General features: G+C 42.6%; 1 protein-coding gene across 4 annotated transcripts; it reads right to left on the reverse strand.

The window, feature by feature from the left end:
• Window positions 1–253: 253 nt before the first annotated feature.
• Window positions 254–38,987, reverse strand: RACGAP1 (Rac GTPase activating protein 1). 4 transcript variants are annotated; one of them, XM_084837145.1, is made up of 19 exons: window positions 38,890–38,987; window positions 29,460–29,527; window positions 25,324–25,423; window positions 23,896–24,098; window positions 16,960–17,090; window positions 14,315–14,384; window positions 13,802–13,855; window positions 12,908–12,985; window positions 11,852–11,969; window positions 11,014–11,141; window positions 9,101–9,265; window positions 6,034–6,129; window positions 5,581–5,779; window positions 4,489–4,594; window positions 4,127–4,259; window positions 3,842–3,977; window positions 2,783–2,891; window positions 1,754–1,835; window positions 254–658 (listed from the first exon to the last, which is right to left on the reverse strand). In XM_084837145.1, exons 3-18 carry the CDS (start codon window positions 25,406–25,408, stop codon window positions 1,760–1,762), a joined length of 1,887 nt encoding a protein of 628 aa, XP_084693271.1. In that variant the 5' UTR covers window positions 25,409–25,423; window positions 29,460–29,527; window positions 38,890–38,987; the 3' UTR covers window positions 254–658; window positions 1,754–1,759. The 4 variants fall into 4 exon arrangements, with proteins under 4 accessions (XP_084693271.1, XP_084693270.1, XP_084693272.1 ...); XM_084837144.1 differs by lacking the exon at window positions 254–658 and having other exon boundaries at window positions 819–1,835; XM_084837146.1 differs by lacking the exons at window positions 254–658; window positions 29,460–29,527 and having other exon boundaries at window positions 819–1,835.
• Window positions 38,988–52,536: the final 13,549 nt, after the last annotated feature.

Below are 52,536 nucleotides of genomic sequence, written 5' to 3' on the forward strand. Positions count from 1 at the left end.
TTGTTGAACTTTGTCCTTTGATTAATCTTGAGGGCTCATAACTGAGAGATTTCATGTTCATTAGCATTCTAAAAGGTCTAGTTCTAACACAGAGGAAGTACCCATCTGTTGTAGGAAGTGGAGACCACCTAGCTCACACAAAATAAAAATGGGGAACATAAGCATGTACATTAGCCTTAGTTCAACATTGCATTCCAAAAAAAGGAAAGCGAGGTCTAGGAGGTTTTGCCATTTACAGCCGTCATTAAAAGTTGACAGAGAAAGTTGTGCTTTAATGCTCACTTTGACTGCCTGTACAGAACAGCAAGAAAGCTAAGATGAAGCATAAGTTCTACACTGGAGAGATTTAATTATTCTATTCATGCCTTTTGGCTGAGATTAGGGTATTGCACAGTCTCTCTGTTTATTCACATCTTCCGGCACTCTAAAGAATGTACAGTGTTTTTGGACACACCACTTAAGTGTTTTTGGTATTCTCCATTAATTGGCAGAAGGGCAATACCCATCAAGAATCAATAGGAAAATACAAAATTCTTAATCTCAAACAGTTGTATTAAACCCCACCTGTCTGCTGGCAGAATGGTCCCCCCATCCCAAATCCGCTCTGGAGGGTTGGTAGATTTGGAAATCTGGAGCAGATTTGGAACACACACGGCAGCTGCAGGGGAAAAGAGCAAGGGGAAGTCTGCTCATGCAACATTAGGTTTACGCCATAGATTACAGCATTGTGAAGTTTTGGGGGTAAGGTGAAGTGTTGCATTAGCCTGAATACTGCCACATTTTATGGGAAATCATTACTGAACACATCACAAAACAATATGGGTCATATTAAGATTTACTTTTCTTGACAGGCTTTTAGAAAAAAAGATTCTAAAATCTTTTTTTAAAGATTTACTTAAAATACTTCTACAAAATGGAAAGCAGTTATTACAGATATTGGTAAGACAGAACTTTCTGGGAAGAACCAGGCCAGATGAGCCTATCCATTGCATCTCACCAACAAGTAGCACCCACTGAGGGCCCTGCTGAAAATCCACCTTGGCAGAAAGGTTTATAATCTAAGCTAGGTTTCTGAAGGCGAGAGATGAAAGTGGCTGTAAAGTTAAGATACTTAATTCATTATCACATTCATTCTGTGCCCTTCTCTGATGCACAAGGGAGAACCTCAAATATACAGCAGTGTGTGTGCACTAATGGAACACTGGGTTTCAATTTTTCACATGACCAAGTTCTGAGTGTACACACTTTAAGAAAAAGGGCATTGGTTTCACTAAAAATAGACTAACCAGAAGAGTGTAAGTGTAGTTTCAACACACACAATTTCCCTATGCAGTGGATCAGCACTCATTTCCCCAAGGATTATGGCTGTTCTTTGAAATGAGGAGGATTACTGCCGGCACAAAATGCATTCTCTCCTTTCCAGCCACAACACACAAATGAAACAATAATGGGGTGTTTTGAACAGATGGAGGCAACTTCCCAGCTACAGAAAACATTTTCAAAAACAACTTCTTGCAGTTTCCCTACCAACATGCTTAGTGGGTTCTGCCAGTTATTTCCCTACAATAAATGTGATATGGTGCTATATACTTTTACATTGCACAGTAAAATTCAAATAAAAGTCTCAGTTAAACTAAACAGACTTCTACAGTTGATCTTAGTACACAATGCTGCTGGGAAGAGTGAAGAAGCAACTTTGGATTTTATTGTAGGTGTTCATAATTGGATTATAAGTAGATGTTCAGAATGGTACCATGTTTCATTTCAGCATTGGAGAAGCAAAAAAGTTGCCCTGACGTCCAAGGCTGGTTGCAGACTTGCTTTTGCTTGCAAATCTAGGGAAAAGGAAACACAAAGAATCAGCATGAAATAGTTTTCACAAAGTATGTCATAGCATTTGCTTGGTGGATGAACATCCTCCCTCTTGGAAGATGGCCTTGTCCATCTGTCATTAGTATTTGCCCAGTCTATGCTTCACATTTTCAGAAAGTGTCCATTAGAGATTTCACAATGCCAAGTACAGAAGATGTATGCAGCCTAAGAGATTAGGATTAGCGCAAGTATGCTCATCTTTACACACATTGCCTTCCCTTCTCCCACCCTCCCAAACCCTACCCAACTAGTGCTGATGACATTCCTGGGTGTTTAGCAGTCTGCAGTAGCCAACTTACACTCACACTGGCCCACACTGATAGGGCTGGAATATATAAGATTGTGCATTGCAGTTGCCTAGCGACCATAATACATCACCCTTTCTTAGCTACAGCAAAACTGTCTAGAGGCAGATGCATATAAGAGCTGCTATGGTACCCAGCATCACATTTAAATATCACAGCTGTCCCATAAGGAACTTGCCTTTAAAGAAAAAGCAGACACGAGAACCTTACATGTCCCACAAGAAACACTGCAGCCATCTATGCTGAATCACAGAATAGTAGGGTTGGAAGGGGCCTATAAGACCATCGAGTGATATAATGCGAATGGTGGTTCTTTCAGCTAGTATCACTGTACTTCTCCTTTGGAACATTTACTGTCTGGACATGGATCAACTATCCACTTTGTTCCACTCTACCCCAGCTGGTCTTGTCAGACTTCAAAGCATTCCCCCCCATCATCACATAGTTAGAAAAAAGTCACAATATCCCTCAGAAATCATGCTTATTCCCTTATTGCCCAGCTACATTGACTTGCTACAATAACTCAGCCAAAGGCTCTAGGAGTCTAGCAAAGGTGGAGGAAAATATTTTGTTCACTAGACTAAGGAAGCAACTGCCCAACTTACTTTGGTGTGGTTTTGCTGAATGTAGACCTGACCTTCTGGGATAGCGAGCTGCTTGAGGGAGTCTTTACCAGCTGCTGCTCTGGAGTGGTGAGTGGCCCCAACATGCTCACTTTGCAACAAGACAACACAGGCGTCACATTGCAGTTAGCATTCTTAACTCGGGATATCGAGTAGTTCCAACATTAGAGACGTAATTATGAATAGTCTCAAAGCAACAGATAATGCTTTATTTAACTTCATATACAAAATTGATATAGAATACCATAAAGTGGCATTTCTCGCTCTAGTTTCTACTGCCAAGTTCATTTAGGCGGCTTCCTCTTGGTTAAAAAGAATGAGGCTTGAGTATGCACACCGTACTATTCAGAGTTACTAACGTGCTCCAAATAACCATCATTGCCATGCACGTTTTCTGCCAAAGAATTTCAAATCTTGCAATAAGGAAACAGAATGTATATAGATTTAAGTAGCATAACCAGTTCTCTTAACAGAATGTAGGAGGGGCTGGACATGGAGAATATAGAGTTGCCACTGGAAATGGAAACCCTTGTCAAACCCCCTCTCCTTTCCCCTTAATGTGTGGTAATGGAAACACAGTGTGGAGGTATCGGGATCTGTTCCACATTGTTGGCTGCTACTGGGCAGGGAAAGGCAAAACATGATACTCCTATGCTTTTCTATTACTACATGTTACAGGCAAGAGGAGGAGGAATTCAACAAAGGGTTTCCATTTTTGGAAGCAGCCTCCATGTTCTATGGCATATCTAGTCATATTCTGTAACTCTCTTGCTCCTAGAATATGCATTTAGGATTGTGCAATCTCAACTTTTAGTACCAAACAGACATCCAGGAAGGAAGTGAAGAAAAGGGGCTGCTTAAGTAGAAACGAGGTGGATGAGAGGTGGCATGTGTGAAAATGCAACAGCCTGAATTAGGATTAGAACCAGCTGCTAGCAGTAAGAAACTGGTGTGAAGAAGCAAGGCTATCTGATGAAAGGGCCGAATTTCAGTTAGTATACTTGTTGGATCATGGCTAGCAATACAATAGGGCATGATTACCTTTCACATCTGGTGTGCAAGGTGTGGAATAGGCATTTGAGTTTTCGATGATATGTGCTGGCTCAATGTTTTCCTGTTCCACCATCATGAACTGACTCCAATATTCCAGAGGCAAGCAGATCAGTCGCTCCACAACCTGTAGAATCACATAGGTATCTGACTAACTCTTCTCTCAGAATGGCACAGATCAACGCCAAGCAACACAAACATGAATAGATTCTGTGTTACCAGACAATATGGTCAAAATTCATGTTCTGCCTCAATTTATTCACACTGCTGACCTACTTTAGGTTGCCTTTTTGTGTCTTGGAGTAGTGTCATAGGATCAGGATCTGGCACAGCATGACCAACAATTGTCGGTCCAAAGACTTTGGCCAGGTTGGAAACATCCATTTGGGTATCTGGACTCTGAGCCACTCTAGACAAGAGAAACAGAGAAATTTAGGCAGAGCGTTTGTGCAAGGAGAAATACTCTAAAATGGCAAGTCTGCCATTCTTGGCTTATGAACTATTCAGGATTTCATTTATTTCTCCCAACACCTTCCTCAACCACACACACACACACACACACACGAGCCTAAAGAAACAGAATTATAGCATTCCTTCTCTACTTCCTCTTTGAGAACATACAATCCAATTGAACCTACCTCTGCAGGTGTATGATGAGGAAAGCCAGAGTGTCCCTGTTAGCCTGGGGGAGCTCCCCAACAGTTTGATACATAGCTGCCACACTATTGTCCTCATCCACGATTTCTTTAAACAGAAACACAAAAATGGTGTTTCTGTTATTGCTTTTAACACATCAATAGGTTCCATAAAGAGATAAAGCTGTATCCGAAGTGTTAGCAGTATATATCTACTCTTGAGCCTATAATAGGAGTTATTGTTACCCAAGATTCTAGGACATCAGGTCAGTAGAACCTCCAGACTCAATATTAGCAAGGGAAAAGTTAATTTAAATAGGCAAACTATTTGGTATTTCCCTAATGTATAATAAGACCTACAGAAACACTGCTGAAGAGTTTTAAAAGCAGTTTGCACCAGGTTAGGGATAAGTGTGCTCCCAGCCATGTAGTCTTTGTGTCCCCCACCTCCCCATTAGTAATGTATTAAGGTTTTTCATTACCTATAATGATAGAAATAATGATAGAAATGGAGAAGAATAAAAATAAGAGAGAAGATTCTTGAAAAATAGGTGTCATTCCTTATGGTGATACAAAACTATTGGGAAGAAGAGAGGCTTCTAATAACGTGATTATGTCTTTACTGTTATAGTCTTGGGCCTCTACTGTGTTACTAAAAACACAAGACTCAATTTTCAGTCAGACAAGTAGGAAGATAACAAGCCAGAAGACTATATAAGGGAAAGGGGATAGAGGAGGGAAGTTTCTTTGTGTCAGCTGGGCAAGGAATCAAAGTAGCAAGTCACAGCAGTTGCTGTTTTGGGGAAATATTGTAATCTACTCCAGAATGGTATTTCATATGCCAAGGTATTCCTTGGCATATGTCACTCATGATTAAGAAACCAATTCGAATTCTACTATCCAGTCATCGGTATCAGGTGCAGCCTATATTTTGTCTGCCTCTAACACAACAGCAGAGGATCAAATCATTAGTTACTTTCTGTGTCTTACCTGGGATGAAAGACTGAGAGCCAGTGTTTTATAAACATGGAGAAAAGCAATGGTTTATACTCAACAAGTCCTAGTCACTGGTGACAGTCCTGAACTAATTCTTACCTGCCGCCTCCATAAAGGTCTTGTTCAGACGGAAGGTGAGAACGGGCTCCTTAAGGTTGCGGAAGAAGTCTTTAAGGAGGCCACATACAGCATGGATATCTTCTACCTTGCTAAGCAGGGGCACAGTTTTCCCTCGAAGGAACTTCTCCTTCAAGTCTTTCACTGTGCGGTCACAGCCAGAAATTCGGTAGAGGCCTCTCTGTTGAAAGAACTATCTTTAAAGCATGATCCCCAAGATGTTTACTTAGAAATCCTCCTGGCTTCAATGAAACCCACTTCCTAATGCTTAGGATTATACCCATAACTACTGCACAGGCACCTTTTGATAGAGGCTGTGTATATTTGGTGTCTGCAGACTCTGTCAAATAGAGCCCCCAGGGGAGCCACTATATAATTGTCTTCACTCTAAACAATTCCATAAACAAGGTCCACATCTTTCAAATTCACTCTTACCTCATGCAGCCCTCGCTGCTCAATCTCATTCACACAGTGAACTACAATGGAGGGGATCATTGGAGGAGTCAGAGATACAAAATCCACAAGGGCTCCCTGAAAAAAACACACACAGTGATTTCCCATCTGTACCTAATTTCACAAAAGTCTCATAGAAGACCCTGAAAGACACAGATTTCAGGTCTTTTAGTGGACAGTTTGACAGTAAACTATCCATGGAGTCAACAATGAAAGACACCACACAACTTCACTTCAAGAAAACAGGGAGCAAAGAATAACTTTTAACTAAAATCTGTAGCCAAGTGCCACATTCCAAAGGTCAAGTTTAAGATTCTATCATTGAACTCTGTTATGGACCATAGCCAAATATGAAGAAAAGGAAGGTAATATCATCAATATGGGAGGCACTAAGAATGCTTGAAGAAACTTCACATGCTCCCTGGCCAGTGTAAAAGGATGTATATCGTACAAGCATAACAAGAAAGGCTATAGCCTTTCTAGTAAAGAGAAATCACATTCTCCTCCTTCCCTCACTGTTTCATATTGTATAATCTGAAGATAATATCCTCAGATCTTTCCAAAAAACCCTAGGTATGCATAACATGTGGTAAGATCCAATTGAGCAGTTGTTCTCCGATTGTTCCCCTAGCAAACTGTCAAGCACTGTTACCTTCTGCTTCTTGTTTTGCTCACCTTTCTCTTTACATCTGGCCCAATACAAACATGCCGTAGGGATAGCCAGCAAGAAAACCACACATTGTACATACCCTAAGGATACGAATAGGACGTATAAAGCAAAAGCTTTTCTTTAGATCACTGTCTAGAGGACATCTTAAAACTATAGGGTAAGCTTCTGTTGCTGTTACAGAAAGGTTCAGTTAACAGATGTGTTGTTTCAACGGCAGCCTCGTAGAGCGGAAGAGATCTCCTCAAAATGTTGCTGCTACTTTGTTCCAATCGGAGCCAATGTCGCCCTTGCAGTATGCCGCAGAGCCTCCGCAGGACGCTATCTCAAACAGCTTTTTTAAAGGTTGAAAAACCTTTTCATCTCTCCCCTGGAATTAAAAGGGGAGGCAGGAGCAGCATCTGGATGAAGTTTTGGAAGACTAGCCTGCCAGAGCTTAATCATCACTCAAAGTTGTTTTGAACCTCCTATCTAATTAGGAGAAATCAGGGCTGACGTGCTCCATTGTAGTTTATGGATTAAGCAATACCAACATCTGAGGACTTGCAAGATCTGTTTGAAGAAAAGGATGGCTACATCAAGGCGAAAAAAGGGATCTTCGCCTACCCCACCCCACCCCCCATACCTCCCTTGGCAAAGGCTCCGAGAACTGAAGATACAGGGGAATTACTTGCTCTGATAAAAACTTTGTCTTCACAATTTGCTGAACAGGCTAAGAGGTTGGATACAATTCAAAATTCCATCACCGCCCTGCAAGGGGCTGTGGATTTAATCAACACTTCTTGGCAAAAAATGGAGGCGAAGGTTAATGAGCTGCAAGATCAGGTGGCAGGGAACGAGACTATGTCACAAGCTTTTTTCAACAATTTTTCTGTTACAATTTCTCAACTGGAGGCCTTTGCGTACAGGGCAAATGTGTGTATCATTGGTATTAAAGATTTACCTACTTATGTAAATGTGTCTATTTTGTAGACAAGCTTTTGCAAGAGATGCTCCCTGTGCCATCTGATTATTCACTTGATATTGAGCAGGCATTCTGTGTGTCAAATGTCAAAGGGAATGGTTATACAATTATAGTCCAATTTGCAAGTATCTCCACAAAAAATTATATCCTGCATTTGGCAAGAAAGGGCGGAAATCTTCTTTGGAAACAAGATAAAGTTATGCAATTTCCTGATTACACCAAAGAAGTTGCTGATAAAAGAAGGCAATTTAGCAAGGCGAAAAATCTGGCAAAACAAATGAACTTACATTATCACTTAAAATATCCTGCTACATTTTGCATTTTTTCTGAAGGCCAGATGAAGTTTCTAAATCACAAAATGGTGGAGGCGTGGCTAAATGGAAAATCACGTGAGATTTCTGTTCCAGCCCGATGAACTGGAATCTACAAACAGGTTTTGTTAACTGGCCATGTTTAGTCTGTAAGATTCAGGCTAGGCCAGAGATAATTGCTCATATATATATCCATCCTTTTTTTTCTTCTCTCATCTTTCTTTCTTTCTTTCTCTCTTTTCTTTAAATCCTTTCTTTTTAAAATGGGTATGATATACTGTACTTAAATTTACTGTTTGAGGGTGTATAGAAATGCGCACACTCATTTATATATCTCGTACAAAATACATTAATAATTGTTGTAAGGCTGCTTTTAAGCTTTATTATTATATAACATTATGAAATTTATTAGTGATTTGTTATTATTATTATTTATCCTTTTTAATCTCCTTCCTTTTTTATTACTATTATTATCATTATTATGAGACTGGTTAGTAAGATTTTTGGCTGGTTAAATTAAGCTTTACTATTATATGTTAGCTGAAGGGCAATATATGGTTACTGGAAATGAATTGTAGGTCTGCTTCCTTGTTATAAGACTGATGATATGTTATTGAAATGTAAGGTTGATTATTTATGCTGTATTGAATTGTAATATTGCCAATGTTATAGGTATAATTTTAAGTAGAATGGGATTTGAAGTTTCTGTGTAATAGAGTTTAAATTTAATCCTTTTAAATAAATTTTATATATTTTTTTCATGCTTTCTTCTTCCTTCGTATCTTTCTTTCCTTCCTTCCTTCCTTCCTTTTTCTCTTTCCTTATTGCTGTGTCCTCCTAAGAATACTGTATTGTTGGGAAATTGTAGTTACTGATTTGGTTGTTGGTACTGTTTATTTTATTTATAAAGATAAAAAATAGAATAAAAAGTATTTAAAAAAAAAAGAATGTTGCTGCTACTTTGGGCACAAGGTGCCTCAAGGGTATTTTCACAGCTGTGCTACACATTACATTTCACCCACTTCAGCCTCATTCCCCATTCTTCAGATCGCACAGAAAATTATACAACTGCAGGCCACTGAAGGTATCTCATATACAGAAGCATACCTCTCCAATTCTGACAGGGGTTCCTGCTAAGGTAGGGATGCAGGGCAGGGGGCAGCGGTCTCGACATTCTGGGTGTGTCACTACCCGACAGTCTCTGCACTTCAGGGACATCTTCCCAAACTTTATCCTCTTGCCACATGGAACACATGACTCGGGTTTAATAACCTGGGGATAGAGAATGTGTGTGTGTATAAGGAACTGGCCTGAACTGGAATAAGTGGTGAAATACATTTAGTCCCGATAAAAGTAAGTAGTGATCATAATCAGTAGTTTATTCATTTCAAGATCTTTATCCCACCAGTCAGAGAGGCTCTCCAAACAGCTAACCACCAAGTTAAAAAAACATATTAAAAGTCCATTTTAAAAACATTAAAATCCTAGGTAAGAACAGCAAAAACACACCATAGCAGCAACATCAGTTAGTCAGCCTTCATAAACAGAATGACTTTAACCAACTCCCTACTCCATGAGCTTGCCACAGGAGCCTCCCTGCGCAGGGGGTTTATGGCACAATAGCAGCTAGGCCACATTGTACCACATAGCTGCGTCATTGCAAGTGCAAGTTCTGTGGGCAGTTACACTCAGTCTATGAAAAATATAATGCTTAACTAGGATGTCTTTTCCTTAACCTTGTCTGAAGTTGCTGGTTTTGACATGTCAAACCCTAAAAAGTTTAGGAGCGCCTCTCCCTACCATTCTACCCTGGAATTGAGATCTACAGCGGAGGCCCTTTTCATTATACCATCACCTTATGATTTCTGAACTTCTGAAACTTTAATGGTGCCTTCTTGGTGGTGGCAACCCGGCTGTGGAATGCTCTGCCTGTGGAGGTCAGACTGCCACCAACATTGCTTTTGGCGCCAGGTGAAAAGGATCCTTCATGAAAAGACATTTTGATTTGATGGTTGGGCCTATGCATTTCAGCAAAATAGCCGATGGCTGGTGTTGAAATTTTTTTGATACTGACTGGTTACGAGGCATTTGTATTGGTTTTATAATGATACATGGTGCATCGTGACCCATGCTGGGATTGTTTTGTGATGACAGACGAGATATACATTTTAAAAACAAACTATGGTTAAAATGATTGGCTGCAGACTAAGATGTGAAGTGAGTTTGCAAATTATGGTTAAGCATCTACAGAAAGAAAGCCATAATTAAAGCAGTTTCCCTGCTTTTCCAATCGTTTTGCAAAGTGTCAAAAAGAACCTGTTTTCTATTTATTACATTTATAAACAAAGATCACCATGATTATAAATCCCCAGAAACGCAGAAATCTTTTGGTTAGATTTGATAAAATTCTTGTGGGGTGAAATCACAGTGATCTGTATAGTGACCACTTCTGCTAAGAATAGCCCACAATGAAACAATATCAGGGAACAATGTTTCCTTTCATACTATGTTTATTACACTGTATATATTTATTGTTCTTATTGTTTTATTACATTTGTCAAATAAATAAATTATACATTTTTAAAAAAGAAAATAACTTGCTGATGTCCCCTTAAACATGCCCTCCCAAGGCTGGATTTACAAGTTATACCATGGTTTCACTGTACATTTGGTATCTTAATCAGAATTAAAGCAACAGATGATTAAATGCGTTTGCACTGTGCAGAGGAGGGTACCCACCACAGAAAATGCCCTGTTCCATGTGACTTAACTCCAGAGATGATGCTATTGAGAACACAGCCTCAGCTGAAGTTCTCAAGAACTTCAGGAGCAGAGGAAGAGGTTCACATACAGAAGAAGGGATTTCTTCAGATATCCTGGGCCCAAAAACTTTAGGACTTTAAAAAGATCTAAACAAGCAATTTAAATTGGGCCCAGAAACTAGTAACCAGCTAGTACTAACAAGCCTACCCTGAAACAAAAAGGAATTCAGATAGGGTGATAATTGCCTGCTCTCTCACCGTTTTTGATACAAAATCATGTAGTCTCATCCCAGTGCTCCCAGGAGTGCTTGATCCATCTGTTTCAGATCTGTTTTCCAGTTTCCTGCTTCCCAAGCTTGAGTCACTGTTCCAAGGCTGTAGAATGGCTGGGTAGAGAAGATAGTCATTTTACAGATTTGATATAGGATTCAAACTGACAGTAGGCACCCCCAATTTAAACTAGTGAATATGCCATTTCTCACATGTCACAACTCCTATTTGCAATGGCACACTAATGCAGCTTGAAAGATGAGTTTCAAAATATCCAATCTTGTCTCTCCTTTCCTATTTTTAGTATTAAAATAATGAAGTGTTGACTTAAAAAAAAAATCCAAAAGGTTACTTTTAGATCCTTTTCCCAACACAGAGCTCAGACTTCAGAGAGTGGAATATTTGGCAGTCAGCTTTCAGTGCACCTCCCTAATCCTTATTAAAGTAGAAATAGAAACAGATGTGCAGGATGGATTTAAGCAGAACAGATAAAATATTTCAGGAGTGTGTTTTTCCCTTCTTTCTGTTATAAAATAAAAGAGAGCAAGAGATTGAAAATGAATATATCTCTGTGGTATGAGCAGCAAAACAAAAGTCTGCTCCTAGTTAATTCATAACCAATTTCAAACATAATCTAGACACATGTTCCCATTTTCTGTTGAACTTCAATAGCCAGAGCCTCCTCTGAAGTGCCAAATCACAGAAAATAACTCTCATTTGTATCAGCATCTGTATGGCTACAGAAAAACATGGCTTAAAGGCTGTGGTTGTAAGGAAGTCAGAGTATTTAAGTTTGAGGCATAATAATCTGAAAGCTCACACTTACCTGCCTTTCTACGGCTTCCAACATAACAAGGTATAGTCTCAATAGTGGAGATTGCTTCAATTGGGCCTCCATCATTAGGTACCATGAGGGTTGTTTTTGCAACTATTGATTCATTTCCCTAAAATAAGACGTCAAAGAGATTAACAGTTGCAAGATGAAGTTAAGGGGCTCTCTCCTCCTGAGCATATGAAACCTGTAATCCATGTTAACTTAGTGCAGCTCAAAATCCTGGCTTCAAAATAAAGGCATCCTCAGTGAACCTGAGAAGATAGCTGCTGGGGTGCAGCAGGACACTTTGCATTCACATTTTATCTTCCAACAAGACAATGAAAATGACAGGATGCATAGGCAAGTAGCGTATGAATGGCTTCCATATATCATCTGCTCCTTGACAAGCAACTATCTTGAAATTCAAGTTCTACCACTTACAGGATTGTCCAAGAACAGTCATTCACAAAGTGTGCATACACAATGTAGACTCACTGAAAGGACAGGGAGCACACAAATAGCACTATGTTGAAGTGAAGCAGTTATGGGTTATGTCTGGATGGGGGACCACCGGGTGCTTCACATAAGGCACTCTGAACTTTTCTACAGGAAAACGGGATGCATTAGAACAAATTATAATTTAAGTTGCGAAGGGATCACTGCAGTATCAGATATTTGCACTTCCATAGGGCCTTATATGAAAGGCTTGAACTGCAAGTTCATGAGAAGTTCACACAAAACTTGCCACAAAGTTTATAGGCACAGGGATGTTAACTGTGCTGATACCTGTTATACAATGAATTTCCACATTTGCACCAAGAGGGAAATTCCCATATGATCACAGCAAACAGCATTTCTACACCTTTTAGAGCTTGGGTATGGAGAAGCAGTCATCTACTTTAACAGTGCCCTCCTTTTGATAAATGTTGACATGTTGATCAATCCTAAGTAATGAAAAGAAGTGTACGTTCCTAACACCAACCCCACCCACCTAATGGCACATAGTATTTAAAACACAAGGCACATCTGTCATAAAGAAACTAGTATAATTTCAGCAAAACCACATACTTGGTCTGCGGTAGAGCCAATGGAACGCGTTTTCTTTAAAGGACCAGGTGGGCCTTCTATAAACTGCCTGGACGAGCGCTGTACAGAAAATATTTGCAATATGTGTTTAAGTCAAAACATTACAGCATTCCTGGGAAAAGAGAACATAAATTCTATCTGAGAGCTCAGATGCTAAATTCTGTCACATCTTTGTATTTACAAGGGATGTGATACTCTTGAAGTCTAGTTGCATTTGTAGTGCAGCCGTTTTATAAAGGGTTCTTTCCTGTTTCTTGTGTGTCTTATGAAAGACAACCAGATGAAAGTGAAGAAAATTAAGTGGGAACAGATGGAAAAAGGAATACCTCTAAACTTAGAATTTCTCCCTGCCCTTTTAGTATATGTGAAACACAATTCAAAATTTCAGCTGTGCTATTAACTGTAAGCCAAACCAATGTGCAAATTGTAAATTCCATCTCAGATGTCATGAATCTGTTCAGTCTCAAAGCCCTGGTGCAATGTACTAAATATTTGAACAAAATTCCAGATTTGAAACAAGCAGCTTAGATGAAACACACCTTGAAATTTAAGTGGCTCTCTAGATAATACCAGCTTGACAGGTTACTTGTACTATTGGCATAAGGCAAGCAAAAGTTCCTCACTGGAAAATCTACCCCCACTAAAGAAAAAGACATGTATATTAATGAACACTTTAAAGTGTACATTACTCAATGAGTGTGGAAAATATTTGCTAGTTTGACCATGTACAACTACTGTCCACTTGATACTGTGATGACTCAATGACTTGATACCTTGATGATTGAAAAATGCATACAGACACTAATTCAATCATGCGTGAAACCCTCACTTTACATAAGACCATACAAGCTAGTAAAGGGGAAAGAATATACATACCCTTTTCTCTCTTTTCTTCAACCTGACAGTCTTTACCAATGTGGAATCCCAATCCTGGAGATGAGAAAAGAACTTGATTAGAACTTGATGCTGACATGTTGATCAATCCTAAGTAATGAAAAGAAGTGTACGTTCCTAACACCAACCCCACCCACCTAATGACACATAGTATTTAAAACACAAGGCATATCTGTCATAAAGAAACTAGTATAATTTCAGCAAAACCACATACTTGGTCTGCGGTAGAGCCAATGGAACGTTAGCATCATGCAGACAGCAAACATGAATGTGATATTTGTTCATTCTTTTATCATCCATTTACATTACTAAAACTATGAATCTCATGACCTGCTAGACCATATACAATAGAATTTGGGACCAAAAGATTAATACTGAAGTGTAGTCAGATTAAGAACAATTCACATTATCAGCACATCTCTCCTTACACAGGGCCATATTTTCACATCATTCTAAGATAGCACAATAACTGAAGTCAGATCAGAGTTACATTACCAGTGATTCATCGGTCTTGTCAAAACTGATGTCGGATAAATTTGACCCAGATTCATCTATTGTTGACAGTCTAAATATAAAAATAATATTTAAAAATCACACATATGCACATAACATTCACAGTTCCAGACTTCACCTTTATCAGGGCTTTATGATTACTAACCCAATTACTTAGCTTTTGAACCCAAGCAGAACCTACTAGAAAGAACGTATACAGAATTGTATGCATTCTATACAAATGCAACTTTGCAATACAAACATAAGATTTGATGCCTGGCACAGAAGAACTTGGAATGCAGGGTTCATTTTTATAAGCAGCAAGGGTGTGAACAGCCAGCCTTAAGAACCTTTAATTCCCACTGGTTTCAACAGCAGAAAGCTGAGCATGTTTCTAATAAAAGGTTCCTCCTGTGCAAGCACCGGGTCATTGCTGACTCCTAGAGGGACGCCACTTTCGCTGGCGTTTTCATGGCAGAGTATAGCGAGGTGGTTTGCCATTGCCTTCCCCAGTCGTGACTACCTTTCCCCCAGCAAGCTGGGTACTCATTTTACCGACCTCGGAAGGATGGAGGGCTGAGTTGACCTGAGCCGGCTACCCGAGACTCGGCTTCCACTGGGATTGTACTCAGGTCATGGGAAGAGTTTCGGTTGCAACACTGCCATCTACCACTCTGCACCACACGAGGCTCTATGTTTCTAATACTCCCATAGAAATCAATGAGACATAGATTTTGTTAATAGCACATTATCTCCAACTGCTATATCCTTTCTTTTTTCCATTCCCCCAATCCTTGCTAAAACTGGCTCCTGGAGGGAATTGTAAGGCAAAGAGAGATGTGCTTATTGGTGTAATCCGGCCTTTCCCAATTTGGTGGTGTCCAGATGATTTGGACAATAACTCCCATTATCCTCACCCAGCAGGGCCACAGTGGCAGGGGATGGTGGGAACTGTAAACAAAACACATCTATTGGCCCCCAGGTTAGGAAAATCTGGTTCAAACTATTCTGTTTGCAGAATCTGGGTTCTTTTGGTATATCGTATATGTGCACACAGCTGGGGTATATGCAGAGCTATGCGTATTCTGCTCATATGGGAAATTGATGTGTCTGTTGCAGAATTTGGAATTCTGAGAATCCCAGCTTGCAGCTAAAATGATGGTTCTAATAATCATAGAAATAAGATTTTCTAACATGTAGGATTTGTCATTGAAGATTCATAAATTAAGCTGGAGCTTTGGGTTGGACTTTCAGAATAGCTGCCAATTATTGATATTACTGGTTCCCTTACCCTTTTTACATAGATGTTTTTACCTTTCCATCACCACCATTCCCCTTCTTTTTAACTTCCATCATTCTAAACTTTGCCCTAAAGAACAAGTTGTTCAAAAACCTGAATCTCAGAGAAATAATTATTTTGGTAAGACATTGCTTTCCTGCTGCAGAATAGGGGTTGGGGGGGGGGGCAGCCTCTCAGACAAGGCTTAACTATATGCATTCTCCTTTACTTCTATAGAAAGGGAGACAGCAGAAATACTTAGTACAAGTACCAAAATTCAGCATGACTCTTCCTAATCTCCTTCAACATCATTTGGGTCTGCATAATGAGGACTGTTCAATTTACATTGCATTATTTCATCATTCCATCATTATGGGAAGCTCGTCAAAGATTCAGTATCTTTTCAAATACAATCTCTTTTCAAATCTATTGCTGTTAGATGCGAGTGCCTGTCTGGCTGCAACTCAATGCAGCATTCTCAGTGTGACCTACACCGTTATTTTCAGTGTAAAGCATAAATACTGACTGAAGTGCTGTTCTAAATGAGTGTCTTCCTCAACCGCTCCTTCCAGTTCCTGTTAAACTTCATTGACTACTGATGCACAGAGCAGAAATCTATGCTTAATACTACAAAAGAAGCCCTCCCACGATGCACTAAAGCTGGATTCAGCTCAAATAACTCTTTGCCAGACAAAAAAAATACATGACTGCTGCTTGGAACTAGATCAGTTTCCTGAAAAAGGTATTTCTGAACTAGCATTTCCACCTTTAAGTGTGTTACTGATGCAGAGGCAGTTATTGTCATTCAGGTTAGCACTGCTACATCAGAGGATAATCTTTTTTACAGGAGATAGGATTGTAGGTATGACCTGTAATAATTCTACAAGCAAAAAAAGTGTTCTTGGCAAAGGAACACTGTTTTATACCTCTCTTTCTTACAGCCATACAGAGCAATTCTCAGAGCCCTGGTATCCTGAAAATTAGCATCTAAGCAAGCAGTACTGGGAGTTCTTCATACTGTGAGTGCCAAGACTTTAGAGTGCCAAGTCACCATGAAGTTTAAAGGAACCATTAAACTCATGTCACACAATTCTTGAAAGCGTTGAGTAAGAAAGACTAGATTTTAGATGCAATTAATCTGAGCCACACTAAAATGGTCTTAGGACCATCAAGAGTGAAATCTTAAAATTACTACCTCCTGTGAATACATTCCCAAATCTTTACCTTTCTGACCCTGAGCAAGGCTTCCAAGTGGCTGGAAAAATGTTCCCTAGCCAATGAAAGGAAGTCAAGTTGGCCATCTATCATCATTGCAACCCAAGCCACCTAAGAAATAGCCCTAGATCAGGGTAATATCTGACTAATCTACCTTTTGTTCCCACCAATGGAAGCTTGAGGCCTGTTTAGGAAAGCCAGTGCAGATTTCTGTTCTTCACTCAGTTGAATACTGCCTGATGAATCACACATCAGAAGCTCTCTGATCAACTGGATCTGTCGCTCCTACAGGTTTGAAAACATCAAAAGTAGACTTGGTTTACATTTATGAGACAGACAGCCCATAATATACATAGCCTTCTGAGGAACACTGCTACATTACCAACATATTAATGTATATAAAGAGATGCACACCTGTCTTTCAAGTGATAGCATCAGCTTAGTTTAAAGCAGCAGCAAAGAGATCATGCTGGATCAAATTGCTACCCATTGTAAAGATAAGGTACTCCAGATTTCTTTGAGCCATAAAGCAATTTGCTGGTATCTTACCAATTTTATGTGCAAATTACAATAGTTTCCACCATATTAGCCTGGCAAAAAAACCCAGAACTTGTAAATTCATTGTAGGCCAAAAAAAGCAATGCAGAAGGAGGCAGTAAACACCACAATGTCTCCTTTAGGTTAGAGGAGGCACAGTTTAAGCTTGGCTTCATTCCCCAGATTTGTATCAAAGCCCACTGATACATAGCAACCAATGAAACAGAACAATTGGGAAAAAAACAGAACAGTGGACAGGCAGATGAACTGAGACTGCACCTCAAGAGAGTGAACTGAACCGGAGATAGAAACCTCCCTAATCTGAGCCCGTGTCCTAACTAAGCAAGCAAGAAGTCACTCAGCTACAATATGTGGCTCAGATCGCTCTTCTGACTTTGAAGGGAACATAAATTCACAAAGTACTTGTTTTCTTGCCTCAGATTCATAATACCAGGATGTTAAAGAGCAACCCATCCCAAAGCAAATCCAAAAGTAATGTCCTAATGCCCCACCTATGCTTGCACTGAGAATCCTTTACTGCTGAAGAGACCTTTGACCCAAATCTACTTCAGCAGAAACAAAGGAACTGGTTTTTTAACACCTAGCAAAACAATGCTAATATCCACTGCTCGAACATGCCAAGCAGGCTTGTGTCCGCCAATAAGGAAGGGCCCCCACGCAAAGGAGGGGTACTACTTATTGCTAGTTATGTGAAGTATTGTTTTTTAGAATGAATAAAATGTTTAAGACAAGGTGTCCATATATTGCTACCCAGCCTTTACTCCCACACATGATTTCTAAAAACTATGCAATAGGAAGGCTTGTACAGAAAGACTAGAGATGCAAAATGTCTAGACATTTTGAAGCCATGGGGATGTTTTTTTAATCCTCTCTGTAAGATTCCCAGCATAGCTATTTCTTCCATCCTTTATTAAAACTACTAATCTAATATATCTTTTACTGATAGACTTTTAGGGATACTCCAGGTCATGCTCAGTTTCCCAACATGTGACTAGAGCCACCATATCATAATCTGTGTGCATTCTTGACCGTTTGGGTTTTGTTCTATAGTCATGTGTTTGTGGGCTTGTTCTGGTTAGATGCAGTAGCAGTTCTAAAACCCACATGAAAGAAACACCGTTGATTATCCCACTACTACCACAATATGCAATGGAATGTGTGTTATTCTACCTATGTTTCTTTAAACTAAAACAAAACCTTTGAGGCCTGTGTCTATGGAACTCACTGCCAGTTTTGAATAAAGTTCCCAATTAGATCTTTAGCAAATGCTGCCTCAGCTGTAAATAAACTCAACCAAAATAAACCCTTTATAGCTAAAAGAAACTCAGCAGCCTGGGGAATTCGCATGCTGTAGGCATGGGATTGACAGCACCACTACAGACCACCTTTCCAAATGAACAAGGTATTTATTAAGGGGAATTATTCACAAAGGGAATAAAATGTCATTCCTCCAATAATTTTGCAATTGCTTAAAGGTTCTTACATTAAATATGATTTGTTACCATCCCCAGTTGGTACAAGACTCTTCCCCCAGCTAAAATAAGTTCTCAATAACATTTCCTCCAGGCCAGATTTTCCTAAACCCCATCCCAACCAATTCCTCACAAACAGGTACATCAATCTTCGTCTGCTTCCAGCTCTTCCTGCTTCTTTTGGCTTCTAGGATGATTCATATATTTCAGGGACTACTTGCTGAAGTTCCCTCTGGTCAGACATACAATAGGAACTGAAAATGTATTATGTATAACTTGGTCTGCTCATACATTTATCATGTTTGGTATATTAAATTTAAAAGCATAGTTTATTTAGATAATAATTACAAACTTATTGTGTTTACTTTTAAAAGTTTTTAACTTTAATGACAATTTCATGAGCAAACCAAGTTATACACAATACATTTTATGTTCCGAAAGTAATGAAGTGACTTTAGATATGCAGTGTACTAAAAAAGAAGTATTGCATATTTTCCTACAAAAAAACAGGGACAATGACAGTTTTTTCCCCCATAGCTTCAAAATTTCCGGAAATTTTGCAACTCTACTGTGAACACAGAGCAGCAATGGAGGGAAGAACACAGAATGAAGAAAATGGAAGAAGCATAGTGAGAAGCAATGGAGAGTACAAGTGACCATTTCTAAATAATTATTTGCATGTTTGCCCTATCATGTTTGCCTTTGTGGAATAGTCTCACAGGTTCCAATTCAAAGTCCATAGTTCAGGCCATATGAAATGGATGGGAGCCTCAGCAACAACTGACAGTTCCTTGGGACTGCAGACTCTGGCCTCATCCATCAGCTGGAGAACCGAGTGCCACTGGTGGGCTGCACCTCCTGCCTCCCAGGAAGAACATCATCACAGTGGGGAGACCAACCTGGTTCTATACACTGGCCAGAGCAGGAAGAGTTGCAGGGAGCTCGCTCCATCCCTCCCTGCTAGAAAGAGCACACAGCTTTCGGTCGACCGCAAAAGGCATATAACTTGGGTGAACCACTCAGGGGAGCCACAAGGGAGCAGAGGGTCTGGGTTGTGACATTTAAAAATTGTTGGTAGGTGGTGGGCTTATGGGGTTGTGATTGTGATTTTAGGGGTGGGGTGCCCACTTGATAGGTGTCCACCTGGCGGAGGCAGTGGAGGGGGTTCTGGGGGCCAGAATATAACAAGGCTGAGCAGCAGATGCTGGCAGAGCACTAGTGGCAGGCCATGCCAGGGAAGGGGAACAGGGGAGAGATGCATAATATCTCTCCCCTGTTCCGCGCCTGTCAAGAGCCAAAGGAGGGCTGGGGGATGCGTGACTCCATCCTCTGGCCTTTGTCTGTTGCTGTGTAATGCCAGGTCCGTTACCCCTAAAACGTCTCTCATCCATGACATGATCCTGGATGAGGGTGTGGACCTGGCATGTATTACGGAGACCTGGCTAGATGAGGCCACTGCTCCCACTCTTGCAGCCATTTGCCTGGCGGGATTTTCATATGCGCAGCAGCCGAGGACTGGGGGCCAGGGAGGGGGAGTGGCTGTTATCTAATGGGAGTCCTTGGTCCTCACCAGACTCCCCCTCCGGGAGATCAGGGTGGCTGATTGCATGTACTGGAGGTTAGGTCTGAAGGGCAGTCTGGGGATTCTGTTTGTGCACCGCCCACCTTGCTGCACAACAGACTCCCTGGCCAAGGTGCTTGAGGTGGTCTCTGATGTGCATGTGCAGTCCCCTAACTTGTTGGTGTTGGGGGACTTCAATGTACATTCGGGGGCCATCCTCGTGGGGATGCCTCAGGACTTCACAGAGACCATGACTTCCTGGGAGCTGTACCCTATTCCAACTGGGCCCACCCATGTAGCCAGTTATACGTTAGACCTTGTGTTTGTTTCCGGAGAGGCAGGGAGTGATCTGGAAATCGGGGGTATATCCACCCCCCACCCTTGTCATGCTCAGATCACTACCTCGTAGGGTTGGACTTCTCGGTTTCACAACCCCTCTGCAGGGGTGGAGGACACATTAAGTTGATCCGCCCCAGGCGTCTTACGGATCCAAATGGATTCCTGACCACGCTTGGAGATTCTTTGGAGCACGCAAACAGCCGCTTGGTTGAGACCCTGATGGATGGATGGAATGCTGCAATAGCTGGGGCATTAGACTGGGTGACTCCGAGACACTCTCTCCCCCTAAACAGAGCTCAGACTGCACCACGGTTCACCCCATGGTTGCGAGCTCTGAAGTGGGAGGTAAGATGGCTAGAGCACCAGTGGCAGAAATCTTGCTCTGAAGACGATAGGACACAGGTTAGAGCTGTAGTTTCAGCCTACCACGTGGCAATAAGAGCAAAAAAAAAAGAATTTTTTTGCTGCCTCTATTGCGTCTGCAGAGTGCTGTCCCAGGAGGCTGTTTCCTGGTCAGAACCAGTTGTTCCAGAACCGATGGAGCATTTTAAGGCCTCCTGTGATGAGTTTGCAAAGCACTTTGCAGATAAAAACGACCGGATCAGGAGTGCTATTCTGTGCGCTGTGGATACAGTTAGTGAACGAGGGGCGGCCAGTGGCAGACCGGTTGTGTGGGATCAGTTCCAGCTTCTTCCTTCTGAGAAAGTGGACAAGGTGCTTTCATCTTTAAGGCCGACCACCTGCTTACTCGATCCTTGCCCATCTTGGCTCATTATGAGCTGCAGGGAGACTCTGGGAGGGGATCATGGCGGTGGTGAATGCCTCCCTTGAGGAGGGAGTGATGCCATCAGCCCTCAAGGAGGCAGTGTTAAAGAAGCCCTCCTTGGATTCCCAAGACTTGAACAACTTTCACCTCGTCTCGAATCTGCCATTTTGGGGCAAGGTGATTGAGCGGATGGTGGCGTTGCAGTTGCAGGCACACCTGGAAGAAGCTGATTATCTGGATCCATTTCAGTCGGGCTTCAGGCCTGGGCATGGGACAGAAATGGCCTTGGTCGCCTTGGTGGATGATATGAGGAGGGCTCTGGATAGGGGTGAACGCTCTTTCCTTGTTCTCCTTGATCTCTCAGCGGCTTTTGATACCATCAACCACGTTATCCCCCTGGACTGCCTGGAGGGGTTGGACATAGGGGACACCGTATTACGGTGGTTCTGTTCCTTCCTCTCTGGCAGGTATCAGAGGGCAGCTATGGGGGAGGAGACTTCAGATGCTTGGCTGCTCACTTGCAGGGTGCCACACGGTTCGATTCTCTCCCCAATGTTACTTAACATGTATGTGAAGCAGCTGGGGGCTATCATCAGGAGGTTTGGGGTGCAGTGTCACCAATATGCAGATGACACGCAACTCTACCTCTCATTTAAATTCTCACCAAGGGTGGCTGTAAAAACCCTGTCCAAGTGTCTGGAGTCAGATGGGAAGGACTAAGTTTGTTTGTTTGTTTATTTATTTATTAATTATTAAATTTATTAATCGCCCATCTGGCTGGTCACCCAGCCACTCTGGGTGATGTACAACATACAATAAAACAGTTTAAAACAATAAAATTCTATAATAAAAACATTTCTAAAATACCCTAACCCACCCCAAATGCCTGCCTGAACAACCACGTTTTTAATGCACGATGGAAGCTCATTAAAGAGGGGGCATGACGGAGTTCCCTAGGGAGGGAGTTCCACAGAGTGGGGGCCACCACAGAAAAGGCCCTCTCCCTCGTCCCCACCAGTCTAGCTGTCCTGGCTGATGGGACAGAGAGAAGGCCATCCGAGGCTGATCTTGTTAAGCGGCCTGTCTGGTGCTGCTGGAGGCGCTCCTTAAATTGAAACTGAACCCCGACAAAACTGAAGTACTTTTGGTGGGAGAGCAGGGGAGGTTGGAGGATGTTGACCTGGCGTTCAATGGGGTGCGGTTGCCCTTGAATGACCAGGTCTGCAGCCTGGAGGTCATTTTAGACTCCCAGCTGTCCATGGAGGCTCAGGTGTCAGCTGTGAGCTGCGTGGCGCTGTACCAACTCCATCTCATATGGCGGCTGTGGCCCTACCCCCCAATCCATCTGCTCCCCTCAGTAGTTCATGCCCTGTCCTCCTCACCTAGCCTATTGTAATGCGCTCTATGTGGGGTTACTCTTGAAGAAAGTTTGGAAGTTGCAGCTGGTGCAGAAGATGGCAGCCTGCCTGATAAAAGGCAGCCATTGGTGAGACCACACCACTCCAGTGCTGGAGTTGTACTAGTTACCAGTTGTTTTCCAGGCCCAATTCAAGGTGTTGGCATTGACCTTTAAAACCCTATATGGTGCCAGCCTGGTCTATCTTAAGATGCGCCTCCAACAATACCAAGGAAGCTGCTTAACAAGATTGGCATTAGAAGGCCTTCTGTCTGTCCCATCAGCCAGGACATCTAGGCTGCTGAGGACTAGGGAGAGGGTCTTTTCTGTGATGGCCCCCCTCTGTGGAATTCCCTCCCTAGTGACCTCCGCCATGCCCCTTCTTTGATGAGCTTCTGCCAGGCTTTGAAAACCTGGCTGTTCAGGCAGGCATTTGGGGTGGGTTAGGGTTTTTTTTAATAGCAATGTTGTTTTGTTCAGTTGATTATGTAAATTTTGTTGTATTTTATGTTGTTATTTGTATTGTACGCCGCCTACAGTGACTGGGTAGCCAGCCAGATGGGCAGCTAATAAATCTAATAAATAAATGAATAAATAAGTCAAGCTAAGGTTTTAGTGCAACCTATGAAGACTCCCATGCCCATGGTTAAGCTGTCAAATGGCTTCTCTCCTCTGCCTTCAGTCTAGCCCTGTTTCTGCTTCCAGGCTGAGCACCGGGTGGGAAGCGAGTGGGAGGCATCATTTGTCGTACAATAGGTGCTCATAGCAGTCAGTCACATCCCTCTAAATAGCAATGGAACTATTAGCTGAGGAAAAAAAAATCACATTTTTATAGGAAACAATATTTTGTCCCCAAGGGCTGGAAAAAATGCAATCCTGGAAGCAGCAGAGGGTAGCATCCAATGTCACGCTGGCAGAAGGGATTTCACAGAAGCTCTTTTTATTCTAAGCCTGCTGCTCTACTTTGTTAAGAAAACTTTAAGTAATGTTATACACACCAGCTTTTCACAGTCTGCTTCAGCACGCTGTCTTCGTTTGATCTCCACATCCACCTGGTTTCGGGCATGTTTCAGCTTCACATCCAGAGCACTACGCTCAGTTTCTGTTTTCATCAGAAGGTCTTTGTACCTGGCCACCTCATGATCCATTTTCTGCCACTTTCTCCTGAACTCCTCAAAGTTCTTGGCCAGCTGGATAAATTCTAGGAATAACATGAATTGTAATCCATTTATAATGGAGTACCGCCCTAATAACCTTCAGCATTTCCTCCTTAAATATTATTTCAATAGGAATGTATCACGATGAAAAGATAGCAACAATACACAAGTGTTGGCCAACCTAGTTATTGAGAACATGGTTCAGAAGGAAAGCCTGGACTCAAGAGTTTACCCTGTGGCTACAATTCTATGTACACTTATCTGGCATTAAGTCCAACTGAATACAGTGGGATTTACTTTTGAGTGAACATGCATAGGATTGTGTTACAAGAGAACTATAAACATGAATCAGGCCAGTATCCCCCATTATCCAAATCAAGGATTTCTGTTGGGTTACTCAGACTGATACCATGTTAAGAAAGACCAATGACACAGTGTGTTAGAAGACAAGCGTGTGACTAAGGCAATTTAAATAAAAATATGAACTTGCTGACAATTGTCATAGCCGAGAATGGAACTCCAGTTATAATTAACTTGAGAATAGATTATTTTATGGCCACAGATTAACACACTAGAAAGACATTCAGCAGCAAAATTTAAATGTAACTGCTGTAATATGCTTCAGTAGATGTAGATTAGTATTATAGATGTCTGGGCCAGCAACTCTATTCAGCTAGATAATTATACAAATATTGATTTGAAAGGAAAAAGCCAATTTCCTTTAACTTCTTAACACTGCCCTAAAGGGAATATAAACATTCCACCCTGCAAATCTACATCTACACAAGATTGGACAAACCTGCCTCCAGCCAGTGTCCTCCCCCAGCCCCAGCCCCAGCCCCATTAAGTAAGATGTCGTTACTCTGTGACATGGCACAGACTTCCCTTGGGCTCTTTGAGACCTGCAAGGGTACATGGCAATGTAACATCATGCCCCTCAGGCAATAGACAGAATAAAGTAACCACTGGAACCTTAATGTTTTAAGCACATGTTCTGCACTGTTGCCTAGAAACCACATTGTACAAACCTGGCTAGCTGGTATGCAGATCAGTGTTCTACAGAAGGAAAGGCATCTATTTCAATAATCCAGCTTCCAGAATCAGTTAACACATATTATATTAACTGGGTGATCTAAGGAATTTGAAAAAGCTCACTCCCACCAAGTCTTTGAATCACAGAGCAGAAAGACACCTTCAAACATTAGGGATAAACAAAAATCCGTATCACATTAGTCACCTGCACAGTGTCCACAAAAGGTGACAACTTACGGTATTCATTGCCTTCATTTAGAATTTCTGCTTGGCGCATGAGTTGGTCAAAGAGATTCCGTATATTCAGCATTGTTGTCTCCATCAGTGTGCTAAGAAACTGAAATAATTCAGAGAGTAGTCTGTTAGATATAGCAATTCCTACCTGCAAGATCAAGTCTGAAACTCAAGAATAAACACCACACTGCAGCTGCTGCCATTTGCAGGCAAACTGATAGCTGAATAAAACAGCCACTGTATCAATTTACACATTCCACATATAAAATGTGAAGAAGGATGTGGGGGTACTACACAAATGCAGTGTACACACAAATCTCCCACAACTGTACAGTCATACTCGGCATGGGTGGGCCTGCCTGCTCCGCTTCTCACCGACCAGAAGAATATGGCATGTCCAACTTTTCTTTCTCAGTCAGCAGGGGAGTGGAGAAGGCAGGAAAGGAATGTCCAACTGTAGTATCCCTGGACTGGTGAGCTGAAGCATTCCTTATAAAACGTGTTGCAAAAGATACCTTGGCGAGGCAAACTTCCCGACGTATGTTTTCTAAAAGAGCGTTGGTATGAAGGGTAGCAAATGCTGTTGCACCAAGAACTGAATGTGTCATGATGCTAGAAGGCGGAGAACAGGATTAGATGCATATGCCAAAGTAATGCATTCCCTGACACACTTGCTGTTGCAGCCCTTGTGACTTTTCTCACCTGGGTGCCCTCCTTGTATATAACACACAAAGGGCATCAGAGCATCTCGTTTTCTGTGTTTGAGGTAGACTCACAAATTCAACACACATCAGGCTTATGCCAGTTTTCCTTCCCTGGCTGCGAGAGATTGGGGTAGAAATTGGGGAGTGCTATACCTGCATTCAGTGGAAGACAGTGTTGACTTTGGGGATTAAACTAGGGCCAGGTTGAGGTACCAGCTCGTCGAAGAATGAGCAGAGCTTCTCTCACACTAACAGGGCTCCAGGCTCTCGCATCCTCCTGGCTGAAGTTCCTGGGGGGGAGGGCTATGTGTGTGTGGAACTGACAGGCTCAAATAAAGGCTCTGCTAGATCCTTATGGATCAAAGGTAAGTCCCAAGAATGAAAACTGTGAACAGGGGAGGAGATGAGAGAGGCGCCTTGCAGGAAACTCTTAATATGCAATGGCTTAAGAGAGAAACCTCTCCATGGATGTTCAAAACCATCCCAATGGCTGCATCCTGTCTCTTTAGGGTACTGGGAGCTAGACACTGATTCAGACCAGCCTGCAAAAAGGCGAGAATGCCCAGAACCTGAGCCCTAGAGGGGTTAACTGATACTGTCTGTACCAGCGTTCCCTAACCTGGTGCCCTCCCTGCTGGTTGAGGATGATGGAAATTGTAGTCCAACACACCTGAAAGGTGCAAGGTTGGAGAAAACTGTCTTACACCATCTCTGGAAAATATTCCACATCATCTCATAGATTTTGTTAGTTGAAGTTTGACATGAGACTAAGATGGTTTGAACGACTTCTAGTGGAAGCCCTGAATCTAGGACTTGCTTCTACTCAATCTCCAGGCACACAGCTGTATGCAGCCATTGTGGGCGTGAACAATCAGACCTTGTGAAAGCAAGTCCAGGTGGCTCAGGATTCTCCAGGGCTTCCCCACATTGAGATCCATGCGATCAAAAAAACAGGGTTTCTTGGGCCAGTAGGGGATCACCATCAGCACTCAAGCACAGTGTGCTCTGACCTTGCACAGTGTCCCCACAATGAGAAGAAGAGCATACAGAAGAACTGGAGGCCACTGGATTGACAGAGCATCAATGGTTTCCACCTTGGGTTTATAGTATCTCAAGAATAACCAATATACTTCTGTATTGCCCTCTGTTGCAAACAGACTGACTGCTGGCTCATTCCCCAGAAGAGGACCAGATGAAACAGATGCTGACTGGAGCCATCTTCCTTTTTTGGAACACTGTGTGAGCACAGTTATGGGGACGCAAGAAAGCCAAGATGGTCAGCTGACAAATGGTCCGTTCTTTGCCAGGTAGCAACCTGGCTCAGGCCAGACATCTGCTTCCCAAGGCATGGATGTCCTCTAAAAAAAACAAGTTTTCTTAAGCAACAGCTGTGAGGGGAGGAAGCACAGGGGGCTTGGAATAGGCTCCTTGGCTGCTGAAGGTTTGATGGTCCTGGTCATCCTTGGCTAAGAAATGATGGTGACAGGAAAAGAGAAAGGGGGGGGCACTTTAAAAGGCCTGTACCCAAACTTAGCCTCAAAGCTCAGCCTTAACCCTGCACTTCTGTGGAGGGCAGAGCAAAGACTGAGGGAGTTCTTCTTTCCAGGAACAAGCTTGTTTGTATTTTTGGCTTTGCCAGAGCAGTTAACCCTTTCCTGCTTCCTCCATTCCATCGCTGAAAGAATCAATATGTTTTAACTGTTGAAACAACCAGCTAGCAAATGTGCTTGTTCCGAAAAAGAACAAAAAAGATGACAACAAAATGGGAAAGTTGATTTAAATCAAGGATTTAACTTGACTTTTCCTTTCATTGATTAAAATCACTCACATTTAAGTCAAGCCTAAAATTAGCATAACATTCAACACTCTATATAAAAGGTGTATTTTTGGAACTAGACAGGCTTGGGTTTAAAATTTTATTTTCATAAGCTACTGTTCCTGTTGAAAGTGGCTTTTAAAAATCCATGACATGGTCAGCACATTTCCCAGCAAAAAGAGTCAGTGACATCATAGTGGTGATTAAGGAAGAAATTGCTAGTTCAGCAGTGCAGAAATTGCTTCTTCAGTCCACGTAAACTGCTGAAAATGTGTATGGGAACTATGGCTAATAAATTACCACCAAGCAGAGGCTGATGCTTACAATGTACCACATTCTTGGCATCTATTGCAGACAACACATCACCTTCACAGCTAGAAGGCCAGAGCAAAACATTTTAAGTGTATTATACAAAGAAGTACTCTGAGCAAGCATGCTTTACTATTTATTCCGTATGGAAAAATTCAGATTCTACAAAAGCTCTTTGGCCATTTTTCTCCTCCATGTTTACTGCCCCCACCCCTGCAATTAGCAGCAATATTCATGAAGAAGAAAAATATCCACTGAGTTTGCCATATATGCTGTGGCCTACTCATGGGATACCAGAAGAACAAGTTGCAATTTCTGACAAGCAGCTCCTGAACTGAATAAAAAAGAGCCAGCAGTGAACAGTGCTTGGAGTGTTGGACTAGAACTGGGGAGATCTAGATCTCAGCCATGAATCTCACTGGGTGATCTTTGGTAAATCACTCTCTCACAGGTCACTATAACCTACTCACAGGGCTACTGTGAGGATAAAGGGAAGCAGAGAACTAAGCCCCTTGGAGGAAGGACAAGATATAAACTTTATAAAAAATTAGGGCGCAATCCTATTCATGTTTCGACAGAAAAAAGTCCTACAACTCCCAGCATCCCCCAGCCAGCCATTGTTGTAGGTCTTTTTTCTGTCTAAACATGCATAGGATTGCACTCTTAAAATACCAGTTGTACTTTCAGGAATTTTAGAACAAGGTACAGAAGAAATATAGCTTTGTAAGCATAAACTTTTCTCCAAGTGTGTAAAAAGCAGTTCAAAGAACTGATTTTTCAGGGCAACTATAGACCCAAATCAATAGTTTTGTACCAACATTTAAAGTATATGCAAATGATTATATTTATCATTACAAAAAGTATAACCACAAAAAAGAAACGTAATGTATTCATTAATGTTTTAATATAAGAAAACATCAGTGGGAGCAACTGCTCTGCTTGTGGTTTTATCTGTATTGCCCCTTGCCAAAAAGCAAGGTATGTCAAGGTCTTTGCAATCATCTGTTGCACCACAACTCAGAAGAAGCTCGGGGACTCTTGAGAAGCAAAGTGGGACCCACTAATGACTTCTTATAATGCATCCTTAAGTATTATCAGAGCCATCACCTTTGTGCTGGCATAAGACTTTAGTAAGCGGGAAGGGGTATAAGCACAGAGTCTTGAAGGAAAATGGGGTACAGCTAAATAGCTCTGCCTCCCATGACTTGTATAGGATCAAATTTTAGCCACAATGGCACAAGCAGCAGCATAGCATTAGGTTGTAAATGTATATAATTGTTTGATAATTTTAAATTCACATAATACTCTACCTTGACTTATCTTCTGCATGAAGCTCAGAATCAAGGGCCGAGTTTAGCTGAAGAGCTTCATTTGTATCCTAATAAAAGTAGAACAGACCAAAATGAAGAACTACCTTCAAACCACAAGTTCTGCACATTTACCAACAACTAAGGCCTATTTCATATACTACAATTCCCCACACAGAATGGCCCTGGAGCAAATAATGTAAGCTGATGGAACCACACCACTTTCTGGTACTGATGTGCATGAGCCAGTAGCCTTCATCTTACCCACCATGCTTGCACAGATCACTGATAGGAAACTCTGGAATATTGTCAGTTCATGCACTACTTTCTTGATGTAGCTGCAGCTACTACACATGGGGGTTCTTAGCACATATGAACCAGGCCCAAGGCTCTTACAGCTATTAAAGTGGGGGGTAAGTTCAGAAATCTGTTTGCTACTTAAAATTAGAAGCAATCATAAATAACAGATTCTGTTTCAACCTCTTGAACCATCAGGAGAGGTTAGTCACTCCAGTAGGCAGCTGACAGAAATGCCAACTACTTTATCAAAAGTCTTAAGTATCTATATCTTAACAATTTATACCAGAGCTGAAATATAAGTAATTATGGGAAGCACAAGGGGGCAGGCAGGAAACAGCCCTGTTTTCATCTCTGCAGGAAGAGCAGCTTTTTTGAATGACTGTTTCCTCTCTATCCCACTCAAACAAAATGGCACAATTATATTTTTTCATTATAGATGAATACCACCAAGTCTCTACTCACACCCACATGCACAGTATCATACAATAAGAAAAACGTAAGCCATAATTTATGCCTGTATGTTACACTTTAGATATATTACCACACCATTAGGCAATAAATAAGATTGCCCAAATGTTAGAAGTCTATTTCATGTGCCTCAAGATAGCTCAGATCCAGCCTTCCCTAACTTGTCATATTGACAACATAACCCATGATGGGTTAAATAAGCCACCATGGCTTATTTAACCCATTGTTAGTTATCATGTTGTCTGTTGGGAATTTTTAAATCCATGATGGCTTACTTGGCCAAAATAAGCCACTCTGATAACCCATGGTCTGCAGTAAGGGTTATTTAATGCATCGTGGGTTATCGTGTCGTCCGGCACTCAGCCTGGCTTATTCCAATCGCTTACAGAGTTGCCTGGCAAGAGCAGTCGAAACTGTTGCGGCTGCTCTGCTCCAGCCTGCACTGCTCTTTTTCCGAGATCTGACAAGCAGCCGAGGGTCAACTGCAGCCAAACAAGCACAGCCTTCCCTGATACCGCGCTTACAAAATGAACAGCTTTCCTTGAGTACAATAGCCTCGTGCTATCGCGCTACTCCACTACAGCAAAGTTGCACAATAACAGGCTTCCCTGATTGCTACCTTGAAACTGCGCAACTTGGAAAATAGAGAAAGAAATGCTCACTTATCCATGAAAAAGTGCAGTTCCACAATTATCCACTACAGCATCTGGAGGCTCTCTGTTAGGGCACCCCACCTGTGCAATTTCACCCCATTCCAGCTATAACTGGAATTATAGGTACCACCCCCTCTTTCCTTCTCTGGTCACTTTTCCATGAAGAAGCAAAATGGCTGGTGGGGGGAGGGGAATGCGCAATTTCACTTTAGCGCTACAGCGAACAGAAGTGGCACTGCCAGCAATGTCTGGGAGCGGGGGTGAAATGCGCAACTCCACTTTATTGTCACTGACTTCAGACAGTAACGGTGTCTATGCCAGCAATGGCTAAGGAGAGAAATGTGCAATTGAGGTTTTTTCCCCGATCCTGCAAAACTCCCAAGGGTTTATCCGTGCTACCCCCTTTTTGTTGCACCCGGGATTTTCCCTCCTCTGGGGTAATTGTGCAGGGTTTTGATGGAGTATCAGGTGCCTCCCAACTAGGAGAGGCTGTGTGTGAAGTTTAGTCCCAATCCTACAGACCTCCAAGGTTTTATAGCCGCCAGCCCCTTTTTAGTGCACCTGGGATTTCCGCTCCTTTGTGAGTAATCATGCAAGGTTCTGATGGTTCAAACTCCCAGTGCTCTAGAGCCACCACCCCCTTGTCAGGGTGATGCTGGAAGCACTGAATTAAGCCCCCATACTTCACCCCACACCTCTTCCCTCTCATTGGGATATTGTGGAAGTTTAAAACAGGCTGCTGAGATGTTGTCAATGGGTGAAATAGTGACCCTGCTCGGGCGGGAGGATTGCAGCAGGACGGAGGGCCGGGGATGACTCAGATTATGCACAGTAGCTTAATAAACTACTCACAGTGGCTTATTAGCCTGGTCGTGTGGCGGGGCATTGTGGACTATTTCAAAAATAAGTTGCCTTGAGTAGTTTATTAAGCCACCATGGCTTAAAGTGACGTCTGAGCATGGCCCTTGTTGTAGGCCAGGTTTGGAGGGCATCAGGTTGATGAAGACTGCCTTACATCTATGCCTCACATTTTTTCCTGAACAAGACTGGCAGTTGCCTCTTCACCACCTACATCATTCCTTTCTCTCCTCCACCACAGGTGCCACAGACAGAATCGCCACCATTAACTATTCTCCAAATCTGCAGGCTGAGGTAACCACCCCTCGTTACATCATAGCACGTCTGCCTCTGGGAATGGAACACTGATGATGAGAGCCAGACTAAGCAAAGCTAGATTTGGCTCTTTCCCTCCTGGCTATACATCTGCATCAATAAAAGCAAGTATATTTGTATAATATAACTGATTGCAAGCCTCTTAATATGACAGCACAGGAAGACTAAACAGTTTCCAGTGTAACAGGAACATGATTCTATCAAGAGAGAAAATGCCTTTCTTTGCTCTAGGCTTTTATATAGCTAATAGCTAAAGATGTTCCGTTAACGAGCACTGATGACTAAAGGGGTTTGCTTAAATGAGCATTGATGGTATTTGATGGCTATTAGTTATTGCATATGTCCTACTGGCTTGGATGCGGGCTGGAGAGAAATAGCAGCAGATGGGATGTAGGACAGAATTCCAAAGTTTTGAAATGGGCCAATAAGGAGCTGCAGCTATTGCTTTGGGGTGAATGAAAACTGCTTTTTAACAACCAAGCTAGCTAGGTGTGTGTATCCTTCTCCATGCTCAGTTTGTATATTTATACACAAATAGATATTGCCAAAAATAGTGCTGTGTTTTGATACTCTGCTTACAAGGAAACTGACTCTGTAAAAGCTGCCAGGTACTTCTTGTCATTTGTGGAAGTGAAACGCAAAATAATTCTATTTCACCTGGTCCCCCAAACCATTAGCAGTTTGGAGATTACACTTCTGTCATCTCCAAAGCTTATAAAACTTTATAAGCAAGTATTATTAACAGCACAACCCTATACAGTGTAGCATACAGTTTAGTATACATATATACACAGAAGTCCCACCGAGTTCAACAGGGCTTACACCCACATAAGTAGGATTGCATCTTAAGTAAATCATAGAATAGTAGGGTTGGAAGGGGCCTACAAGGCCATCGTTTAAGGGAGCAATCCTATGGCCGCTAGTCAGCAGCTAGACGGTCATAGGATATCTGGTTTTCCGGGAACCAACCTCAGAACCCGCGCTCTGAGGTTGGTTCCCAGAGAAACTACCTTCCCCCACTTCCACGCTGCCTTGCAGAAAGCGTGGAAAAGCCCTGTGCTCCGCACTTGCAAGAGGAGTGTGGAGCGGCCAAAATGGGGCATTCTCAGGGGGCGTTCCGGGGGGGGAGGGTGGAAATGCCTGTATGACACATCCAATGTGTTGTGCGGCAGCCTCCTCCCCCACTCAGCCCTCCCATGGCTAGACAGCCGCAATTGGCTGTCTAGCCGAAAATGCAGGGCAGAAGCGTGGAGGGAATGATCCCCTCCGTGCTTCTCCTGCCCTGCATTGGATAGGCGGTCGCCTCTGAGTTCAGAGGCGGCCGCCTATCTGCATAGGACTGCACCCTAAATCCATATCCGTGATATTTACTATTCAGTCCACATAGTATGAATATTGCTGTCCTGTATTAACCAGACATACTTCCTTTTTAGATTAAAAAAAATAGTACAGTGAAGGAAAATATCCTATTTTATATAAAGCACATTAAAAACCTATGAGAATAATTTTTACGAAGAAATAAGAATGGAAAGTCATTTATGGAAGGCAATATACATACTCTTCAGACAAAGTTACTTAATAGAACATCTTTCTTCTACAAACATGGCATTTACAAGGCATTCACGGATTTACGGAATGAAATTTTAAGAGAACAAAAGGCCATATATAAAACATGAAAAAGAGCAGCAGATGAAAGGTAGTCATCTTACTAAGGTCAAAGCTAGCTTCTCAATCTTGCACAGATTTGTAGTTAATGTCTATATTTAAACAGAATACCAAAAACGTATCAGTAGCTAACTCGGATTCCACCTCTTCCAAATTACACAGATATTCAGGAATGCCCAGATTCAGAAGTTCTAGTGCTCTATGAGGTCATAAACCAACCCTGATCTTAAATTAGAATCTGGTCATATAAACACACACACACACTGTTCAAGACTCCACACAGATAGCATTTCATTTAAGCTTGGTTGTCTGGCATGTATGCGCAATGTTAACATACTATGGGTCCATGGCCTGAGTGCATGGTGCACTGGTGTCCTCAAGCTGCATGCATAGCAAGGACCCAGGTTAAACAAGGAACGCTGCATGCATATGTTACTTACACATTTGCAATTATGTCTGGAAAAGTAGAAATGCCTTGTGTAGAGCTGTAAGTTTCTTAAATCCTCAGTGTCAACAAATGGTTTGTTTACTATATTGGAAGAAACCACAATATAGTCCTCTATGGAACATCTCTCTGTAACCAAAGGCCCTTCAGTTAACGATCCATTCAAGAACAGGCAGATGATAATATTTCTAATTCCAAAGTATCTAGATTAAATTTTAAGTGCCAGCTTCACATATTCAGTGAAAAATTTAAAAAATACATATTCAAAGTTTGATGCTCCAGATTTGTATACACCTGGACTACCAGGTGTCTGGCATTTGTCAGCCCTCTTTCAAGGTTTCAGACAAAGAGCAACTGCAACTTTGGAAAGCAGTATCTTAAAGATGCACAGTCTGCGGTTGCCATGTGGGTATCAATAAGAAAACTGAGCTTGAATCCTGGCAAGATGGAAGCACTCCTTTTCTAAAAATTCATTATTGCACAGAATTAATCAGTAACAATGAAAGGATGCCAGTACCTGGGCAAGTTTCAAAGTTATAATTAATGTTTTTCAGGTGATCATCTCTAGGATGTGTGTGAGAATACATGTTTCTAAACAGGGGATAAAATAAAACCACACATAATCCACAGCAAAAATCAAGTTATGAATTCATCTGACTGGCTGTGAAGGTCAAATCAAGCCCTAAAAAATAGACAAACAAATGAACTAGCTTCTTCCCACTCCTCAAAATACCTTACTTTTGGAAAATCAGTCACAAGCACAATTAATGAATAAGATTAAGTGTGCTAAGTTGGCCTTGCAACTCATTGGTAAAGCCATCATTTAATGCAAGTGATTCTACAGATATGGACAGAAAAAGTAGAGGCACCCCGATGACCTCATTGGAATAGCATTAAATTCTGTTGAAGGTAAGTGAACAACCATGGCATGTTATGCACAGTTCATCGCGTATGCTGTGTCAACAGTTTTTAGTGCCTTAAATTTAAATATACAATGAAAGAGAAATACAGGCAGTTTCATTTAAATTTTTTACTAGTATTCCCATAAAAATAACTTCCACATAAAACTCTGAATTTTTTTGAATATAACATTTAAACCACATGGGAAGAGCAATCCTATGGAGGCTCAGGGGTAGTGGGGGGCTGGGGGGGTTGTACCCCTGGCACAGAAACCACTACATCTAAGCCCTGCCAGGACAAAAATTGAGGGGCCTCAACCTCTTTTCCTTTTTTACTCACCAATTTCTCCTTTCCAAGTGTCTCCCCACCCACCCACCACCCCATTGTCTCAGTGGGAGGGAAAATAAGTATGCCAACTCCAGGGCTGGTGCAATTTTTCACCCTTCTGAGGGTGTGTTGGGGGAACAAAGGGGCTTTGAGTGAGGTGGAGCCAAGGTTTCTGCTGACATGCCCCCTTTTATCTTTCACTGCCACCTGAGTACCAATGGTGAAGCTTTCTGATGCCATCCAGGGAGGGCCTCCATGGATGGAGGAAGGTCCACAGGCTCCAGTGGCCCCTCAGTGGCCCTCACTGGGAATTTAGGATTTTTCCTGAAGTGTGCTTTAATTTTTTCCCCTAAACAAATATGTCATTCAAATACCTACGGCTACTGGGACAGAAAACCAACATGGGGTACTTCTAAAGAATTGTTTTACTAAATATGTCAGATAAACATGCTAAATGAGATCACACTCTGTTTAGGGCATTAGAAATTTTTTCCAGAAACCTTCAGCACTGACCTTCTTACTTCCTAAATACACTAACGCAACATAGGTAGCCATAGATTTAACATTATACTATCCCATAATTTCGCAGTCATACAAGAGGCACTTATTAGGAGGCAACATGTTGTCCAGCTCCTAGATTCCTGCAGCCCTGGAGGCTCGGACACCAGCAGCAGGATAAGAACTTAAAGAATGAATCTCCTAAAGACACAGAAAAAAGTAGCTGTTATCAGATCATGAAAGGAATAGTTACAAGCAGTACTGCTGTCCTTAGGGCAAGGACTTTGGCATTAAGGAGATGTGAAGGAGGTATTATTATTGTGCAGGAAGGGAGAAGGAAAAGAGACACCCCAGCCCATATTTGACAAGCTGAATACCCTTTTTTCCTCACCTAACACCTCCATGCACTCCCTTGATCCTATCCTGTCTCAACTTCTGGTTGCTACTGCCCTGCCATTATTGCTCATCTCCATCACATAATCAACCTATCGCTCACCACTGGTTCATTTCCAACTACATTCAAACATGTCACCATTTTCTCCATTCTCAATAAATGAATAAGTAAAATTCCTTGGCCCATACTGCCTCCCATAACCACTGCTCAGTTTCCCTTCTACCCTATGCCTCTGAATTCTGAAAGTGCACCACTTACTCTCGCTATCTCAACTTTTCTCTAGCTCTTCTCTTGATCTCAACTCCTGGAAAAAAAGATTCTGCCTTCTATGCACCCTAAAACTGCTATCACCAAAATGACTGATGATCACCAAACTGCCAAATCCAAAGATACCTGCACTGCTGCCTTTAATATAACTGATCACTCCCTCTTGATTCCCTTCATGTGCTAGGTTTCTGCATATCTGTCCTCTTTCCTAATTGCTTAGTCAACATTTCCAGGGGGGGTGGGGAGAGCTGTTCCTCAGCTTTCCCCCTTTCCACTGGGATCCCTCAGGGATCTGTTCTCTGCCCTCTACTTCTTTTTCTCTCTCTGATGCCCATGAATGAGCTCACAATATTTCATGGATTTCATTAGCACCCATACATGAATGACATCCAGAACTCCCCCCCTCCAGTCCCACACCTCCAACTACTTGTATGGTATTTCCAATAGAATGTTTCATTGCCAATGTATCCAAGACCAAATGCCTAAATCTTTTAAAGCTTTTCTCTCCTCACAGATTCTCTGTATTGATTGAAATCATTACCATCCACCCTACTGAACAGGGAGGGACAAAGCCTGAACTTTATCTTTGCTTCCTCCTTTGGACCCTACCCTATTCAGTCTGCTATCAAGTCACTTCTCCATGGACAACACTGTGAAATAAGGCCTTTTCTCGTCACCACCCACCCAATGAAAACTCTAGTTTACTGTAGTATAGCCTTCCCCAATCTGGAGCACTCCAGTTATGTTGGACTACAACTCCCACAATCCCCACTTACCATGACTATGCTGGTTGGGAATGATGGGCATTCCAACACACCTGGAGGACTCCAGGTTGGGGGAGGCTGCTCTAACATTTCTAGCCATGGCTAACATTTTCCTCCCTGGACTTCCATTGTCACATCTGATCTCCCTCCTCTATGCAAAACACTGTAGCCAAGTCATCCACCCCTCTTGTTCAGATCACATGATTTGAATCCCTACACTACTCACTTATTTACACTTGTATCCAGCAAAAAAAAATAATTGCCCTGACCTTCAGAGCCCTCTGTGACATTGGCCCCATTATCTCCCCACCCTCATCCCCTAATACAGGGGTGGACAATTTGCAGCCCTCCAGATGTTTAGGCCTACAGCTCCCATCAGCCCTAGCCAGCATAGCCACGCCTGCCCTAATATCTCTCTTCCGATGACCATTTCACTTCTAGTTCCCTTACCTGTGGGTATCTGAATGCGTCCTGGAGCCCATCTTTTCTCCCTTACTGTCCCTTAAGCCTGGAACTCCCTCCCAGAACAACTGCCAGCTACCACATCTCTCATTTTATTCAAATCCTTCCTGAAAACCAATCTTTTTGTCCTTGAGATTTCATTCGCTATTGGGAATAAGTCTAAACTGAAACCATATTCTTCCTGTTTACCTCCACTTCCATCTTCCTCCCTGCCTTTGTTGCATCCCCATTAAAATTTAAGTTGTAAACTACCCAAGGCAGGGAAGCACCATGCACATTGTAAAGTGTCATGCGCCTAATGGCACAGTATAAATCGTAACAGGAAATGATTATTTCACATTTCCATCAACCTATTAGCAACTCAAACAGACCACAAGGAAAAATGGAGAAATCCTAGTCTGCTATCATATGTCCCATAACATCTCCAGACAGTATTTATGTCTTCATTTGTTACATTTATACCTTGCCTTTTTCTCCAAGGAGCCCAAGGCGGTGTACATAATCCTCCTCCTCTCCATTTTATCCTCACAACAACCCTGTGAGGTAGGTTGGGCTGAGAATCTGTGACTGGCCCAAAGTCACCCAGTGAGCTTCCATGGCTGAGTGGGGACTTGAACCCAGGTCTCCCAAGTCCCAGTCTAACACTCTAACCACTACACTACACCACACTGGCTCTGTGGGAGGGGAGAAAGAAATGGACTGAATGAGAAATCCTTCTCCAAAACCATATTTTCAAATCTAGCTTCCTAATATCTAAGAATATATTTACTCGACAATACTTTTTTTTTTTTTTTACCCTGCAATGCTGAGGGAAGATTTTATGAAATACTGAAAAGTGATACACGCTTATTTGAAGGTAGAAGGTGGGGTAGAAATTTAATAACTCCCACTTTCTCTCCCCACAGAAGCTAATTACCAGCGGAAGCTTCCTCCAGCTTCGCAAATTAATAGCAATAATACTAATTAATAATAAAAATTAATAATAGCGCCCCGCAACAGGGAGAAATTATTACTTCCTAACACCTCACTCCCTTTTTCAGATAATTGCTCCATCCAAAATGCTCCCTAAAAGCTCGGGCGACCACCGGAGGGATCTCCTCGCCCCCACCCCGCTTACCTGCCAGGGTCCGCGTGAGAGGAAAGGCCCTCGTGCCCTCCCCGGAGCGGCGCGCAGCCCGCAACGGCAACCACTCCAGCTGAAACGGCTTCGGGACCCGCTTTCCAGTTTGAATCGCCAAGGCCGGATGCCTTTTCCAATCCTGATTGGCTGTGCAGTACTGGCATGGGGACGCCAAGTATGACGACATCACCTCCGCCTCCTCTCATGTACAAAAGACCTTCTCTTCCACTTACTCGCTTCAGAGTGGGACGCTTCTGGCGCCTTCTTTCTTAAGGGCAATGCTGCCCTTACTTCAGTGCGCCCTTTACAGACACACCTCCAGCAATTCGTAAGCGGTGTCAGTTTGAGACCAGTCTTATCAGAGTGCGAGCCCCCCCCCTCTTCCGTTCAATTCATACAAGACAATAAAGCCTAAGGGGATAGGAGATTAAAGTGAAAGGCAAACGGCCAAGAATATCTTTTCAAGTGGAAGAAATCTCATCATTTATTATTATTTGTCTCTAGTGGACATTTTTGACAATGCCTCATGAAGGTGGAATAATGTAAAAGAAGAGTTGTCACCTAAAGGACGGAGCTGGAGTCCTTTGGTTTTAATAGCTGTACTGCAGGGGGAAATTAACAAAACATAGAAGTTCTACATCATGTAAAGGAACTGTTGAAAGGAAAACAACTCAGTAGCAACTCTCATATATGTTTCAAAATTCACAGTTGGGCAATACATTTATTAGGACCTACCAAAATGACCTTCGGCAAAGGAGATCGTTACCTTGTCGTGGTGCTGGAGCTTGAGCACCTCAATGACGTCATGAGCTAAACCATGAAGGGACACCCAAGATGGGAAGGTCATGCCAGAGAGGTCAGACTAAATACGATCCCTGGGGAAGGAAACGGCAACCCACCCCAGTATTCTTGCCATGAAAACTAAATGGATCAGTACAACCAGAGATATGTCAATATACCATCGGAAGATGGGACTCCCAGGTCGGAAGATGGTCAAAATACTACTGGGGAGGAACAGAGGATAAGTTCAACTAGCCCTAGATGTGATGACGCAGCTAGCTCAAAGCTGAAAGGACGGCTAGCAGCTGACGGTGCTGGTGGTGAACGATGAATCCGATGATCTAAAGATCAACACACCATAGGAACCTGGAATGTAAGATCTATGAGCCAGGGCAAATTGGATGTGGTTACTGAGGAGATGTCAAGATTAAATATAGACATTTTGGGTGTCAGTGAACTGAAATGGACTGGAATGGGCCACTTCACATCAGATGACCACCAGATCTACTACTGTGGACAAGAGGACCACAGAAGAAATGGAGGAGCCTTCATAATTAATGATAAAGTGGCTAAAGCAGTCTTTGGATACAATCCAAAAAATGACAGAATGATCTCAATTCGAATTCAGGGTAAGCCATTTAACATCACAGTGATCCGAATATACGCCCCAACCACAGATGCTGAAGAAGCAGAAGCAGATCAGTTCTATGAAGATCTGCAGCACCTACTGGATAGTACGCCAAAAAAAAAGATGTTATTTTCATTACAGGAGACTGGAATGCTAAGGTGGGTAGTCAAATGACACCTGGAATTACAGGCAAGCATGGTCTGGGAAAACAAAATGAAGCAGGACATAGGCTGATAGAATTTTGCCAAGACAACTCACTATGCATAACAAACACTCTCTTCCAACAACCTAAGAGACGACTTTATACATGGACTTCACCAGACGGTCGACACCGAAATCAGATTGACTACATCCTTTGTAGCCAAAGGTGGCGGACATCTATGCAGTTGCTAAAAACAAGACCTGGAGCTGATTGTAGTTCAGATCACGAACTTCTTATTGCACAATTTAGAATCAGACTAAAGAGAATAGGGAAGACCCACAGATCAGTTAGATATGAGCTCACTAATATTCCTAATGAATATGCAGTGGACGTGAAGAATAGATTTAAGGGACTAGATTTAGTAGATAGGGTCCCGGAAGAACTATGGACAGAAGTTCGCAACATTGTTCAGGAGGCGGCAACAAAAAATGTCCCAAAGAAAAAGAAAACCAAGAAGGCAAGATGGCTGTCTGCTGAGACACTGGAAGCAGCCCAAGAAAGAAGGAAAGCAAAAGGCAACAGTGATAGGAGGAGATATGCCCAATTAAATGCAAAATTCCAGAGGTTAGCCAGAAGAGATAAGGAATTATTTTTAAATAAGCAATGCGCGGAAGCGGAAGAAGATAATAGAATAGGAAGGACAAGAGACCTCTTCCAGAAAATTAGAAACATCAGAGGTAAATTCCAGGCAAAAATGGGTATGATCAAAAACAAAGATGACAAGGACCTAACAGAAGCAGAAGAGATCAAGAAAAGGTGGCAAGAATATACGGAAGATCTGTATAGGAAGGATAGTAATATCAGGGATAGATTTGACGGTGTGGTCAGTGAGCTAGAGCCAGACATCCTGAAGAGTGAGGTTGAATGGGCCTTAAGAAGCATTGCTAATAACAAGGCAGCAGGAGATGATGCTATCCCAGCTGAACAGTTTAAAATCTTGCAAGATGATGCTGTCAAGGTGATGCATGCCATATGCCAGCAAATTTGGAAAACACAAGAATGGCCAACAGATTGGAAAAGATCAACTTATATCCCCATACCAAAAAAGGGAAGCACCAAAGAATGTTCAAACTATTGAACAGTGGCACTTATTTCACATGCCAGTAAGGTAATGCTCAAGATCTTGCAAGGTAGACTCCAGCAATTCATGGAACGAGAATTGCCAGATGTGCAAGCTGGGTTTAGAAAAGGCAGAGGAACTTGAGACCAAATTGCCAATAACTGCTGGATAATGGAGAAAGCCAGGGAGTTTCAGAAAAACATCTATTTCTGTTTTATTGACTATTCTAAAGCCTTTGACTGTGTGGATCATAACAAATTGTGGCAAGTTCTTGGTGGGAATGGGATGGGGATACCAAGTCATCTTGTCTGCCTCCTGAGGAATCTGTATAACGACCAAGTAGCAACGGTAAGAACAGACCACAGAACAACGGACTGGTTTAAGATTGGGAAAGGAGTACGGTAGGGCTGTATACTCTCACCCTACCTCTTCAACCTGTATGCAGAACACATCATGCGACGTGCTGGGCTTGATGAAGCCAAGGCTGGAGTTAAAATCGCTGGAAGAAACATAAACAATCTCAGATATGCAGATGATACCACTTTGATGGCTGAAAGCAAGGAGGAGCTGAGGAACCTCATGACGAAGGTGAAAGAAGAAAGTGCAAAAGCTGGGTTGCAGTTAAACCTCAAAAAAACCAAGATTATGGCAACCAGCTTGATTGATAACTGGCAAATAGAGGGAGAAAACGTGGAGGCAGTGACAAACTTTGTCTTTCTAGGCGCAAAGATTACTGCAGATGCTGACTGCAGCCAGGAAATCAGAAGACGTTTACTTCTTGGGAGGACAGCAATGACAAATCTTGATAAAATAGTGAAAAGCAGAGACATCACACTGACAACAAAGGTCCGCATAGTTAAAGCAATGGTATTCCCTGTAGTAACCTATGGCTGTGAGAGCTGGACCATAAGGAAGGCTGAGCGAAGGAAGATAGATGCTTTTGAACTGTGGTGCTGGAGGAAAATTCTGAGAGTGCCTTGGACTGCAAGAAGATCAAACCAGTCCATACTCCAGGAAATAAAGCCAGACTGCTCACTTGAGGGAAGGATATTAAAGGCAAAACTGAAGTACTTTGGCCACATCATGAGAAGGCAGGACACCCTGGAGAAGATGCTGATGCTAGGGAAAGTGGAAGGCCAAAGGAAGAGGGGCCGACCAAGGGTAAGATGGATGGTTGATATTCTGGAGGTGACAGACTCGACCTTGGGGGAGCTGGGGGTGGCAACAGCTGACAGGAAGCTCTGGCGTGGGCTGGTCCATGAAGTCACGAAGAGTCGGAAGCGACTGACCGAATAAACAACAATAACCAAAATGACACAAAAAAGTGAGCAAGTTTTCAGGTTCTCCAGAATGCTTCATCAGGCTGGATGTCAAGCAGAGCCAGGTGGATAGGAGGGGGAAAAACTGGCTTGATGTTGAAACCACGACAAAGTCTGTATTTAGCCATAGTCTTCACTGGAGTGTAATATAGATGTTACCGCAGCACAGCATTAGAATACAAGTGAGACCAGGGAAAAAATGCTGCATAAAGCGCTCCTGCTCAGTGTTCTAGTCCGTCGGTACCATTCTCCCTCCCACCTGGTTTGTGTTTTCCCAACTGTCACTCAGCATTCAATGGACATTAAGCATTCAATGGACATTAACCAGGCTCAGTCCTCATTAAGTTGTTTTCAGGTGCTTCTCCCCCCGTTTTTTTTTTTTTCTTTTCTTCCTGAACTGTACCTCTGCAAACCTCAGGATTCCCCTGCATCTTCTATCTTCCTCTTATGTATGGGTGCTGTTTTAGCTAAATGAGCAATGGCTCTCATGCCCGAACATCAGCAATAAAGGGAAATATGCCACCATTCTTGCCAACTATTACGAATTTATGAGTCATGCAAATTTGGGGTTTTATTTTCTCCATCTTCCCTCCCTAACCACCCCTCAGGCAGATACCTGCCCTCATTTCTAATGGGTGTGTGTGTCTCCTTTTGGTAAAGGTCAGCTATATTTATGTAGGGTGCAGAATGAATATGTCTCTAACTGAGGCTTCCAGCATTCACCACTCTGTTCCTTTACCTCCTGCATCACCAGCACTCAGCTTCTTGGCTCAAGACAGTAGGGTGCTGTCTAGGTTACAGTGCAGTACCATCCTGCCCTAACATTGTCAGCACCTGCAGTGCGCCCGCTGCTGCTCCTCACCACCGCCATTGTCTGAGCCAGAATGAGAGCAGGTGAACAAGCAGGTTGCACCAGCAAAGAGGAGGAGCAACTCCAGGAGGCTCTTGTCAGTGGGCCCCTCCTGGGGTGTGGGCTCTCTGCAAGTGCCTGACCATGCTTAGCCTTGAAGTCAGCCCTGTTTGGAGGTTACAATGTCATATGGACATTATTGCTTCTGCAGAACTCCTTTATTTCCCAGAGCCGCTGCTAAGCTTACCCCTTCCACACTAAAGCCCTTTAGTCCTGCTGAGAAATTGCTTTTCCACAATCAGCTGGAAACAGAATTAAAACAGAGGACCCATACAGCAGATGTAACACAGTTATTATCCAACAATGCCCTTTTCATTAACCAAGATCCCTCTATAATGTTCACTTCCAGGTAAGTCCCATGCAGCGAAGGTCACTTCCAAAGTTAGTTAAAAGTTTCCTGCTTGCTGGTTCTGTCCCTTTCATTGCCTCCTGAAGGGGGAGAAACAGCTGAGGGATTAGTAATGAGCAGCCATTTAATTGTGCCTTGCTTGAGTAGCCTCTTTTAAATACCTCTTATTCTCTGTTTCTGTTCCCGGGGGAGGGGGGATTACTGATTTCTTCCATTTTTTAATATAGCAAAATAAAGGTATTTCTTTATATACAAATGAAAAAGGGGGAAATATCACCAGGGAATCAATAGTTTAATCCCCTTTGCCCAGTGGTAACAGAAACAGATAGAAACGGGCAGTTAAAACTTGGGATGACAACACGGAGAATGCTACAGCACGAGGGAAGGAAGAATGGCAGTTCAAGGGAACCTTCTCTTCATGTGGACTAAATAATGTACAATGTAATCCTGTACATGTGTACTCAGAAGTAAGGCCTACTGACTTCAATGGGGGTTATTCCCCAGTAAGTGAGTAAAGGATTGCAGTCTTTCCATGGGTTAGTATGGAAGCAACCTTAGCTTAAGTTAAAGCTTATTTATAAAACATTTGAAACGTGAGGCCCAGCATCACCACTATGGAGCACTGTTGGCAATTATTAACATTTTAATAATTGTTAAATTATTAAATGTTTAATAATAAAATGTTTATTAATATTTAATAAAATAAGATTTTAATAATTGTTAAATTATATGGTCTCCTCTTGTTTAGACTATTGTAATGCGTTCTACGTGGGGTTACCCTTGAAGACGGTTCGGAAGCTGCAGCTGGTACAGAACGCGGCGGCTCACCTGTTTAAAGGCAGCCGCCGGTGAGATCAGATCACACCAGTGCTGAAGGAATTGCGCTGGTTACCAGTTGTTTTCCTGGCCAAATTCAAGGTGTTATATTTGACCTTTAAAACCCTATATGGTTCCGGCCCAGCCTATCTTAAGGAGCGCCTCCAGCAACACCAGACAGACCGCTTAACAAAATCAGCCTTGGATAGCCTTCTCTCTGTCCCATCAGCCAGGACAGCTAGACTGGTGAGGACGAGGGAGAGGGCCTTCTCTGTGGTGGCCCCCACTCTGTGGAACTCCCTCCCTAGGGAGCTCCGCTATGCCCCCTCTTTAATGAGCTTCCGCCAGGCATTACAAACGTGGTTGTTCAGGCAGGCATTTGGGGTGGGTTAGGGTATTTTTAGAAATATATTTTTAATGTAGAATTTTATTGTTTTAAACTGTTTCTATTATTGTACATCACCCAGAGTGGCTGGGTGACCAGCCAGATGGGCAATTAATACATTTAATAAATAAATAAATAAATAAATAACATTTGTTTTGTCATACAGCAGCACTATTATTATGTCACCCCATCCACATATCCATGATTTTAAAAAGAAAAGAAAAAAAGATGCAGTTTCCTTTCCCCAAGAAGAGTAGTTCTGACAGCCTGTTACCACTCCCTACTGCTCACAGTAATGATCTAATCATAGTCCTACTGCTCCGTAATGTTATCGCCTCTAAAACTGCCTGCTTTAATCTTACTTTTTGTTATACCCATCTGCTTTCATTCATTTCTTAACCCAATGAAATTTCTGAGCATTCTGTGTAGTTGTAACTACAGTACACAGCACTTCCTTGCTCTACAACCCCACCACAAACACAAGTACAGTCCCAAAGTAGCCCAGCTTGCATCATTGTTTAACATTCACTGCAGATACACTCACAGTGCACCAGGCACATGAAATTATATATACAAGGACGGTGTTATGGCAATCATTGATATTTGAGAAAGATTGGGTGGGAGAAGGGGCTCTGTAGTAGTATAACTGGAGTGGGCAGTGATCGAAGCATCTCTCCAAGGTGTAATCTGGATTCAGGTCCTTTTTAAGAGGGGGACAATTGCTCTGGGCTTCACACATGGGTGAGGGGGTCACATCGCAAATGACAGACAGTACACTCCAACCGAAAAGAGAAAGAAGTGAGGCCTCAAATCAGGGGTGTAGAACGTCAAGGATGAGGGCCAGTGTTGGCCTGCCTGGGGTCCCCATCCAGCCCTGTGGGATTCCCCTGATGGCTACACCCCCCTTTCCCCCAACCACTGATCATTTGGTGGTTTCCTGGCTTGTGTGCAGTTCTTCCCCCATTCTAAAAGGTAGAAATGCCTCTCCTGAGGCCTAGTGACTGGCAGTAAAAGCTTGGAGCTGAAACATGGAGATATATTTGGTAGTTTGGTCCCACCCCTTTTGCATCTGGTACCTCCCTTTTTGCCTTGTAGCATATATACAGTCCTTACAATAATTTTAAATTGAGTGTTTTCACTTTTTTTTCAAGTGGTAAATAAAAATGCAGATATAAGTTTGCTTAGGAAGCTTAGTGAGCCCAAGAGGCCAAGCAGTACTTACTGGGTCTCTGCAGCCTAACACAGGAAAGCACATTGAAGCATTGACTATTGCTTGTGGGGGAAAAACAAGAGACTCAGAAACAAATGGCTCTGCCTAGGTATTGCTGACTGAACCACAGCAGCCTGTAGGTTTTTGGTGTCATTTTCTGAGCTGAATTATTGAGACATTTGAATTGAGCAGGGGTACCATTAAAGGTATACAAGTATTCTGAAATTGTCCCAGATTTTTAAAATCACCCCTCACAGCAGTAAGTCATGTTTTATATTCTTTTATTTCTTTATCTATTATAGGTGTATAATGCTGCAGAAAGTAGCATGGTCCTTTGGAGTTTTTATGGTGCCAGGACCCAAAGACAGGGCAAAAAATTGGAACCTGTCATGTGTTTAGAAATGATTCATTCTGGCACTGAAGCTGTGGGAAAGGTGTTAGATCCAATTAATTTCCCAACTGTGCTCAGTGCTAATTTTGCAAGAAGTAACCATGCATTTTTTGGCAGTTAAGCTCACTTTTTGCAGGTTCACTTTTTCAAGCTGTAAGAAGTTAAGAACAAGGGAACAATCAGTACGCATGTCACAATATACTAACAAAAAAGGAAGTAGTGGAGGGAGCAATCCTCTGGGCACTAGACATTGTCTGAGGGGCCATAGGATACTGGGGGTTCCCTCCTCCGGGATCAACCCCCCTCCCCTGCCCCCTTTCTGCTGGCACAGAAAGAACCACATTGCCTGCACTCCAAGATCAGAAAACTGACCTCAGAGGGGAGGGAAAGGGGGCATTCTGGTGGACAAAGAGGGGAGGAGACTGGAAAGGCTGGGATATGAGTTATCCTGAGCCTCTCTCAGCCTCCTTCCCTCCTCCTCTGAAGCACCCTTGCGAGACAAGCTAAAAAGTCAGACTAGCAAAATATGCAGGGTGGGAGGATGGGGAGGCGAAGATTGCCTCCACTGCTCCTCTTGCCCTGCGTTGGATGATTGGAAGCCTCCAAGTTATCGAAAACCATCCTGTTTCCAGGATGGAAAAAAAACAAATATTGGATATATCCTAGTTTTATTTAAGTTCTATAACGAGTGCTTCTGCCTTGCAGCCCTGATTATAAAGTACCTCCCATATCTGCCTCATGACACCAGAGGTGATGGCTGATGCAGACTCTGTGTAATCTCTGTTCTATGCCTAGTCCTCCTTTTGTTTTTGCATCTTTCTCACACTAGGCAGGATCACTGCAGAACGCAGAAAGGTTGGCATCGTGATAATATGCTATAAAAAGTTTCAGGTTTGGCAGTTCTTGCAGAGTGAAAGACTGGATGAAAATTGGAGATTGGAAAGAGAGATAGCACAGACTTCAGTGATCTTTTTCTTGTGGGGGGGATTGGGGTGGTGATAAGGGGCTAAGCTTGGGTTTATAAGGTAAGCACTGAAGCCCTGCGCCCGGAAAAAATTCTCCAAAATTCTCAAAATCCCAACCAAAGAGGTAGAAAAATGACTGCCTCTTTTGCAGGGAAATGAAGAGGTTGCCAAAGTGCAGGGATTTCAGCACAGCACTAGTTTTGAGGGTGGAATTTGAAAAGTACACATTTGCACCTGATCTATGAGATAGCAGAACTAGATCAAAGCAATTCCTGGATGGTGGGACACTCGAGGGCTTGACCTCTTTCAGCCTGAGGGCCAAATTCAGAAAAACTCTCAGGGGCCGCATTCCACTAGTGGGAAGGGGCAAAGGCAAAAGGGGCGTGGCTAAAAGTGCCAGCCTATTTTAGCTTAAGAGCATCTCTACATCAGCCTAAAATCCCGCATTTAAAAGGGGCTTCTTGCTTATATTTTAAATGTAGGATCATGACAGACTCCCTTTACAAGTGCTCCCTTTCCCCCCTCCTTCTCCCCCTTATCTGAGTCTTCCATATGTTTCATTGGTCTAGCGCCTCTTCTTCCGGCTTTTCCTTTTTCACGGAGGGAACTCAAGCAGAACGCAAATGTGGTAATTTGATACCTCATTATCTCCAATCTATTTAAAAATGGAATAAAGGTAATTTCGTGCAAGAGACACCCTGGAGGTTCACAACGTCATCTAAAGGGCCTGCAAACTTCCGCGAGTGAGTGAGCAATCTCAACAGCAGGATCAAAGCTCTGTGTGAAGAAGAGTAAGAGCCCTAAAGCTCATACTGCCAGTAACTAAGTCTTAAGTGAGGCATTTCAAGTTCAATCCTTTAGATTCCAAAGTTTAGAATGTAGAACAAATTCCACAAAAGCCAGGAAATGATTGGGGGGATGGATTAAGGTTCTGCATCCCTGTTCTGGCACATGTACACAGAACCAAAATGGAGAGTGCATTAAGAAGCCTGAATAAAGGAACACATAAGGGAACACTGGTGGGGGGTGGGAGGGGAGGATAATGAGAATATGGTGCAGCATATATTTGAACAAACAATTAAATGTGCCTTGGCTCTAGCTCTTAGTTCTCCACCAGCAGTCTGAAGTGGTATATATCTGAAGGTGCTGATCATCCAGTTTGATTCTATTAATATAGAATCTCAGAGATGTGCTGTAGTTTCCCAAGTAATTTATTAGAAAGTCACAATAACCTCATAAATAAAGTGCCACCTGAGCAAAACTCAAGTGGACTGTGTGCCATATATTAAAAAAAAACATATGTACATGAACCAAAAATCATTGGGCACTTAAGGCACTTAAAAAAAAAAAAAAAGCAGCACAGTGAGACAAAGGAAGTGGAGGGTGATGGGAGAACTAAGGAACAGGGACAGAAGCAGTGATCCTGGTAGGATCACTGTGAAATGGGGTGGGACATACAAATAGCCACTGAGATACAGTGATTCCTTGTGAATGGGAATGGGAATAGGAATACATTGAATATGGTGCTGTGAACCTGCGTGTCAGTCTGAACCAGCCAGAACTCTAAAGGAGCTATCCAAGGTGCTGATCCTAATTTGGGGATATGGTTCACTGCCTTGGATAGCTCCATTAGCATTCTGGCTGGTTCTGACTGAAACCCAGAATGGATTTACAGCCCCACTAAAATGGGAGCCACCAGCCTCCAACCCAGGGTGGATGACACAGTGATCATTGGCTCCAAGCCTGTTGGTTTGTTTAAGCTACTTCTATACTGCTTGACATCGCAGGATCTCTGAACTGTTTACATAAAACCACATACAATGCAATATAAAAGCCAATATAAAATAATAAATACCCTAAAAATGGCCAAACTAAAAGTATTGCCCATCTAAATGGCTATTGGACTGTGTTAGGTTGAATTGGTATCCTGCACCCTGAGATGCAAGACTCAGACTGAAAGCATATTAGGGCACAATCCTATGCATGTTTAGACACAAAAAAAGTCCTACAACTCCCAGCATTTCCCAGGCAGATGTACTGGCTGGGGAATGCTGGGAGTTGTAGGACTTTTTTGTGTCTAAACATGCATAGGATTGCATCCTTAGAAGTCTTTTTGGAAATGGCCATTAGAATGCATTGAGATGCACTGGATCCTGCCAAAGAAAGACAGAAAGAGGCTGGCATTTCAAATTATGATAAGAACGCATTGAGAGAGTTGTTTTTCTTAAATAGCCTGAAGGCTTAGCTGTCTGCTGTGTCAGTCAATGGGACAAACTGAGAATGATGCTTCCCAGGGTTTCAAAATGCTTTTCAAAGAAAATTATAAGCAATGGAAGAGGCAAGGAGGGGACCGAAATGGGCAAAGATGGTGCTGAGGGCACATGTGTGAGCTGTTAGAAGGGAAAAGAAGCAAGCTAATTTATTTCTTTGACACCAGCAATTTCAGCTACAGCTATCCACCAGTTCTGCTAATTATGCTTTACTAGCAAGGGAGGAAAAGAAGCTATCATGGAGAATAGCCCACCACTTGAATGCTGGCTGCAGAGAAACTAGTTACAGGCACCACTTTTCCTAATGGTCTTGGTAATGGGAAGTGCATAGACAGGTTAGAGAAGCTTAAGAGCAGTGGGAGGACTCTAAGGGAGGAAACTTGGCCAGAACCAAAATGTAGGTAACTGCCATCCAAAAGACATTAAAACGAGCTGCTGGTTCTGGATCTCTAAGCCATAGCAACCAGGCTTTGCAGAGGAAACCAATCCAGACGACTTATAGAGTGAAGGCAGATGTGATAAAAAAAAAGTTCACAGCACATCCCCAGGCATGAGATGAGCTCACATTTGCAACTAAGGGAGCAATCCCATGCATGTTTATGTCGGGACTATTGCAACCTTGTCTGCAAGTTACAGGAAGGAAGCAGTGTTGCAGTTAGCTAGTTATTTATTTGAATTTTGGCCCTAGCTAGCCTTAGGAGCTCTACAGCCTACAGTATGGTTTCCTGCTCCTCCCCTCCCCTCCCCACCCCCACCACTGCTGGGAGCACACATTTTCACTCTCTCCTGCAAGTGTTATACAGCACAAAGAAATGGACTGAACAAACTGCCTGAAATTACATGCTGTACCTGCATTTAAACCATCTTACCTTTTCTTCATTAAAGAAGGGTGTGGTCTCCTTTTTTTATCCTTCTGTGTGCATGTGGGAGTGGTAAATGCTCATTCTATTCTGCCTTTTGTTTTTCTCTGCTAATGGCCTTTTTCACAGGAGGCAGTAACACCAAATAATTCCCATAAGTTTAGACCAAAAAAAAGTCCTACAAGTCCCAGCATTCCCCAGCCAGTATGGCTGGCTAGGAGTTTTGGGACTTTTTTCTATCTGAACATGCATAGGATTGTGGCCTAAGTGAAATATGTGACATCAAAAACTGGCTCAGCTGTCAGTCTTCTCCCTCCCTTAGCCTGCCTGGACCAAACTACACATGATGTTAGTCACATGCTTAAACAAGCATGCTTAACCTGGCTCCAATTATTTTGCAGGAAAAGCCAGCATGCGGCCAATACAGAATGTATGCCTGATTCAGACTGGAAATCTGCACAGGTTTTCATTGAATATTGCCCCCTACCTGGGTGTATTTGCCCCCAAAGATGCTGTTTGCAGGAAATAGGTCTTTCAGTGGCAAAAGGCAGCCTTATAAAAACACTATATAAATTAGGGCCCCTTTTCAGCCCCCACAGCCACTTCATGTGTCTGCTGGGTGGCCAGGGTCACACATGTGCACACACACATTCACATACAATTCACACACCACTCACACTGTGCTTGTCTTGTATACATTCTAATATTTAAAAACGTTCAGTTTAAGACAGGGGTGGACCACTTGTGCTGCATTCCCTTGAGGGCAATCTGTGCTATAAACGATCATGTCTTTATCCAGCCATTCATCACCTTTTTATTTTTTTTTTTTAAATAAAACTAATTTTAATGTGAAAAACTGCTTGGAGGACAAGGAGAAGATTTCCTGGTTGACACCAGCAGGAAGGGAAGAATCAATGGCTATCTTTCTGTCCCTTTGAGAAACCCTGTCTTTGCCCAGAGATTCCCTGCTCCATTATAGAGGAGTGAGCACAACATATCCTAAAACAGACCGTGGGTTGTTTAGCTCTCAAATAAACCCCGCCAGCCAGGTTCGCACGACACAACAAGGAATGGCAAACCCCAGTCAGGGGTTGCGTATTCATAATGGCAACCAGCACACTCCATGGCTCCTTGAGGGTAAATTAACCTATGATGGGCTGTCATGTTGTGTGAACTAGGTCTTAGAGTTGCACCCTATGTATGAACTCTAACAAATGTCAGCAATCTGAGCAGCCCAACGAGGGTCATTATACAGCAGGCCACAAACCTATGGCTGCTGCTCTTTCTTTTCTCATATCCCTTGATCACTAGGGCTCCAAAGCCTGGTTCCTGCCATACTCTTACCTGCCCTGCCCCCCCCCCCCTTGCACTATCTGCAGTTTAGATGATGGCTTGGTAATATATCAGTATTAGACACATGGGGTTGTATCCAATATTAGTCCTACTTAGAGTAAGCCCATTGAAATGAATGGGTCTTAAGTTAGACTAACATTGGATAC

Source organism: Heloderma suspectum, chromosome 2, assembly GCF_057233095.1.
Source record: "Heloderma suspectum isolate Gila_16-S chromosome 2, 16-S_ref, whole genome shotgun sequence".
Lineage (NCBI taxonomy): Eukaryota > Metazoa > Chordata > Lepidosauria > Squamata > Helodermatidae > Heloderma > Heloderma suspectum.

Coding starts and splice junctions, on each gene's coding strand:
- RACGAP1 (XM_084837145.1), bottom strand. CDS start 25,408: ATGGAGACAACAATGCTGAATATACGGAATCTCTTTGACCAACTCATG. Junction 12,986..13,801: donor TGAAGAAAAGAGAGAAAAGG/GTATGTATATTC, acceptor TTTTCTGTACAG/CGCTCGTCCAGGCAGTTTAT. Junction 2,892..3,841: donor TTGCACACCAGATGTGAAAG/GTAATCATGCCC, acceptor CTTGTTGCAAAG/TGAGCATGTTGGGGCCACTC.